The 72,089-nt window shown below is 41.5% G+C and overlaps 2 protein-coding genes across 8 annotated transcripts in view; both read left to right on the forward strand.

Moving 5' to 3' along the window:
* The first annotated feature begins 27,726 nt into the window (after positions 1 to 27,726).
* nags (N-acetylglutamate synthase) lies at positions 27,727 to 35,562 on the forward strand. Its single transcript, XM_023290047.3, has 8 exons — positions 27,727 to 28,252; positions 28,836 to 29,116; positions 29,590 to 29,803; positions 30,442 to 30,622; positions 30,869 to 30,908; positions 31,078 to 31,209; positions 31,344 to 31,526; positions 33,770 to 35,562. The coding sequence occupies exons 1-8, from the start codon at positions 27,878 to 27,880 to the stop codon at positions 33,945 to 33,947; spliced, it is 1,584 nt and encodes a 527-aa protein (XP_023145815.1). The 5' UTR covers positions 27,727 to 27,877; the 3' UTR covers positions 33,948 to 35,562.
* A 29,198-nt stretch (positions 35,563 to 64,760) lies between these two features.
* LOC111586692 (cytochrome c oxidase assembly factor 3 homolog, mitochondrial) overlaps positions 64,761 to 72,089 on the forward strand; it is a 9,300-nt gene continuing 1,971 nt past the window's right edge. The window contains exons 1-4 of one of the 7 annotated variants that reach the window (XM_055005079.1): positions 64,852 to 64,993; positions 69,032 to 69,078; positions 70,909 to 70,972; positions 71,089 to 71,408. In XM_055005079.1, the coding sequence (XP_054861054.1) occupies positions 71,132 to 71,408 (277 nt within the window). In that variant the 5' untranslated portion in view covers positions 64,852 to 64,993; positions 69,032 to 69,078; positions 70,909 to 70,972; positions 71,089 to 71,131. Of the gene's footprint in view, positions 64,994 to 66,113; positions 66,421 to 69,031; positions 71,409 to 72,089 lie in introns of those variants that run through there. The other 6 variants (XM_055005078.1, XM_055005077.1, XM_055005080.1 and 3 more) reach the window with 6 other exon arrangements.

A 72,089-nucleotide genomic window follows, 5' to 3' on the forward strand; every position in this document is an offset into this window, starting at 1 on the left:
CACATTAAAAACAATAAACAGCAGATAAAGTTAGCATTAAAACTTGCTCATGTGTAACACTTAATATATCACAGATAATTTCACCAGAACTTTAAACTCATTCAGTGGAACAAGGCCTTGAAGTTGAAGTTGAGATTGTAATTTATTCCAAGCATCAGATGATGAAAACCTATTGCATTCTTGCCCAGTTCAGATCGTTCTTTGGGGATGACAAACTGCAGAGAATCCATAGATCGCAGATTGTGACTTCCATGTTTCTTTGTTAAAAGACAAGACAAATAAGAAGGAACAGTACCCAGAATGGTTCTGTAGATAAACACAAACCAATACCGAGATGTCGGGTACTTAAAGATGTCCAGTTCACTTTAGAAGAATCGTTTATTACAACCTGAGTTTTATGTTGTTCCAGAACTACAGGAAGGTGTGTAGTTTGCCATCACCTATGGTGTTTTATGAAACTTATGATAAGCTTAGAATACTCTAAAGGGCTACAAAATAAAAAATAATAATAGTTCAGGTCCACATCCGGCTAATATTAAAAAGGCCGTACATGAACTTAAGATTCATTTTCCACATATTTTTCCTCATCAATTCCGTAGTAATTCCCATCATGAACTAAAATTCCTCTACAACATACAAAGTGCAAGATTTTTCCTTTCTCTTCAATTAAAGTGATTGTTTTTGAACATTTTCTGGAGTGTTAGCTTTAACTTTTTACCAAGATATACAGATGTGAACATTAACATCGTTTGCTTGCTAACTATTCCTGACTATATTTGTGAAACTGATGACAAGTAGTCATTCATATCTTCCATTCAACATTGTGTTTATGTGTGCAAGAGAGAGTTTTACACATCTGGCCCTATGTGTTATTGCAGGGTCACAGGTCTGTGTGTGTGTCTGTGTGTGCGTGTGTGTGTGTGCGTGTGTGCGTGTGTGTGTGTGTGTGTGTCTGTGTGCGTGTCTGTGTGTGTGTGTGTGTGTGTGTGCGTGTGTGTGTGTGTGTGTGTGTGTGTGTGTGTGTGTGTGTCTGTGTGCGTGTCTGTGTGTGTGTGTGTGTGTGTGTGTGCGTGTGTCTGTGTCTGTGTGTGTGTCTGTGTGCGTGTGTCTGTGTGTGTGCGTGTCTGTGTGTGTGTGTGTGTGTGTCTGTGTGTGTGTGTGTCTGTGTGTGTGTGTGTGTGTGCGTGTCTGTGTGTGTGTGTGTGTGTGTCTGTGTGTGTGTGTGTGTGTGTGTGCGCGTGTGTCTGTGTGTGTGTGTGTGTGTGTGTGTGTGTGTGTGTGTCTGTGTGCGTGTGTGTGTGTGTGTGTGCGTGTCTGTGTGCGTGTCTGTGTGTGTGTGTGTGTCTGTGTGTGTGTGTGTGTGTGTATGTGTGTGTGTCTGTGTGTGTGTGTGTGTGTGTGTGTGTGTGTGTGTGTGTGTGTGTGTGTCAGAGTTGCAGGTGAACACCACAGGCTATCATAATCACAGGTCAGGGTCATTAACTCTTTTCTGCAGAAGTGTGTGTGTGACAGAGGAGGAGGGGGAGTTGTGAGGGTGAACAGGTGGTGATCTGGTGTTCAGAGACAGAAGGGGAGAGTGTACAGAGAGAATCTAAAGGGAGGGAAAAGTGGTACGACTTGCTCCGCCTCAGAAAGCGTCTACAATTCTACAGTTCTACAATTTTCTTTCACAGACGCTTTTATCCAGGTGGTTCCATCCTGCCTGCAAGAGTTTCTAGTTGCAGATCTTTGGAGTTGTATTTCTTGTGATCATTCTCTCTACACCAGTGATGATGAAAAAGTTTGGAGACTCCTCCTCTATAACTCAAAAACCTAATTCAAATCTGATCCCCATTGAAGTAGTCTTCCTGCTCCCAGAGCTTCTGCACTCACTGGAAGTCCTGTTATCTAAGCAGGGAAAGCACCATTTTTGATAGGCAGTGAATCTCTTAAATTGTGTCAAAACAACAAACCTGGCTAGTAGGATGGATGAGGAGTGATCATTATGTTGCTGTAGCCAAACTTTGAATGGAGACACATGTACAGGACGTTACAGTGGAACTCTGGAGGATGAATTCCTGCTGCACCATCATGTGAATGTTGAAGAAAACAACAAGCTCCTGACCTGATGCTCCTCGTCTGGTTTTGGAAACTACTTCCACATTGAAAACTGTTGTTTCTACTATTGCTTGTAGCCACAAACCCACCTCTTGTCATCAGTGATGGTCGTCAGCTTGAGGCTTGAATTATTCCTGCTGCTGACTGATGGAATTTCTCCTCTGTTGAAGTTTGCGATCCATGGAGAAATTACAAACGTGCAGCTACCAGTGGTCATGAAAATGTGAATAACACAGGTCCCGCTATTGATAGTGCAGGTTCAGGCAGTATTTTTATTGCATCATGTCCACAACAAACCCTGTGCACATACACAACAAGCAGATTGAGAACTTTTTGAACTTTTTACTGTGGTACATTGTTGTCTCCACAGTAGAGATTCATTGAGTACAACTCAAGCAGCATAGGCCTCTTTTGAACATACAGGTCTACTTCCACAACAGCCTCCTCATCAACCAGATAACAGTTCATACATTCACAGTAACAACTTTTCTTACAGAGTATTACATATATGCATGGTTACATCATGGGTAATCCCATCAAACTGCATAAAATAAAGTTGAAGGTGTGTCTAGCTGGCTTTGCCTAGTTTCCCCTCTGGCCACCTCTGGAGATCAAGAAGGCCACCTTCAGAACTATTGACTTCAGAAATACCTAAGCTACTGTAGGGACGTTACGGGGTCAACCTGTCGAAACTATAGCCAGGGGTAAGGCCCTGGAGAACTTTAAAAGTGATCAGTAACATCTTAAAATCAATTCTAAAAGAAGAGAAGCCAGAATAGTGAATCCATTGGGATAGTTTTGGTGTTACAAGTGTTTGCTGTGTGAAGGAATGGCATTCCTTGTGTCTATGGGACATGTTAAGAGTGCTTAGCAATAAAGAGAGTAGCTTTTCTACTAAATTGGTTCCTTCAAGCACCAGAGGAGCATATTGTTTTTGCTTGATTTTCTAAAAAAAATAAATAAATCCCCTTTCCTGATTCAGGTTCAAGACTAAAGAGGGGTCCTTCTGCTATATTTAGCACCATATCCAAGATGGCCGCCCTTTGTCCTTTCTGGCCCGGGGTCAGGTGTCAGGGGTCAGATGTCGACAGGCTGAAATGACAGTTTATTTTTAGTGAAAACAAGACTGCTATTTAAGGCTACATAAAGAGGCTGGTCAGATAATTATACCACCGGTTGGTCGGCTGCCATTCATCCACCCACCCTACTGGTCAATTGCAGCCATATGTGGACGGAGTAGGGGGTCTGCCACCACCTGTGTGTGTGTGTGTGTGTGTGTGTGTGTGTGTGTTTGCATTAATTTTCCTCCTGTGTAAATGTTGGCATCTTTCCTTTCGTGTGGTGGAAATGCACTCCACTTTATATCTCCTTGCGGATGTGTGCATCTGGCTCGTGGATGTGTGCAAATCCAACCGTTTCTCTTCTGCAGCCTACATGTGCATCCGTGTGTGTGGTTAATCTGTGTAAATGTTAGTATCTCTCAGTTGCTCTGTTGTTAGTGCTTCTTCGGAGAACCCTCTCTTCAATTTGGTTCAGAACTCAAAACATGCTGTCCACCTCTGGGCAGCCGTCCTCCCACTGTGGTGGGAATCAGATCCCTGTGGAAGGTTTGTTTACGCCGCGCCCTCTCAAACCACCCAGATGCTGGGCTGGAGATGACAGTTTACAGTGTGTTACAGAAAGGTAGAGTGGATGAAACTAGCGTGGAAAGAGAAGCACTGCAGCGTGTCAGTTACCGGTCAGAATGTACACATGACAAGAGAAATGTACAGAACTTTAATAGCAGCATGTAATCGCAAAATTAACTGAAATAGCATTCAGTAGCATAGATACTGTATTCATTTTCAACAAACAAAACTGCCAGAGCATGACAATAAACCATCAGAATAGAAATATTTGCATAGCACACAATAGAAGCAATTTAAACATTAATACAACATTAAGATTAATATCTGCGATTTATACAGACAACAACTTCAAGGGTCAATATATAATTGAAGGACTTTTGAAGTCCATGGGATATATCTTGCATATATTTTTATTAAAAGTAAAAAAATAAAATATTCATTATATACATATATATCATGTCTTTGCAAATTCCATAATTATTTATCATGGAAACAAAAACTTATTAATAAAAAATGACTGGATATCACTAAAATGTCAACTAAATAACCGTCTGAATTTAATACCAACCACCTTCTAATGAGCTGAACAATAATAAAATGAGCTGATTCAGAAATAGTTGGATTGTGTTCTTTTTATTAAGTTGAGATAATCATGACAGATATTTCTTTTTTGTCAAATTTTATCTGGAAAACAACAAATTGTATCTGTGTCCTAGAAATCACTTTCCACTAAGTTCCCCATTCCAAAAACACCTCTCCAGGAAGTGTGTTAATTCCAGATCACATGACCTGCTCCACATGATGTCATTTCCTCCTGAAGAACAGACTGGCCAGACTCCAAGGCTTTCTGACTTATTTAATATGAAGAAGTCAACAGGTTTACTACAATATCTTTAGAAATAACTTTCAATTTCAATTTTACTCAGTTGTATTTATAATATTTAGAAGAATCTTTCTGTAAAAATACCATGTAGTGTTTGGTTATAGGCGGCCATGTTGATTTTAGGCCTGAAAACAGCAAAAATGTCAACTATGATACACAGTTATATATTAACCCTTAAACTACTCCTATTATTGCAAATGTCTCCATTGTGCACAGAATTATAATGGAAACACAGTTTAGAATATTTTCTCTCTCAGTTACTAGAGATAGTTTTGGATCAATGCAGAAACATGGCAGATGTTTTGCTGGAGTTTCCTTAACTGTGAATTAAATGCAAATAAAACTTTAAAAATAGGTCTTCCACTGCACATGTATTTCCCTGTAGGCCTGTAAACTTTTGATGTATTTTTGTCCTGTTTTTCTTTGAATTTGTTTAAAATGATGCCTCACCAAATTATAAGAAAGGTACAGAAAGTGAAATAAAAATGAGAATCTTCATGGTATCTTTTAATTCAAACAGTTATAGATACATTTTGAAACATCTGACCCAACACAATAAAGCTGAATGGAATTTAGTTTGTGGTACAACAGCAAAATGTCATCTCTTTGAGCACACAATGCCACTTTTTTTCATAGAAACTATTGTCTAGTGAAGAAATAGTCCCTTATTTCTACTGTCTGCAGTCTGTTCTGTGATCCCGGGGCTTCCCCTCCTTATAAATACTAGTTTAACTCTGAGTTTATCTGTGACAAACATCTCTGTGTAGATTTACAACTAACTGCATCTCTGCAGGATTGTAATTCCAGCTTAGATGACGTGGTTTCTTGTAGCAGCTCACATTTGTATATTTGCAGATCCTGTTTGTATTGAGTAAATGCTGCATTCAACAAACCAGCTAGACTATACTCAAAAACAATGGAAAACACCTAGAGAGGGCATAAACTCCCTACAACACCAGAATCGGTTGCTTGAATAAATTCCCATGAGATTCTGGAGGTGAGTCACTGGTTTCACTTCACACCCATCACAGCCTCTTTTCTGTCTCAACATTCATTTTGTTAGTCCTTCTTTCTTTCTGTTGTCTGTTGTTTTTTCCTCCTCATATCTGCTTCTACTTTTGGTTTCTTGTTTCTCAGTTTTGCTCGAAGTCATAACTGTAACTCACTCAATATATCAATCAGCAGCCACTAATATTATACCATTTTTTTTAATGTTACGCCATAAACAACAGTTCTGCTGAACAGAAGCTGCTCTTACTGTATAGTGGCAGTGCACGTGTTAGAAATGAAACAGGCAATTTCCAATCTTACTTCTGTGTTTTTTACCAAATTAAATGTGACTACAGTTGTGTTAATAGGCAAAACAAATGGCAGCATGTTGTCTCTTTCTGCACACTTGTGAAACATGATCATTATGTGCTAAAGTAAATGTACAGACAATGATCTGTGTTTTATGTATATTTATTTGTTAGTTTAGTAAAGTTCTGCATCGAGAAATCCTGTGTGTCAGTAGCAGCACAGGAGGATGGAGGTGACTCATTCTGTGACACATAAAGAGGGTTTTTAAACTTCAGATGGTATATTAATGGTTTTGGAAGCAGAACTCTAATCGCTGAAGCACATCGATGAGCTTACACCCTGCATACATTAAACAGGAACATGAACTCAGAAGATCTGAGCAGGTGGCTCTTATGTGGAGGTGGTGAAACTTTGTTTGCATGCAACACAAGGAGGTCAGTCAGTAACACAGTGATAGAGGGAATCTAACGCAAACTATGAATGTGATGTGTGATGTTCTTGTATTGTAGAATCTGTCATTTTACAACTTTTACAGGATGTATTTGAGCAATAGTACTAAACGGTTTCCCTGGGGAGCATTAAAGTTATTTAGGACTTTCGTCTTGCAGCTAGAAGATTCCCGGTTCTCGTCCCAACCTTCCCGGGCTCTTACTGAATGGAGTTTGCATGTGCTAGAGTGCTGTACATTGATGTGAAAACATCAAACCAGTGGGCCCTTTGGGATTATGAATTTAAAGACTAGTGAGGCTAGGATGAACACAAACACAGAGGAACATTATGTCTATACTGCTTGTTAGCCTACAGTTAACATCTGATGCATTGGCTGCTAATGAGGACAAATGATTCAGACGTCAAAATTTGCACTTGTAGAATGAAATACTCACTTTAGCTTCTATCTGAACACACCTTTAGACAGTCCTCTATCTCATTACCAATATGTTATTAACTCATATTTGGAACTCTGTCGCAGCTAAATGTGTTACTTCTAAGTTTAATGATGTGTGCAGAGCTGATCTTGTTCACTCAGTTACCAAAGGTTGCTTTTTTTGACATACTTTTTGCCTTTTTTCAATCGAAAGGACAAATGGTGAGTGACAGGAAAGGAGAAGCACAGCAACCTAGAATCCAACAGCTTTTATGGCCTTATCACCACTCTGCCCTCCTAACACAGTTATTAAAAGTTCCAGAGCCAAGGCCGAATCAAAGGAGAAGCTGTTGCATGTTGCGCTGCGAGGTTCTGAGGAGTTCTGCTCTGCCCATTGATCCCTATCAACCAGACGACTGGCGCTCGGTAGCTCGGCTTCCGCTGCAATTACCTTTTCCCTGGAGAGAAACTGAGAGCACAGGCAGCTCCTCTTTGGGTGTATGAATGAGTGAGTAAGAGTGATTGCATGTTGGAGGGAGGAGGGTTGCTGTGTGGATCCTTACAGCATGCTGAAGCATATATCTGTGTGTGTGTGTGTGTGTGTGTGTGTGTGTGTGTGTGTGTGTGTGTGTGTGTGTGTGTGTGTGTGTGTGCATATCAAACGTGCCTCTGCTCTGAATTGAAACCCCAAAGCGACTGTGTCAGAAAATTGAGCTTACCCCCACAAAAACCGAAAATACCCATAATCCCTCCATGTGCCCACATGAGGTATTTAGTTTCCTCCTTTACAAACGGCCCCCAGCTCACTGCCATTTGAAAAACTGAAAGGCGATACACTCTGAGGTTAAGCCAGCGAGGCAGCAGGCACTGTCAGAAATATCTGATTTGTCATAATGGCACTTGCTTCCATTAGCTTTGCACAGTAGGTGGGGACGGCCCGTCAGGCTCAGCTAGCCCCGTGATTGGTGGATTAAGATTAAATTGCCTGTAGAGGAAATCTGTCATTGGATCTGCCGTTGTCTGAACTCATTCACATTAATGAGTCTTAGCGTGGCTACACACATGTGAAGAAGTCCAGTTTAGTTCAGTGCCATCAGATAAGAGTTAGATAAGAAGATCAATGCCTCTCTAATGTCTGTGGAGTAAATATGGAGCTACAACCAGCAGCCAGTTAGCTTAGCACACAAACTGGAAATGGAGGGGAATAGTTAGCCTGGATTATTACCCAACGTAACAAAATCCAACTACCAACACCTCTAAAATTCATTGATTAACATCCTGTGCTAAGGAAGCTAATGCTAAGCTAAACAATCCAACTGGTGGTTGTAGACGCTAAGTGTAATCTCAAGCAACTATATTTCCAAAAATATCAAATTGTCCCTTTAGAAATAAAGACAGTTAATTTTAGAGCAAAACAAAGATAAGATGTGGTCAATGTCATGCACCACAACTATTGAGGATATTTTCTAATACGATACATGGCGTGTAGGTTACTTAGTTTGTGCAACCAACATTATGTACCAAGGATTCACGTCCTGTACTTAAAGGTCCCATATTGTGCCCCTTTTCATCAAGTTAATTGAACTGTCATGTCCCCACAGTGTGACTCCTAATATTTTTAGATCAAAATACAGCCTTAGACAGCTCTCAGCCCAGTTTGAGCTGGACGACTATTGGTTAGTTGGGTGTTCCATAGCATCCATAGCATTTATGGGAGTTTAAGGAACAACAGAAGTGAAAATCTATAAATCTTAACCATTTTTTAACACTCCTAAATTTTGAAAAACCACCAGAAAACACAATAAAAATAGATTTTCACCAGTTGAGACCTTTAAGTATACATTTAAATCTTACTTAAGCCCAAATGCAGACAATCATTATGAAAGTGTATCTAAATAAATGGAAAGCAGGGTCATACTCAGTTAACATCCCCTCTTCCTCCTATTATGGTTGAGGTTGTTTTTCTGCCAAGATCAGGACTTTAGAGCATGGTACAGCCAGAGGTTAACAAAGCTAGAATGTCTATTGGACTTCCAGATTTATTTGCAAATCTGACACTGCATTATCAACCTCCACTGTCACCTCACATGTAGAGACAGAGTTCACTTTACAAGTGTTTAAGAAATGCATCAGGTGTATTTTATGGGGATCTAAATTCCAACTCATTGCCAACTATCCCAAATACTACATATGTCTGTGAGAGACTTGAGTGTCTGAATTGTCATAGATTTGCAGAAAGTGTTGATCAATGTAATGAAAATGTCTGTAGTCAGACACAATCTACATAGTTTAAATCTGTACATAGTACGGATGTGACACCTGCACTCAAAAACACGGCTGATGCATCTTCACTCTGATGTAAGCATACTCCTAAGATTGACAAAACTGTGTGAAGCCACAAAGCTGTGTGTCTGCTAATATGGAAGAACTGGTTCTTGGTGTTGAGGCGGCTCAGTCTGCTGACTTTTGCTGCTGCAGAATGAATATTTTAGACTTCCAAGTGTTTGCTTCTCTCCTCAGTAGACACTTTCTGAGATCCATCTTACTTCCATCTTCCATATTACAACAGTTTTTTAAGCGCTCCAACCTGTCACTGCACCCTTTCAGCTTTCCTTTACCTTCCTCCTTTATTACTTTGCATAGTTATTTAACGGTTTGAAAATAGTGGCCATTTTCTGATCTGTGTTTCTTGTTCTTACATGTTCATTTTGTCACGTCACATCTGAGCTGTTTAGGTCTGAGTTGTATGTTAAAAGTTACACGTGAGAAGCATTAATATTTCAGGAAATGACCTCTTGTAAGTCTTATTATGCATATTATAAGAGTATGTACAGTGGTCTGATGTGCTCTTCAGACCATGAGGAGTGAAACTGATGCTTTTGTATAATACAATAACATATAATGGCATGATTCTTATGATTATGATCATGATTGTTGTTATTGTTGCTATTGTTGTGGGTATTATTATTATTATTGAGCATGTACCAAGTGGTGGAGGCTTGCTGGATACTGGAAAATTTAGAAAATACTGGGAATATTTTAATGAAAGAAACATGCTTAAGACCCACCTATTTTCAATGGCATTTGGTTTAAGTAGAGCTCAACACTGACTTCATCTCTTAATGTGTTCTATGTTCTATTCACATTTTATTCATATTTATTTATTAGTTACTGTGTTGTATGACCTGGTATTTAACTGTGCAACACTTTGGCTCTATCCTGTTGTTTTTAAATGTGCGAGCAAGACACCCCCAGATGTCCATACCTGGATGGTTTGGCTTGAAACTGGTCACATACTGTGAACCTATACCATATTATGAAGGTGGTTTTATTCTGTGACTGATTGGTGTTGATGTACGCTAACATTCGAGAGCTAGAGGTTGCTTAGAAATGTTATTTCTGAAAGAAAAGCATTTTTTTCAACAAAAATAACATTAAATGAATGATAAATCCAGTATAGACATTGTTAATGGGGTAAATGACTGTTCTAGCTGGAAACAGCTGATTTTTAATGGAATATCTCCATAGGGGTACAGAGGAACATTTCCAGCAACCATCACTCCTGTGTTCTAATGCTGCATTGTGTTAGCTAATGGTGTTGAAAGGCTCATTGATGATTAGAAAACCCTTGTGTAATTATGTTAGCACATGGATAAAAGTGGGAGATTTCCTGGAAAGCATGGACATGTCTGGGTGACACCAAACTTTTGAAAGGCAGTGTGTATGACAAACCTGAATACTGTGAATATTATGAAGCATAATGTGATTAAAAACTGAAAAAAAAACATCATCCAGCTAAAGTCAATTGATTTAACATATAGGTATAATGTATGTATTTAATTTAGTGTCTCTTACAACTAAATTTTGCGCTGGACTGGACATTAAAATAAACAAGTTGCATTTGAGGTTAACTAAATTTGAAAGTTGGTCCACTGGTGATTAAATATATTGCCAGTTTTATGAGATTTTTAATAGATTTTTGAATCTACATTTCTACTTAACTACATTTTATTGGTGCAAATTCTTGAAATTTCACCATTTTGTGTACATCTTGGGTACTGCTGCTGTTACTTTTTCCCATCTTGTCCTCTCTGCTCAGAAATGTAGCCCTGGTAGGTTGAAATTTCATTCTAATGTTCGGGGAAATTTTTTGTTATGTCTACTCAAGTAGATACAACTGTGATTGGTCATTGAATATTCAGACAAATGTTTCCTCAAAGACAAAGCTAAAATGGTTAGAAATGTGTTTTTGTCTGTAAGGACAGCATATTTACTCCAAATCTACTGATGTTTGTACGTCTGAAGTTGGCTACATGTCGGTTATACTTGCAGTTTCCCTGCATGTGTGTCGAAGCATGAGCAGAAACGTGTGTTGAAGAGCATCTGTGCATGTGTGTGCACAAGCATCTAAGTGTGTTTTTCTTAAACTAATTGTCGAGAGCTCGGAGTCAAGGCTCAAGGATAAGATAAGATTGCAGAAACCAAACGCTGCTGCTGTCGGGAAACAACCACGTAACTGATAGTGTTTTTCCTTCCTCACAATCTGAGTTTCACTGCTGTTCCAGAGCATAAAATACGTTAAATTTCAGGATTGTATTGGTGTAAATAAAGCAAAAGACGAAGACAAAAGACCAAAAAAAAAAAAAAACCAACACATTTCCATTTCCTGGTCTTGAAAGATAGGCTGACTTTGTGCAGATACGGGGTTTTTTGGGTCCGACAATGGCGAGAGGCATCTGGTAACACTTCTGTGTAATTGCTGCTGAGAAACCCTGAAGATCTGAGAGGAGAAGAAAATTCCAACATGTTTTCCTTAAGTCCTTCTCCTGCCCCGTTCGCCTCGTGTTGGAATTTCACCAGAGTTTGGGCAAAAACAAAAGAGACGGGTGTTCTCAGTGAAAAAAGAAAAAGAAAAAACGAGTCCTGGATGAAATACAAGGAGGGTGTATTTCAGCGACTGTTTATGGTGTGTGTGTGTGTGTGTGTGTGTGTGTGTGTGTGTGTGTGTGTGTGTGTGTGTGTAAAAAAGGTGTTTTCCAAAGTGCAGTCGTGAGGAGAATTAAATGGGTACCAATTTCTTTTGTAGCACTCACTGCTCCTACCAAAAGACACATAGCGCTAAGTGAAAACAAATGATTTTTAATGAATAATTGCTGTGCTTTGAAGTGGTGCTTCACAAGCTCCTCGTCTTTTTCTGTTTTGGACAACTGCCGTGTCTCTGGACATCACCTGCCATTCAAACACATCATTCTCTTTACGTTTTTGACTGGAGTTCAAAACATGTTTGTCATTTTTGTCAAATAAAATACTGAAGATGACAGCGGAGAATAATAATGACTGTCTTTTTACTGCCCCTACAAGCAACTCTCATGATCCCTTGAGCTTTCTGATGGATTTCTCTTAATGGAGGATAATTTGCTGCTTGGGTATTTTAATTTTGTTTTAGCAAAATTGTTGGATAGAATTCAGGCATATCCTGAATTCACTGCACCTGTTTCATCATAACAGTTATGCAAGATTCACGTTATTATATATAGAATGGATTTAGTCCTTACTATGTAAGGATGCTTTGCAGTTACAGTTAATTTTCTTTATATACACTATAAAGAAATATTGAATGTGTGTGTGCAAACCTAGTAGATAAATCACTGGTTTGAAAACTAAACTTGCCTCAGTATAGAATCTCTTCATTACCAGCCGCTTCATGTGCACGTGTTGTTTTTTTCTTTATCTTGAGAATTCATTGAATATTGTATCATATTGTATATGATTCAAATGCGCACCTACATGGAGTTTATAGTTGGGTAAAGTTAACCTGCAGAACTTTGGACTGTGTTGACAAAATGAAATAATGTGTTTTGAACTTTATAGACTTTTAAAAATCAAAATGCAGAAACAAATGTATATTTAGTGCATTTCCTCACACTGTAACACATTTTCTTGTAATTTACTCAGACAAATAATCACTGCATAACTTATTTATAGTATTCCACAGGGTAATATGAGTATAAAATATGACTGTTTAATGTTGTGAACACCATTTCCATTACTCTACTATATTAACAATGTGTTGCAACACAATATAATATTGTGTAATCAATAATTAACTCACTGTAGTTGCCTGTAAATTACAACATTCTCTATTTCTAGAATGTATTGTGGTTTGCAGACATATTCTTTAAATAACAACGTCTCTAACATTTAAAAATGCATAAACAATTAAAACATCCCAAACAATGAAGGATAAGGCAACACAAACTGTATTCAAAAGGCATAAATGTATGACAAATTGTAGTATATTGAATATATTTTAGAAACTACAGGACAGTAATTGAACTTAATGTAAAAAAGAAAGAAAAAGTTTTACATTTTGCAGAACTCAGGCCTTCAGAGTAAGTTGGAGAAATCACATTCTCAGCTGTCTAAATAAAGTCCTTAGTCCAAACAGTGTTTTGTGAAAAAACCTTTTGTTTAATTCAAGCCATCATTTATTTACAGCAGCTTAGTGTTAATTTTCAGCCCTGTTTTGGAATCCCAGAAACATGAACAAATGAATAAACATCAGATTTTACAGTTTTAACCATATTTTGAAAGAAAAAGAAAAAGTACACTACTGTTAAATTATGGCTGTATTTTTACAGTAATTTATTACATAGATGCTAAAGTAAACTATCAAGACACATTTTGAACAGCAGAGTCAAAAAAACGGACTCCATATGTGTTGACTCTTATTCTGAAGAATACAGGGGGGAAGTAACATTTTTATTGCTCACAAGGAATAAACAGCGTGTGGCACTTCATCACACTTGTACACCTTAAAGTGAATATTCTGGCTACACTCTGGATATTTATCTATTTAATTTATAGATTTATTTCTCATAAGACATCCTAAGCTGTAAATTCTGTCAACTAAAAGGATACTAAGGCTCTGAAGATGCCTAAAGGTCAGAAAAAAATATTAAGGTGAGAATAACTTGAACGACATAACAACCAGACTGCACAAATGTGCACTTTTATCCCAAAAACATATAAACTAATAATTGAACCACATGTACAGGAGGTTCCATTAGCTTCAGCTGACAGATTACACCTTCGTTGTCATGCAGGGTTAAGTCAGAAAGATGATCAGTGGGCTCGGTTTACCAATCTGCACCAACACTTTATCAATCTATTCAGCTCTTCCTGCTTTATCCCAGCTTGTGTTGGTCAAGAGGCAGGATATAAACTGCACAGGTGAGCAGTTTATCACAGGGCGAACACAAAGAGACAGACAAAAAGGCTCCAGCTGAATCCTGGGCTGCAGGAAGGATCCTTGTTGCTGTGAGGCGACTGAGCTAAACACTGCTCCAAAGTGTGTGCTGCAAGTTTTTAAAGCTTGATTCATGAGGTTCCACACACTTCACTACAGAACTTCCAAAGGTTGCATGCTGGATAACATGATGAATGCAGAAGTTGTAGTAACATAGTTCTGCCATTACGTCCAAATTCACCCGGCAATCCAGGAGGCTCGGTTCTGATGCATTCTCAAGTAAACACACCGTGTCCCAAAAGTTCATTCTCCCATGAAAAACAAAGCTCAAAGACTGAATATATGCAATATAATCAATTTATTCAATAACCAGTATTTCCCCCTTTCACTTGGATCAGAGCTTTCAGTCATTCAGGTATGGGATGTACGAGGTTCTGTCTTCCTCCACTAGAGTTGAGCTGTTTCATGGTGGTCATGGTGGTGAAGATGTTCAGGATTCCCCAACAGTTCTCAATGGGAATGAGTTCAGGGGAGTTTGGTGACCATTTCTCCTTAAAGCCAGGAAGATGCTCAGAACTGCATCACTGAGTCATACAGGCACAATCCTGCATAAATACCAGCATTTTCTGTTCAGTCACAGGCCACGATTTTTTCCTAAAAAAATTCCCCAGATTTCTGAAAATTTGCAAAACCTTCAGGAAGAAAATTCCAACAATTCCCTAAAAGTTTTATTTTTAAAAAATCCCCCAAATTTGGCAAGAAAATTCTTGTAAATATTTTCGAAAAATGAGAAAAATCTTCCAAAAAAAATCCTAAAAATATCTAAAATGATTCCATGTATATCAGTAAAACTTCTAATATTTTCTTTAAGAACATTCACAAAAAAATTAACCAAAATCCAGCGCTGGATTTTGGTTGATTTTTATGTGAATGTTCTTAAGAAATATTTTTAATATTTCTATTTTTCCACCAAAAAATGTTCAAAAATTTCCCAAAAATGTTGAAAATGTGGACATCAGAAGTTTCACTGTGAAAATATTTTTTTCCCCACATTTTCAAACTTTAAAACGGGTCAATTTCAACCTGCAGGACGACACGAGGGTTAATATTATGTAAAATTTAATCAAAAAACTACCACAAAATGACTTAATGTGAAAATTGTGGTGCGTGTTTTCCTTGCTGTTGCACTAAAATGCACCCAGTAAACCGGAGCGAGGAGATCTGGGTGTTTGTTTACTCTGAATAACGTATACTGTGACTGGATCTGACAGCCTGTTTAGTGACATTTTAATCCTGAGATCACATGCTTGGACAGAGACTAGACCTGACCACACACACTCCCAGATGCAGGCCGCTATCACCAGAATAAATGCTTTATACCCACACGGAACCGCACTTCGCCAACATGCCCAACCACACCAATGAGCCCACCCTGACTCTGCATCCAAATCCGCCATCCCCACTGACTGTAATTTAGCGTTTCAAGTGTCTGTGTGGCACCGGGGTGGCAGGGTGGCAGGGTGGCACCGCTGGGGATTTGTGGGTGTCTCAGCGTTTGTGTGCAATGTGCCCTCAAGCTGTCTGCCAGGCTTCAAAGCGCTCTTTCATTTAGTTTTGGTGCAAAACGCTGCATTTTACACACTGTCACTTCTGCCTGAGCGCTTTGTGAATTACTGCTGTGAAGTTGTTTTTTTATTCCTTCATCGCTTTAGCTCATGCCAGCGTGGATGGGAGGTATGTTGGCACCAGCGCTGGTACCTGTTCCCTTAATGCTGTTTACAACAAGTCAAGCATACGATGTACTTGAACAGAACAAAAAAAACAAAAAATAAAACAAAAACAAGGAGACCCTGTAAAGCAGAGGAGGAAGACGGTGTTCTTTCAGAGGTGAGGCCTGGAACCACCCAAACAAAAACTATTCATCTTTCCACATACCTCCACTGCTCAGATAGTTTGTGAAGTTTCAGGCTGTAATTAAATGGAATGAAGTGAACTTTTATCATGAGTCAAGATGGGGTTTTTTTTAATTATTATTATTCACATGACAAAGGATAAGTATCAACAGGATTTTATCATCACCAGTACTGCTCATTGGTATGTATACGGTGTCACAGGAGTGCCACAATAAAAGATAAATCTGTTAAAAAAAATCAAGAAATAAATGTGTAAATATAAAGATAAATAAAAATTGTAAAAAAAAAAATCAGAAAATAAATGTAAATATAAAAAGGAATAAATAAATCTTTTTAAAAATCACGAGAAATGTATAAATATAAAGAAAAATAAATCCATAAATTAGGAAATAAATGTGTAAATATAAAGAAAAATAAATAAATAAATTAGGAAATAAATGTGTAAATATAAAGAGGAATAAATAAAGGAATGAATGAATAAATAAATATGGAAATGTAAAGGTAAATTTTGTCTTTGCTTTTCATTTTTCCCTTTGTTTTTTCCTTTTGTTGTTCCATTTGTCATTGAAAAAACAAAGGGAAAAGGGAAAAACAAAGACAAAACTTCCCTGTATATTTCCAGATTTATTAATTAATTCATTTATTTATTTGTTTTTATATTTACATATTTATTTATTTAGTGTTTTATTTATTCCTCGTTATGTTTACACATTGATTTCCTGATTTTTTAAAAGAACTTTATATATTTATTTCTCTTTATATTTACACATTTATTTCCTTGTTTTTTTAACAGATTTATCTTTTATTGTGGCACTCCTGTGACTCCACACGTATACTTTACTGTACTCTTATCAATTAGTTCTGAAACTTTCTGAAGTTAATGTGTTGAAGCCTCCATTAGTTTGGCAGCTATATAACTGGTACCATTAGCTGGATTAGTCTGTTTAGCATTTTAAGCTTTCAAATGGGACAGTCCAGGAATTTATCGCTACCATCGATGTGACTGATTCAACACCAATTGATAATTTAGCATTTATCAGTGCACTTAACTACAATTTCACAACTCATAGAGCAACATTGACCTCATTATTCAACTTTACATCAGTTAACTTGCACTTTAAAGGCAGCAGGAAACTCAAGTCGACCCAAAGGAAACAGAGATGCTTTTATAAAACAGGAGGAATACAGTGTTCTTTTGGAGGTGAGGCCTGGAGCCGCACAAACAAACTGAACTTTCATCTCACGTCTCGTACTCAAGTAGTTTGTGAAGTTTCATGCAGTAATAATATGGAATGAACTCGTCTTTTGTCATAAATCATGATTGCTTCTTTTCTTTCATGTGACTTAGAATGCAGTTTAGGTGCACAGGAAGGTCATTTTGTGGTAATGAGGTTGAACCCTGTCTTCTCCATCAGTGAGCTGAACTACAATTTCACAACTCATAGAGCGACTTTAACCTCATTATTCAACTTTACTTACGTTGCACTTTAAAGGCAGCAGGGAAACTTCACTTGAGTAGATTTTACTATTCAATCGTGTCGCTGTGTGCAGTTTGTTTTGTTCTCCCAGGTTTTGTGTTATTGGTCTGTGAAAAATCTGCTGCCAAACCAATAAAACTCCCCACAACAAACATGTAAAAATTCATCAGGATTCAACAGCAACATCCCAAACACACTCTAGACGTTTCAACTGAACTGCTTCTTACTGAAGAAATAGTCTGTATGGAAACTGCTGGCATATCCAGAATAATGGGGATGAATTTCGTGTTAAGAATTTATGGAAGCAACACATCTTTAGATCCAGCTATCCAGGAACATCATTTGTGAATACTTGCAGAAGCTGACTGTTAAACCCCAGTGTGGGTCAAACTCTAAAAAATCCCTAATGAACTGAACTTTGTGTAAAATCATTGTGTATTGCCCCTTTCATTAGTTCCATGAAAAGATCATCTTTATCTGTTTGAGGCAATGTGGTTCCTACAGAAGACTTTCCACAAATACAGAATGAAGTTTTATTTGGTTTAACAGGTTCAGTCAGGTGCTGTCGCATTTTGCAAATGTTCCTTTAAAGGTACAAAGAGTTGTTAAATATCAGCTGTGGATCAGTGCATAAACATTTACATTCATACTGCTTCTATAAGGAGAAAGTACTTATTTATATCTGTACAGTGTGTGGATGGTGCTATGATGGGGATGGATTGAAGGTGTTTATTTGGAGGCTGAGACAACATCTTGAGCTCTTGGTTGTGTTCCTCAAACCACTCCTGAACAGTTGGTGATGCGTGACAGGAAGCATTATCCTGCTGAGAGATTCCACTGCAATCCCCTAATACTGCTAGTATTAAGGGGTGTCTGTGGTTCACAAAAATGTTCAGGTAGATGATACATGTCGAAGTAACATCAACATGAATGCAGGACCCAAGGTTCCTCAGCAGAGCCCAGAGCGTCAGAGTGGCTCTTCTGTTGGATTAGAACATAATTATTTACTTCACTGCTCAGTCATTTTTAGATTGTGGATGATCCGTGTATATCAGACGATGAAAACAATCCAGTACAGTCCATACGTGTCTCATGGCTAAATACCACGAGGGGTAAGAGTGAATCTGCAGCATGTGTTAACTGACCCTTGGAAGTACAGAAAATTAGAAGGTCTTTTACAATAACAATAATAATACATTGTGCTTGTGTCTTTTTTTTACTTTTGACTTTAGAATAGAATAGAAATACTTAATGAAGCCCTGGGGGAAACTCTGTAATTACTCCGCCAAGGAACGTGGCGGAGTTTTGTGACGATTGCCATATGTGAATCCGCAACGTTACTCAAAAATGGACCAACAGATTTGGATGAAATTTTCAGGGAAGGTCAGAAATGACACAAGGACCAAGTGATTAGATTTTAGCAGTGATGCAGCTTATAGTCTGGATCCACAGATTAGTTGAAGATTTCTGTATCATTGCGAGATAGCAGCACGGCGTCACTGTAACCATGACAACAAGTGAACACTACGTCAGCTGATGATCACATGATTGTGATCCTACTACAAATCCAGCGCTGAGGACTTATCAGGATATCAGGACTTATCCAATGGAAATGATACAAGGAACAACTGATTAAATTGTGGGGATGTTTCTGAGTCCCATCAATTCCCACCGCCTGCTACATATTTAGGTCATGTGATTCGGTATCCGTACATAACGTACACATGCAGAACACACACCTGTGCTCAGCGCAAAGTCATTTTGTTTGTGGGTACATCTATACTAAATGGACACATTCTATGGTGCTGTGATTTCTGATCATCAATAACTAATAAATGCTGCATTTTTTACATATGGGGGAATGAGCAGCCTTGGAGGAGGACTGCGCTCTCTGAGTGCTTTTCTTGTTATAATTATAAAAGTAAACTAAAATAAATAAAATTCTAAAAAATAAATCATAATAATAAAAATGGAATTAAACTCACCTTTACTTTTTCCTTTTATTGAGGAACTAAATATATAAGTTAACACAGATTCTTTCTCAAGTTGATTGGTCATCTCCTCATGCCATTGCTCCTCTCTTATATGTTTTCATAGATTAAAAAATATGCATCATCACCACAAATAAATAATAAAACCCATGATTGTTTGACATGAGCAACAGATTTTGGGTTCTTAATTTACTTTTGTCTTTTACTTGGACTACGACTTTCCCAAACTCATTTTGCCCTGTTTTCTACTAAACTGAAACCAAAAAAAACCAAAACACAACATCAGCATTGGAACCACATGTCAACAAATCTGACATGTTTACCGCCCGGTGGAGTCACATGAAGCTGTTGTACCGAAGTGAAATATCCCTTTAACACCCGCTGTTGATGGATTTGTACACACACCAGCTGCTGCCTGTCTAATCAGAGATGCTGCAAAGCTCTAATTCAATCGGCCCTCTCGCCCTCAGAAGGATGGAGGACCACATGCAGCCTGTGATTAAATGACCACCCACACTAACAGACAGACAGACAGGTTTGGCCTTCGTTAGCCAAACCACAGAAGGGGTTAATGAATGTTGCTGTGTGCTGCTTGTTTAACTGACTGGAGAAATGTTGTGTAACGATGCACAGGTCAGACAGAGAGCAGCATGTACAGGAGCAGGGAAGCCAAGAAAAGAAAGAAAAAAAGAGACACGTAACAAAAGAAGGAAAATCTAGAAAACAACAGTTACATTAATACCATTTTTTGTTCCTCAATGTATATTTTTTTCCTTTAAATAACAGAAAATATCTGTAAAATAATGCTTTTTGCAGATTAAAATACAGTAAAAATAGTCATTTTATTATGAAACATAAATGAATGAATTACCATTTTTGATGTGGACATTATTTACAGTTTTTGACCAGATTTTTCACTATTAGCATGCGAATTATTTTTTCTGTGATTTTGATAGATCTTATCTGTAATTTAACAAAGCATGCAAAATGTGTCAGATTTTGTATTTTTTATACCATTTTTCAGTGCTTAATATACATATTTTTTCTTTTGAAATAGAAATTATCTGTAAAATAATAATATTTATCTGCAAAAATAAAAAGGAGACAGATATAACAAAACAAGGAAAATCTATAAAACAACTGTTAAATTAATACCAAAAATTTAACAAAACATGCAAAATCTGTTTAAAAAAAAGCCATTTTCAGTCCTAAATATACATAATTTTTCTTTTAAAACAGAAATTATCTGGAAAATAATATTTATTGCTGATTTAAATGGTTTAAAATAGCAATTTTATGATCAAACATCAAATATTTAATTATTATTATTTTCTTGATATTTTAGTGATATCCAGTCATTTTTTTTATTTATAAGTGATTGTTTCCATAATAAGTAATTATGGAATTTGTAAAGACAGGATCATAGTGAACATAAAAGACATGTTTTTTTTCTTATTTTTAATAAAAATGGATGCAAGATACATCCCATGGACTTCAGAAGTCCCTCAATTATATATTGAAAGATGAACAAATACAAACGGGCTGAAAGTTTCCTTATTTCCTTATTTTTTCCAGTGAATGTGCACATTTGAGAAGCTTTGTATTTTACTTCTTCATCTGTATCTGCCAGAAGAACATCATGATCACAGTAGATATATTAATATGTTAATTCCACTACATAAGGTATTCAATGTTCGCCGCAATCAGGTGGAGACAAATATGTGTGTATATGTTGTGCACCCTTAAAATAAAGTCAAAATAACACATATTTTTCCCATAGAAATGTGTCCAGCAGCTTTCCCAGTTAAATCAGCCCAAACAGTGTTCCAAAATATCTTGTTCTGTGATAAAAAACTGTAAAATACAAACTTTTGTACATAAAAATGTCAGTGGAGAGGAGACTTCCAGTCACTGAGCTGCAAATGGTGGGCAAAATAAAAAATAAAAATGCATTCTCTATCTTCACTGAGGTCAGTTTTGAATTCTGTGTCAGGATTTGGTGCCACGTTAGCCAAACAAGTGCAGTGATTAAAATCTGTGACCCTTTTTTTTCCATAGCAGCAGCATCCGAGGGTCTCAGTTTTCCATTTAGATCCGTCTGCCATCAATGACGAGACACAACTTCACACACATGACATAATTAAAACAGGTGGCAACAACATGAACTTCAAGCTTGTTTTATTATCCGGGAGACTCTTGTGTTTCTGAGTTCAGCAACATTAAGGACCTCGTTTGAAGAAAAACTTTAATTGCAAATCCAGAAGTGGTGGAAAAACCAAGCAGTGGGTTCGGTTGCTTCACTCTGTCGGAACAAACAGATACAGGCCGGGCTTTTAATGCTGCTAAAGACTGCAAAAAATATCAAAAATACCCCATGCAATACCTCCATGATGGCTGAAGATTTTCTCAGTTGTTTTCTCAACTTGTCTTTTGTTTGGTTTGTAGAAATTCTGCAAATAGTGAGAAATGCCTGAGGAGCCCACAGGGACGCCTTCACAAGGCTTCACTTCAATTAAATGATTCAAGATAATGATTAAATCTGTATATTTAAAGAGACACAACCATGAAACTTTTTGGATTTTTGTATGGAAATTATTCAAATTTGCCAGTTGATTTTCTGTCATCTGATTGACTAAAAGATTTAATGCTAGTCTAATTTATGAACCATCATACTTTTCAAGCTCTTCATGTTTTTCTATGCATAAAAAAATCAGAATTGTAGATAATCTACTTGGGTAAATACATTTAGTTACTACTAGAATTTAAAACACATGTATTTATTTTATATATTTATTTGTTTGAGCAGTTCTTGGCCACATCTCTTCTGTAATGCTGGAGTCCTGGGAGCTTTAAATTGCTCTCCAAACCATGTGTTTGTAATTTGTCTACTCCTCAAACGCTCCTTTATCAGTTTTGCTTTTGTACAGGAAACATATTAAAGCTTTTCTTAAAAAAAAAAAAAAAAAAAAAAGAAGATATTAGAAGATTTTCTGCTTCTTAGCGACAAACAGACAGACGTATGATGCGTGGTGGCTGGAATAACACTGAACATTAGTGCACAACAAATGCCACATTTAATAATAAATGCTGAAACTACGCCAGCTTGTGTCAGCTTAGAATTACTGGAACCTGATTTAATGTTGTGGTGATCGGACATGTCTGCATGGGTGTGTAGTGAAGACGTTCACTGACATGCATAGCCTGACCCACACCCTAAAACCAACTCCAATGGGATGTATAGCGAAGAATTAAAACAGCCTGTGCACACCCAACATAACCCTAACCCAGGGGGGTCAAATACTTTACTAGCGTAAACCGAATCCGTACTCTAACCTTAAAATCAAGACGCTGCATTACAAGGATTTGCATTTTGTCTCCAAAATTGATGTGGGTCCCCACAACGTGACTGAAATTAGATTTATGTCCCCACAACATGAGTAATAGAAACACACACACACACACACACACACACACACACACACACGCACACACACACACACACACACACACACACACACACACACACACACACACACACACACATACACACACATACACAGGAAGACACACACACACACATACAGCCGCTGGTGTTTGCTGCCCTCTACTGGTCATCATGACAACAGATGAACTCTGAGTTCAGCTCAGATTGAAGCGTAAAGCGTCACTTTGTCTTCATATTTAATAGGTTAAGCAGGTTCCATTCAAAAAGCTGCAATGATTTCTGAATTAGTGACCAGCTGAGTATAAAAGAATATTCAGCAGATGTTGTTATTGATGCTTTAACCTGGTTTTGTGTCCAGTCTCACAAAACAACATCATCCTCACTGTGGTGTCATTTCATTAAAAACTGTAAAGAGTAAAATGCAATATTCAGAATATAAACAGTCTGTACTAATACATTTTTAGGCTTCAAAAGCACAAATTTCGAAGTTCTCAAATAAATTAAATTGACCAAAAGCAATCAATTATTTTACAAAACACCCGTATTGTTAATATACACACACATTAGTGTCTCTAATGCACTCAGATAACTTTAACTAGAAAAAATAAAACTTTTTTTAAAAACATATGTTCCACTACAACTGAAGAATGTTCAGAAGTATTGACAGAATGAACTTGTGCTATTTAAAATAAAAGTGCAGGTCATCAAATGAAATCCAGTTTATTCTAATAGCACATTTTAGAACAACCTGCACCAAAATGATGTAAATGCTAAAAGACAGGCAACAAGAAAATAGAGTAAAAGCTGCAAAATCACTAAAAATGAAATACTAAAAAAAATTTAAAACTTTTTTTAAATGATTAAAAAATAACTTGCAAATATCTAGGAAAAATAAATAATAAAATATTAGAATATTTAGGCCACTAAGAGCAAGCAAGAGCCATAAAAAACATGCATATATAAGCAGAAAAGTTCCTATGCTATGAAAATTAAATATGATAAACATGACAAATAGATATTTTTATTTACTGAAATGACTGAAATAATGAACATATGTTTATAAAAGTATTTTTTTTTAAAAAGATGACAGTAACACATATGTACAAATGGAAGATATATAACAATTTTGTTGATTTGGTTTTTGTGTCAACATTTTCAACATTCTATTCTTTTCTAAGTGTTTTATTAGAACAGTTTATAATGTGGGATTATATTTACAAATGCATTGACATGTAAGTTTCATCTTTAACGCTCTTTAAAAATAATTTTTAAGTACATTTCTACACATTATCTGTGTCCTACATTGTAGGTACAATTCTCCATAATATCTGCACATATAAACAGAGTAATTATTCCTATTTTTATTTTATTTCTTGTCCTTTTTTTCTTTTCTTTTTTTTTAAATCTAGATGCTGTATTGTGTGAATTCCCTTTGGGAATGCATCATTAAATGTTGTCTAGTCTAAATTAAAACAAAGCATCTTATTTGATGAGAAAACATTGTTTTGTTCATAGAATTATAATCGTTATTCAAATAATTAGCATCCATAACTGATAAATGTAATAAATGCACATTGACATCCTTAGAATTGTGTTCAAGTCAACTTATAAAGAAGCAGATAATAGAAATACTCAATGAAAAAGCACCTTAAAAAGTACTAAATGACACTGTTTCAGTATATCTACTTGATTACTTTCCACCTTTACCAGCTTCTTTAAAATCATTTTGTTGTATTTGTTTGCATTTCATAATTAGGTTTATTTATTCGTGCATTTGCCAAAAGTACAAAACTTGACATTTTCCGAAAACATAAAAAAGAAGATGCATCCTGGATCCCTGTTAGGAGCTAAAAAAATGACCAAACATTAAAATTAAGGTTTTATTTTATCAATTTTCGACCTGAGGTTTTTCAGAAAAGCCTGTCAGTTGCAGAGCTAAACATGAGGAAGCCGTCCGTCCTTCGCCCAGAGGGGCGACGGAGGGAGGAATGTTTTCCCGCCGCACAAAACCTTTGATCTCGCACCCCCTAATCACTTCCTGCAGATTATACAGTACGTGCACCTCCCCACTGCCCTCGCTGAGCGTATGTGTGTGTACGCAGCGTGTGCTGTTGCCCCCCAGGGCAGCCGGGGCAGATGTAGTCGTCCAGCCTGATGACAGACGAAGATAGGGAAGAAACAGAGACAGAGGCATGATGTCATCACCGAGTGACAACCAGGACGGGTTATAAATACATTCGGCAGCGATACCGAAGCACAAAAAATATTTAAACTAACCCAAAGAGTCAGCACAATTCAACGCTACAAAAATAAACATTTGGAAGTGCTGGTGAAGTCATTTAGCTGAGCCGTCAGTAGGACTTTGGCAGGTCTCAGTGTTATTATGGTTTGTGGGGGCAGCGAAGGCGTCTCAGGAATAGCAGAGTCAGAACTGAGGGTGCAGGAGAGAGCAGCAGCTTTATGGCTTGGATGATGGTATAATTGAGGGACTGAGTAAAGAGGACAGCATAATGGCCAAATAGTTTGGAGTCCAAGTGTGAGCCTTCATTCAAGAGTCTTATTGTAAGTGTGAGTGCCTGTAAAGATTTTCAGATTGTAAAGTATACAAAAAGAAGTAAAAAGCATCATCCTCATTGTTTTTGGATTTTTTATCAGGCAGATAAAAGGTCTTCGCTCTCTCTTTTACATAAATTGTCTGTCAGTACACATATTGATGGATACTGAATGAACCAATCAGGCACAGACTCAGGGGCCCAAGTGGTCGAGGCCCCATGTTCCAGAGCCTCCATTTGAACTGTTATCATTGCAAAGGCAACCAAATACTACAGAAAACAACAACAAAAACACACAAAGGCCGTGTTATAGTGCCGTATGATGATGCATTCATCTGCTCCACTCGCCAACTAGTTCCATGTAACCAGTTCCAACATGACAACCAAACGCCATAGGTCGAGGACGTCGTAAACTGAGGACCCCTTGTACTCAAATTTTCAAGGTATTCGAAAGGTATGTTGTTTCGAACATCTTGGAGAACTTACCACAGTCTCTCCTCTTACAGACCCAGACAGATTGAAGGATTTGAGCTCAGGTTCTACACCTTCTGTTTCAGGACTCTTTTTTTGTCCCTGAAGTTAGTTCATTATGAATCCAAGTTAGTTCATTATGCCTCGCCTGTCATCTTGCTCCAGAATTATGGGTATAGGAAGAATTTCTTAGATTGTGTTGCAAGATGGAAACTAATCTTAACTTGAAAAGCACCTACAATTTCCCCTATTACAGTCAGCAGCTGTGTGGTGTTATTGGAACGCAGCAAAAATACCACCAACTGTGAGCTCATTCTTAACATACAACATGTTACTATGTGGTTAAAGGTGCACTGCAAAGGATGTAAAGGGCAGAACTGGATACAAAGTGAGATGTTGGCTGGTGTGCAGACATAACACCCTGGATGTGCTCTTTTTGTCCTGAGAGTCCAGTTCCAGAAGCTCTTCTCCTGTTTTTGATCCAAAGAGAGTTTCTGAAAATGGAATCAGGACAGTTTTACTTATAGCTTCCAGAGGTCTGGATTAATCTAGTCTGATTTCCTCGTTCAGCTCAGCCTCCTCATGGATCTAGAACTTCTCTTTATCCATCAGCATCTCCTCTGCCTCTCTGTTTTCTTCCTGGAGCTGCTGGCTTCTCTTCTGAGAGTTTTGCCATCTCTAGTTTATCAAAGGGCTCCTTCTGGTGGCTCTCCTCTTGTTTGTACATGGATCAGTTTAATAGCTAGTTTATTTTCAAGTCACATCAAAAATAAATCCAGAAACTAACCAACTGTAAGGGCCATTTTAATATATCCAGCTGGGGACACGTCTGACCTAATCACTCTAGTAGTTATTTCTGAACGCAACCCGAAGGGAAATCCTAAGTGTGCAAAATTAGCATCACCCATGAAATCAGCTGGAATTATCCTTTCATTTCCAACAACATATCTAACAATGAATTTTATAGATTAAAGGTTAAACAATCTTCTCTAATAAAACTGTGCCACTATGAACACCAGTAGAGATTACAGCCAGACCAGACCAAAATTTGAACTCGAAAGTTTAAGATTCACAATTTTACGATATGTAAAGAAGCAAAGTGGATATTTAAGGAAGAATTTGTTACTTAAGAAAAATTATTTAATGAAATAATTCAGCGCCAACCACAAAAGACGGTGTTTTCACAGAGCACACGATCTTCCATTTTAAACCACGACAAAAGAAAACTATAACACCCACCATCATAAATAAATAAATAGAAAAAGAGCCAATTTTTGTGTTGTTTCACCAGTTAAAAAAACAACAAACAGAAAACAAGACCAGTATTGTTGTTGTTTGTTTTTTAATATACCAACACCGAAAAGAAAAAAAAAAGAAAACATGGACAGTTTTTGTTTATCTGATTAAAACTATTGAAAAAAACAACAAAAAGAATGCAGAAAACTCTTTGTTGTTGTTGTTTATCTATTTGAAACAACGCAAAAAAGAGAGACAAAAGCTATATTTTTTGGTTTGTATAGCCTATTGGAAACTACTTCCACCTACAGCAGATATAAAAAAATAACAGAAATGGGCCCATTTTTTTTGTTTGTTTTGTTCTATTTTAAACCAATAACTATTTTTTTTAAAAAGAAAAAAAATTGACCATTTTTTCTTTCATTTTTCTTAGCCTCAATTGACTTTGAAAATCTGTGATCCCTTTTTTCCCCCATTTTAAACAACAGAAAACACACAAAAAAGAATGAACAGAACAACGGGCCTGTTTCATAGTTTTTCTTGTTTATTTGTTTGTTTTTGTGTGTTTAGTTTAGTGTGGTTTTGGTTTTGCTGACCGCAGGTCCTCGTCTGATGAAATGTGAGAAGTGCTAACGCAGCAGCAGCAGCAGCAGCAGCAGCAGCGGGTGGATGAAGCTCTGCGTCCCCCTCAGCTGCTGCTACTCGGCGGAGACTTCACACGGAGCTCCCGCTGTCAGCCCGAGAGACCGAGAAGTTCGGCCGCCGCCAGCATGTCCACAGTGAACAGCGGTTCCTCCGGCTGTCGGGCCGTGGTGATGGCAGGAAAGTACCTGTCGAGTCCGTCTCCCCCGGCGCTGAGTCGGAGCTCCGGCCGGCAGCAGCGGAAAATGTTCAGTCCGCAGCGGCGCATGGTGAGCTCTGACGCGGCAGGCACGGCAGGAAAGCCCGCGGCTTTGGCCCAGCAGGAGCACCCGGGCTATGTCTCCGCCGCAGACCGACATGTGCGGGCGAACCGGAGTCTGATTTACCGGGATGTGAAGGCGTTTCTCAACGAGGTTGGCGGAGATCCCCGGGAGGCTCGGTACTGGCTGACCCAGTTCCAGAGAGCGACTGCGGCTCAGTCTCCTGCCTTTGCCGTGCTGGAGGTAAACTTCATGAATTAAATAAATAAAAAGTTTAGTTTTTTCTAAACTTAGTGGAAGACCAAACTATTGCCTTAGGTTAAGTATTTGTATGTTGCTTATATATGTTTCAGCAATGACTTTATTTTAAAAAATAAAGTTTATATTTTATATTTTTTTAAATTTTCTCAGAATTTAGTTATAAAGAAAAAACAGAAACGATTTTAGTTATGAAGAAAAATGACAAATGAAATTGAAATGTGTGCTATGCTGACTTGTTTAGTTTTTTAAAAATGGGCTTCTTCAACCAAATGTCTCAGAAAGTCCAATTGAATGTCTATGAAAATATTTTAAAAACTGTTAAAATGACCTATCTTATTAGTGCATGCTTTATTTTAGATATTTGACAGCCAAAGCCTGCAGTTAATACTTCAGCAACATAAAAAAAAAACTTTGTTAAACCCAAGGAACCTGACAGCTCCATTGAAAAATAGGTTTCCTGACAGTTACTGGTAATATGATGCCAAATTGTCAGTGTTTTAATATCAGACAGCTATACTGGAGAACCAAAGTTGAGTTTAGTACTGTGCTGGTCTGCCTCTCCTAGGTGGACAGCTCGGCGTTCGACAGCAGGGAAATGGTTCAGAGTCTGGCCTTCGGGCTCTCCTTCCTGCAGCGGATGGATATGAAGCCAGCGGTGGTCATGGGCCGGTCTGAGCACCAGGAGTCGGGGGTCACTGAACCGGTTCCTGGGTCTCGGAGCAGCCGGGAGCTGGTGGAACGCTGCCAGCAGCTGACCGAGGCTCTGCAGCAGGCCTCGGCCACCGTCCTGCCGTTCTTCTCCGCGGAGTCCTTCCTCCTGCTGCATGAAGCACCGAGAGGAAGCAGGTGTGGATCATGGGACTAAAACAGACAGAAAAGAAAACACGGAATCCTAAAAGCTGTTTTTGGCAGTGGAATGCCATGGCTATTGATGGAAGAACTGAAGTGATTTTGGTTATTATCAAGAAAAAACATGGAAAATGTCTGATATCAGCTTTTAAATGAAACCCTTATGAGCTGTTTTGTCATTATATTTGTCCAAACAAATGTACTTTTAATTTTACCAGGCATTAAAATGAACAAGAAATTGAAGAAAACAAGGCTGGTCGAAAGGTTGTTTTTTACTGTTTCATCGACTATAAATTCTCGTGTTTTCTCGTTAGTTCTAACTTCTCTTTGGACATAGATGGTCTGCAGAAATCAAACCACTGTCAGCTGGCTGCTACTTTAACGGACACATGTGCATCTGTGTCTTTCCACACATGACACTTGGTTTGATGCTTTCCTGCCTCTTCATCCTCTTCCTTCTCTCCCTGCAGTGCTCCCCCCTCCATCACCGTGGACACCAGCCTCCTGCAGTGGAGTCTCGACTGCGGGACAATCCCTGTGGTCTGTCCGGTGGGGAGGGACGAACGAGGCTGCTCAGTAATACTGGACCAGACCGAGGTGACGGCGGCCATTTCCCGAGCCCTGCAGCCCCACAAAGTCATGTTTCTGAACAACTCGGGAGGCCTCCGTAGCCCAGAACACAAGGTAGGCCGGCTGGCTCAAGTTTAGAGCGTGTTTCTATTAGGGACAGACTGATTGTCGGCCTGACTGTCTGATTATCGTGGCCGATATTTGGCATTTTTCCGATTATCGATATTTTCATTGACCGATTATTGGGAAACCAGCCTCCTCTCTCTGTCTGTCGTTAGTCTGTGGTCTCAGAAAAAAAACAAAACAAAAACTGAACAAGAAACACAAGCCGTCGACACAAACCTGGAAATGAGCTACTCAGACAGTGGCTAAGGCTATGCTAACGGCTAGTGGCTAAGTTAGAAGGCAGCCACAGATTACCCTGAAATGGTGTCTGGAAAACAGCAATGCTTTAAGATCTGGACTTTTTTTTTTTCTATTTTACATATTCAGTTGTAGTCGCCCTTATTAATGAAGAGCCTTAGTTAAGAATGACAGGTTCACTGGTATCACATGCTGCATATTGCACCCAAACATCAGTTATTATTACAGTATCAGCCCCAAAAAACAAACCCCATATCAGTTGATCCCTAGTTTCCATAGATGTAGAAGATATGCAAGCTTTTATAAACATAAATCTGCAGTGAGGTCCAGTCTGACTGTGAGCTGCAGAATAAATGTCTAGTAAAGAACATTTCATGTTTGTGTTACAGGTGCTGGACTCGGTGTCGTTGCCCACCGACCTGCCCGGTCTGTCCGTGGCGGCGTGGCTGAGCCCAGCGGAGCGCCGCAGAGTGACCACCATCGCCAGACTGCTCAATCAGCTGCCCACCGAGTCCTCTGCTGTGATCACCTCAGCAGACACGCTGCTGTCTGAGCTGTTCAGCCACAGGGGTACAGAGGCTACATGTACACACACACACACACACACACACACACACACACACACACACACACACACACACACACACACACACACACACACACACACACACACACACACACACACACACACACGAAGGCCTGTCTATTTTGAGATGTAACCCAAGAGGGCAGCATATTTGTCCCTGTGGTGAAGTTTTTTTGTCCACGGTGCAACCAAAAATAATTAACATGAGTTTATTTTTTCTTCTGTCTCAGGTTCTGGGACGCTCTTTAAAAACGGAGACCCCATTCACCGGTCAGTACATATCTCACAAACCTGTGTACTCTGAGCCGTGACCCCAAATTCAAGTCATAGACCAAAATTAACCCCTTGCAAGAGTTGGGCTGCTTTCACCTCCAGGAGATTAAAAACACTGCATTTGACTTGTGCACGTACAGAGGATGAAGTTGTTTTGTGTGTGCAGGTACGCCTCTCTGGATGAGATTGATGTGGAGCGTCTGCTGGCTCTCGTCAACAAGTCATTTGATAAAACTCTGAGGCGAGACTACATCGACTCTTTGAAAGGACGACTGCACTCCATCTACCTCTCCGAAGGGTGTGTGCAGCTTCAACAATGTTCAGACTGAAACATGTCCACGTGTAAATCCTGAACTGTTTTAGTATTATAATAAGCATCCTGCACTAATGTGTGTGTTATGTTCAAGTCTTGGTGTGTCTCTGTACGTTCAGGTACAGCGCTGCAGCCGTCATCACCATGGAGCCGGTGAACAGCGGCACGCCTTACCTGGATAAGTTTGTGGTGAGCAGCAGTAAGCAGGGCCAGGGCACCAGTCACATCCTGTGGGAGTGTATCAGGCAGGACCTGGGCAAACTGTTCTGGAGGTCCAGAGCTACCAACAGGATCAACCCCTGGTAAAGGTTGTTTTATGCTTGACACGTCCGTGAGGTTCATGCAGATGAATTATGACATTTTAGCAGCCACGCCCCCTCACACGGCCCTTCTCAAGCGGAAAGTTTCCGCATTGTGCACCTCCAAATTTTTCTCACAACGCAGACGGAGACATGCGGAAAACTGGCTGAAGAACAGGAGCTCCTAGCAGCACAAGTTCTGACATCTAGACATTTATACGATTCATCACACAGAGATCACCGCGGTAACCGGGTTATGAACAAATCATGGCATGAAATTAAAACTGCTGAAATGCAACTATTCGGTAAAATGCCCTGTTGTAAGTGGTGTAAACGATGGCAAACTTTTTCTACTCTAGTACTGTGGTAGACGTGTGTTTGCGATACACTGCCCCCTGCAGTTTGAGAGCAGACACTGCATGGAGTATAAAAGCCAGACGCGTTCTCTCGAGTGGGTTTTAAAGCGTCTCAATTCCACGCATCACGTTCCTGCAGAAAGCATTATCCGGCCTTAAGACACACAAGTTTCAGGACTTTCATTTTGACATTACTTCATTCCTTTTCAACCAAACAACTAAAAACATGTTCACTGCTGCAGCACAAGTGCACAGAGATGTGCTTTTAGTCTAATATAGTCTAGAAAATCCAGATATCCTGACCCTCCTAAAGCTCAGATTCACTGATGCTGCTGTGTTTCTTAGATACAAACATCTGAGTACGGTTTTACAGGTGTGTGAGTGAACTGAGTGAGCCTCTGAGTGCAGTTAAACAAGAAATGTGACAAATCTGCAGTCTTTGATTGACTGATGAAGTGCAGGATCATCACATGTAGATATTCAATGTTTTTTTTACATTAATTAATTACAGTGGTCCGTCACCATATCGCGGTTCACTTTTCGCAGTCTCAGTGTATCGTGGATTTTTAAATTGTTTTTGGTATTGCAGATTTTTCACTATATCGCCAGATTTTACAGTATATAGGCATTTATATATTTAGAATTTTATTTTATTTTGTGGTAAAGTAAGCATTTTCTAGCCTAAAAAATTGAAAACAATATTAAAAATACAAAAAATAATAATTAAAACATATTAAAAAAATATTAAAGCGAAATAAAATGCATAGCGTACAGCACTGGGCTCTGATTGGCTCAGCAACCAATCACCAGCACTGCACAGCTAATTCATCATCATCTTCATCACTTCAGTTGTAGTATATTCACTGGTGAGTACCCATTATAGAAGTTTATATGTTGTTAAAATTATGTAGGTATAGGAGTGTAGAAAGTGTTTATGAGCATAGGAAGTGTTTATAACAGTGTGAGAAAGGTTTATAAAAGTTGTGGGTTTATAAAGCCTTAAAATATCTATAAATAATAAAATAAATATGGTTGTTACCTTTTTGCCAATCGCAGGGGGTCTGAAACAGAATACATGTAAACACACTAGGCTGCTATCAAATCTCCTCACATTATCAGAGTGTAATGTGGCAGTCTGCATGTTTCTGTGGGAGATATTAATGAAACATAAAACCACCTGGCTAATAATGTGTAGGCCCATAGATGTAGATTTCAATGGAAGCTCAGGGGATATGTTCCTCACAATATTTAGAACACAGGCATTAGTTTTCTGTGCCCAATATGCTAAGATAAGTGCTGGCTGGAATCCATTAATCACTCCAGAAGTCTTTGTCATGGTGGCCCAATGCTATCAGCCACACAAACACTAAAAAACACTTCACCCATCCACAACAAACAAGATTCAAACATACCTAAATAAACAGTGATAAACTACTCATTTAATAATTTGGATTGGAGCATTAAAATTCCCATAATTTTAATTATGTTTGCTAACATGGAACTACCTGTGGTCTGATCTCCTTCTTGCGTAGCCACAGTGTTAAACACAGCAAACAAGCTGCAGTCGAAAGCAGCTCAGCGTGGTGCTGCAACCAATTACTAAAGTACAATACATTTTATGACATGCATGTTCCCTCTCTTCTTCCTTATCGGCAAATAGATTACAGTTAATCGATTACCAATTGATCGCAAACATCCTTAAATGTAATCCAATTCACCTATCATTGATTTTAATGTTGAGGCTGATTAGTGTCAGATCACAGCAGCTTATCCATCGTCCTCTTTGCATTTCCTATTCTGCTATTAAAATAGTATCGTCGGACGTGTTACCACACACATTTAACAGTAACGTAGAAGTTTGACATGTGACCTCTCCCTCTGCCTTTCCAGGTACTTTAAACATTGCGATGGCAGCTTCGTTAATGGGGTGTGGACCGTGTTCTGGTTCGGCCTGACCGACATCAGAGACTCCTATGAGCTGGTAGAGTACGCCAAAAACCTCCCCGACTCCTTCCACAGCTCGTCTCTCACTTCCCCCCAGCAGACTCCTTCACCTGCAGGATCCTGAACCACCTCCTTCATCAGCTGCTTATGTAGCTCTGAAACTTTAGAGAATTGTTGAATTTTTTTTCTTTTCTTTTAGCTTTAAGGCTGTGGAGTTTCATTCTGTTCAACCCCAGATCATTCATACTGTATTCTCAGTGCTGCATTTTTTTCTTCTACAGTTTTCAGTCCTCAGTCTTTTTCTCTGACTGTTGGGGGAATTTCACCTAGGCAGTGTCTTCTGTTTTTAGAGCTGGCTTTTGCTCTAGGCATTGCTGTGATGCAGAGCTCAGGGTTTGCACTTTGCTTAAAGACCACCGACAATGTGACAAAACTAAGGTTGCTTAATTTTAAAAGGCAACCTCAAACTGCAGTATTATTTTGTGATGTGGACCAGGAAAGCCAAGATGAGCCAGGCGCTGTAGAGCCTCCAGATTAGGTGTTGCTAACGGGGTCTTTTGCTGATTTTGCACATGGGGGACGTCTGTTTACTTGTCTCAAAGAATCCTCCTGGACCTGTGGAAGTATTTATGCAGTTTTCTGTTCTGCTGAAGGAGATTTTCAATCTTTGCAAAAATGACCCTCATGATGTCTCAGTGATGTAATCAGGATTATCTTGACCTTTGCAATATTTTAAAATACAAAGGCTACTTTGAATGGGGTTATGGATTTGGGAGTTTGGGTAAGAGTAAAGGAGTGTCTAATGAAGGACTTGCTTTTTGGGAAATGTCAGATTCAGAACTGCAAAGCTATAAATTCAAAATTCTGCTGCTTTGATTTTAACCATTCCTTTTATTTTTTCAAATTTGTACTGCAAGTTCTCCTCACTAAATGGCTACAATCGGGCTGTCAGATGGATTTGCAAGCATAAAATGTGACAATTAACAGGAAGAAGAAGCGGTTTGCCACTTCCCTGTTCATTTAGCAGACAGAATTAGGAAAGAGACCAGTGAAGATTGGAATCCACTGGTGTTTTTGGCTGCTTGTAAGAAGACTGGTTGTCATGCACTTCTTAAATACCACAGAGTATAAGGACTTGAGACTAAACTCTCCAAAACTCAAATTCCAGACTCCGTATTTATCAAGTGCCCCAGAAACTTCTAGTGTTCTTGTGCTAATATAGCAGGTAACCTATAAACACCGGTTACGCTGTCATGTAATTTCATTTAGAATTTTCAACTAGATAACACTACATTTGCTGTTTTCATTCAGGAGTTCTTGTTACTGGGATTTCATTTGTAGTTCTAGCATCCTAAATAGTCTTAATTTCCTTTGATAGTGGTGCTCGGTTTTGTTTTTGGTCAACAGTGTTTACACATGCAGTAAAGCTGATGACAGAGGAAGAAGATGGTGCAGACCCACAGGTTGTGGTTTTGGAGTTCTTTTAACTTTTGTTCTTGCCAGTGTGAACCATGAGTTGTTTGGCTTTTGGGTCATGGAAAGACTGTTTTTAGTGACCTCAATGGAAACCTTAGAGCAGGACACTCCAATACAACTTTTAATCTCAGAGATAAATAAACAAAAAGGCCAAGTTTGTGTGCACTTAAGGTTTGTACATCCTTATGAAGGAGGGTGAGATTTTAAGGCCGTTGGGTTCAACTCTTCTAATAATAAACCTGGAAACTTTGTTTGAACCAGAACTAATTTGTGTTTAGTCAGTATTTGTGTCAGTATGTATGTATGTGTGTGTGTCTACCTGTATGTTAGGAAATTTCTTCTCAAGTGGAGTCCTAACTGCTCCTAATAACACTCAGGACAGAGTCTCTGAGCAAAGGATTAAGGACTGTACGATACACACAAGCTTCATAGGTTTGCATGAGCTGTTGCACAATCACCAACAAACGAACACACACTTAATATTTAGAACAAAGAAGTTTTCATCTGGTTGTTTTGCTCCAACATGCTGTGAAGTTCAGTTTTTACCTGAATCAATACAGAGATTCTATTTCCAACCAAGACTGGAATAAAAATTAGAATGTTATGAGGTTATTAATGCAACTAAATCCTTTCAGATGGAAGGATTTACTTCTAAGTTCTAATTCAAGTTTCAGTTGGAGCACATTGCATTCACAAAGAAAAACAGCGAAACCTTCATAGCAACATTTAATAAACCTAAAGCTTCCCTGTTGGCTCATTGGTGGAGTTTGTTACTGAGCATCTGAACCTTAAATCCAGTGAGACGACCATCTTCAGTCCAGGCCAGTCAGAGAACTTCAAGACCTTCCATCAGCTGGACCAGATGTGGCATCATCTCCCTCTGAACATCTGGATGACAGGAGAAAAGACAGAAATCAAACACAGATCACAGAAATACAATTTATTCACTTTCATCATTTTATAAAAGTAGCATGAACTTTATTAAAACTTGACAACATCAGTAATGAAAGTAAATGTTTTTATCTCGTGTTGAAGCTAAATTTAAAGTCAATTTTAATGACAGTTTATCCTGAGAGGAGTGAGAATGGAGCTTTTCTTTCATTTTTAGAATATTTCCTCAAAATATTATGTTTATTATTGGCTTTAGAAGCATTTTTCTTTAGTTATTTATTTTTAGATACGTCAGACTGATACACTTTGCTGGTTTGCAGATAATTTCATGTACAATGACAATAAAGATCTTCTATTCTAAAATATTTTGCTAAAAGAAGAACTGCAAACCTTCTCAACCATCTCTCAGTCTGTAAAATTCCAGCTGCGACAAAGAATTATCTAATATAGTTATTATTATAATCTTTACTGAACCAGCGCTGGAATTAATAAAAATCTGTATATGGATATGATTTTCTCTGATGGAACCACTAAAACTGCATCCAATAAAGTAAATCTCTTCTGCACTGCACACATACTCCACTTTTGTATAACTCTGGATGTCAGAGTAAAGGCAGACAGATCCACCAATCAGCCACAACATTCTGACCACTGACAGCTGAAGAGAACAACATCCATCATCTTGTTCTAATGCAACGTTCTGCTGGGAAACCTTGACATTCATGTGGATGTTTGACATGTACCACCACCTAAACACTGCAGGACAAACAACCCCCTAGTCTCCATGGCAACAGCAGTCCTTGATGCCAGCTGCCACCCTCAGCAGGACAGACTAAAACTACTCAGGAGTGGTCTGAGGAACACGACAGAGCTAAGCTGTTCACCTGGGTTCCACACTCCCCACATCCACATCTGATGGAGCATCTGTGGGATGGTCCAGGATCAGCCTGGTCTAGGTAGGACCCACCCTGCAACCCACAGGATCCACAGAATCCACAGGACATCCCCAGAGGTTCTGATGAACCACTGGGTCAGAGGAGTTTTAGCAGCATAAAGGGACCAACACAGTATTAGTCAGGTGGTCAGAATGTTCTACTGTTATATTGTCATGCTGATTATATGATCAGTAAATGTTACCATCAATTAGAACGTCCACATTGATCAGGAAAAAAAACTAACTATCAGTTCATTCAGAAACTGTGGGGTTAAACCTAAAAACACAGACCTCAGCAGTTTGTTTCAAAGCAGAACACCAGCCAGTTTTCACTAAAGAAGCTTTCAGAGCAACAATTAAATGACAGTTTTGTTCTCATTAAGTTCACAGAGTCAGAGTCAGTCAAAATAATGTAGACACACATCAGGAAAAGAAAAACATCCGTCTCTCTCCCTCTGTGTGGCTGGTGATCAGCGCAGAGGGGGAGCACCTGCGAGGATCACCCACCTGAGATGCATCATCATCAGCAGCTCGTTAAAAGCGAGTTCCACGCAGCCCTGGGTGTGGATCGTACTGTTTGACCAGCAGTCCAAGAGCACCGTCGGCTCGGAACAAGAGACTGCGAGCTGAGTGACTAAGAGAGATTTTCAGTCTGCCTGCAGACTGGACGACAGAGCTGTGGGAACCTCCCGATAGAGGTATTTGGACCACACTGGCCTTCGGACAGAGGACGTGCCCCACCACCCACGGACTGCACCGACCAGCCTTGCCCCAGTTGCCGGACTCCGGGTCCGACTCCCGCCGCCAGCGCCGACGTGTGCCTCTCCGCTGCCGAGTCCCAGAGCCTGCTGCCCTGTTCCCACTCGTGAGTTTTGGCCTTTGTGGCAGGTGTCGTAGTTTATCTTAGACCTCAAGGATGTGCAGATGTTGAAGAATACGTCCGTTGACACTGTTAGGTTTTTGATATAATTTATTAGATAAATAAGACAGCATCTGAACAGGCACCATGGTCTGCCTGTGGAGAGTTTCCCCAGCCAATATGAATCTCCCGTTTGAACAAAGTAATCAGGTTACTTTTATAGGTTTAGTGACGTAAGAGGTCACTACATCTGGTCTCTGTTAGAAGTCAAAGTACAGGATACCTCTTCTAATCAAGGCCCTAGGCTCTGTGGGTCTCAAAGACCCCCGATTGTCGAGCTCCTAGGCTCTGTTCCACACCATATAAAGAAGCAGGGAGCATCTTCAACCAACCCCACCATAAAATCTACAGCTCCTAAAGAGCTGCATCCATATCTTTGGCCATAGGCACCCTTATAAGGGTTCCTTCAACAGAACACATTCCATTGTGATGACTCACACATCCCAAGTTCCATATGATAAGCAACAAGTATCAGACCAGATACTACATATTTCCCCCCTTCGAGACGCAAGTCTTGCTAATAACCATATAATCAGATACATAAGAGTCACACACAGAATGTTTATGACATTTCCTTCTGTCCATGCTAATCATGGCACAAGCTCAGCAATATAGTAAATTTATGGAGTGTGAGAGTGAAAAACCTGCCAGGCAGCTATTCTTCCAAAATTATCCATCAAACAAACAAGACAGGAAAATTCTCCCGTGGTCCCTCTGCCTAGGCGACCACATATGGTACTCCAAGCCAATCAGAAAAGACGTTCACAGGATTCTGTGAAATAAGTGGAAGTAAATACATTTGGGAATCACAGAAATAAAAATCAAAAAGTGTCCAAAGTCAGGCTGGTCGACCCATCGCACCCTTCAGTGGACCTCCTCCTGCCTAACATCACTGTCCCTAAACAATCAAAAAAAAGAAAACACCTGAGATCCCAATGTACTCACCTCCTAGGAGAAAACATCCAAGTAAATGAAACCCCCTGTCATAAACAGTTCACACTAATCATAGAGTTATAGAAACCCCCTAAACTAAACATACTAGCATTATCACTGATTCAAATATCCCCCTATGTAGGGAAATGTAAGCAAGAGTAAACATCCAGTAATAAAACAGAACATCTGAGTCCACTCGGCTGCAGGGATCTCTGCACCACAGCCACTCTCTTCCCTCAGTGTTCTGGGAAGAAACAAATCATCCACCAGTATCTTGCAACCAACAACATCATGTATTGTAATTCACTTTAACAGATTATCATCAGATTATCATCAGACATTGTGCAATCCCTCCTTTGATCAAACTGAATCCCCTTAGGAGTTTGGACATCTCTATTTCAAGTGACACCCCAACATAAAAATGAAGACTACAGTGAAGTCAGATATTCAAAATGTAAATTAGTCAGTGCACTCGGACGACACTCACCACCTAATCACACCCCTGTGTTGTCAGACATCAACAGAGCAGGATATCAACATACTATTAATTTTCTCTGTCTTCTTCTCTTTTTTAGCAAACACCTTGACATTATGAATAGTAAATAACTCCCAAATGCAGTTCAATACTCAGTTATGTAGGACTAATTTTCACCTGTTTTACCTACTTATGGCCCCACTTAACAAAAACCCTAACACCAAACTTAACAACCAACTTAACAAAAACTTAGCAACAGACTGAGTATCCAAAACATCTTTCAATATTTATTGCAAATATGAGAACTATGTAATTTCTCTACACTTAGTGGAATACTGAAAACCCTACTACAAAATCAGGCACTATATTCTCAAATCATCTATCACACAATAAGAATCCTCTGGCTGTTTCACTGGATGTAGATGTATGTTGCTCACAGGATTCAGACTCACTTCTCTAACAACTACTCACTACAAGCCTCTCTCCTAGATTCTACCAGCTGCATCTGATGTAGTTTCCTAAGCATCTCCTCGTCCTGCTGTTTCTGAGCACGCTCCTTCTTCCTGTGTAGCTCCACCAGATGAGCCACATGATCTGTGTAGGCAGCTCTTGTCATGCTCCCCAGAGAAACCACCTCTGCCAATTTACTCTACCCCTTTTGTATTTTACTTCGCAGAATCGACTTCTCCATCTGGTTCACATCTGGGCCATTTTCTGTGACATTTCTCCACGTCTGATGAGCCCCCTCACACATAGGCCCTTGGATTCTCCTCTGGACCCAGTGGCTCAATCAAAATATTATCAGGATGTATGTTCGTTGGGAACGTATCTCTCAACGCTCTCCACATCCTACCTCTGCTTGCAGCCTTTCTTCTGGCCCTCCTCATGGGTGGACACCAGCACCTGCATCATCCCTAATTGCATCCGGATTGAGAGTCCCCTCTACTGGCCAAGGTCGGTCGATATCAGGCCATCGCTTGCTCCATTTCTGCAACATCTCTGCAATACCTTCAACAAGCAGATTGTTCTTTTGGACTACATCAACCGGCGTAATCACTCTTCTAAGTATATGGTCCATCTTTGACATCGTGCACTCAACAGTATTTAAGCCAAATCAACCTCTCTACAAATGTTTGATAATCCTCTAAATCAGTAATGATCTATTCATCAATTAAATGCCTCAGATGGTCAGTCTGTTGTCAAGCTTCCTCTCCAAAAATCAAAACATCCCCTATATGTGTACACAGCTGTGCTTCATTAACCCCAAACAAAAGGAAACACTGTGGGCCGATATGTGAACAGACTAAATATGTGTCCCCAATATCAGAAATAAATGTATGTGTGTGTCCATAAGTAAAATAACATCAAAAACAGTTTGTGGATAAAATCACACTAGCCTTGATGACGTCGGACACCAGAGCCAAACATGCTGTCATCCGTATCCTCAGCTCATGTAGAGCACCGTCCGCTGTCCACTCATCTGTCCTCTGGGAGATCAGAATTCAGACGCATTCCATCTCCTCAGTCTCCTCCACAATTCTCACACATCACAGTCGAACATTGGAAAACAAAGGGTTAATCTCATATGATCACCATCAATCTTCATACATCACCCAAAAACACTCATTGCAATTTGCACATCTCTGTCAACAATTAGATCATTTAATTGTCCCCCAACTAATAAATTCCCTCAAGAGTCTCTACTTCTCCTCAGACTCAACAAAGGCTCCAGTATATTCATCAGATGTATACACATCCACTATAAGGCTCAGATATATTATCAATTCACAATAGTCCTCTTATAAGGGTCATAAAAATTCAGCAAATTCATAAACGTCCCCCCTGCAGAAGGGATCATAGGTATTTAACACTGAGAAGGCCACAACCTCTCTATATATATCTATCTATTTAATTAGAAGTCTTTAACTTTAACTTCAAAATTTATCTCTCTTCAACTTCTATTTCTCTTCTCTACTCCATTGCTGCAGCATCATCTATGCACAATAAACCCCCCAATTTAGACCGAACGCTATTTTAAACTTCAACACATCCTGGAATATACACGCATGATCCGTTACAGTGCAGCTAACCACTATACACCCCCAGCTTCTCTGTATAATGGGTTTCTGACAGGTCACCAGGCAACATCTTTTTATAATAATGACAAACATACCTGCATTCTACAGGAGTGATTTTCCTCATGTGCAGGTAAAGATGTGTGAGGAGCTTAGAGATGACAGGAGCAGGAGTCATCCTCACTAATTCAGCTTCCACCTAGAAACACAAAGACCACAAACAAACACACTGATATACTCTCAAACGTTCAACCTCACAGCCTCAAAACATCTGTTTAGGAAGTGTTGTGTTTCTAAATTCTGCTGAAAGCATTGACAGACATTCTCTTACAAGGTTGTGTAAAAAGCAGCCTGTCCTCTGAGCTACTGAGAAATCTTCCTGAACAAAGTTTCTACGTGTAAATCGGCTCAACAAAAACTAAAGCCTCAGTCAGAGATAACAGGTATCACAAATTATAAACAGCTTTCTTTGTTAACTCAGACTTTCTGCTTCAACCTCACATAAAAATGGGAGTTTAACTCATCAGGTGACTGAAAATGAACGGCTTGTGCAGTTCTAGATCCAAAAGTAGGATGTTTCAACTCGTTTTACTATAAATACATGCAATAATAAATAAATACAATGGCTGCTTGTTAGTTTATTCACTATTAATGTCACTTTATATATTGGATTGAACTTGAGCAGTGGAAGAGAGAAGGAATTTAATGAAATTATGGAGATTCAGAGAGGTAATGTGCAATGTTAAGTGCGGTTTCTCTTTATCTTTTTTCTTTCTATTTCTTTTCTTTTAGTTCAATTTCTTTTTATCTATTCTTTCTTTTTACTTTTTTCTTGTTTTTTCCTTTTTTCATTCCTTTACCTACCTTTAATTTCTTTTCTCTTGTAATTTCTTTTCTTTTCTTGTTCTTTTTCCTTTTATATCTTTTTCTCCTTTTTGTCTCCCTTTTTTGTTTTTCTTTTTTCTCCTACTATAAAACATGAGAGCTCCATTAAGTTATGTGAACTTGTTTGTTTTCTTTAACTCAAATTGTCATGGTAAGTTTTGAATATTGAACTCAAGTTTATAAGTTTTAGAAAATTAAACTTAAAGTAATTAGTTGTCTTGACTATTTGTAAGTTTTATCACTACTGCCAGTGTTGATTTGACTTATTTCTTTATGTTATACCTTGAAAAAAGAAACGGGGTGCTGGGTGGAGGGAGAGGGGGTGCTGTTGAAGAAATACCACAATTTTGGGATTAGTCAAAAATTAAACTGTAAAGCTATGATGTCTAAGAATTATCGTGCTCACCAGTTCTCCAAACTGGACAAACCATAGTATTTCAACCATAACTTAATTCTTGACGGAACAATGGAGAAAACAGCAGTGGACTACTTCCAGCGGCGGAGGGACACACATTCCAAGCTCGCTGCAATCTGACGCAGTGACGTAGGCTGAGTGCAACTGACCAGGGCGGAGGGATACGTCATTCTGCTCGGAGAACGGACACGGCGAGGAGGTAAGTTATCTTCTGGAAGGTTCTTTTGAGTTTTTGTCGATAAAATTTAATAAAAACGTCAGTTTCTTCTGTGGTAAAATGGTATAAAAACAGGACATTGACAGAGCTTCGCGAATATGACTACATTATCGTGTTTTTCTTTTTGCTAATCCATCCCGTCACTTAAGTTTGAAATGACGCATTAGTAAATTACACAGCCGGTGTCCATGGGGGACGTTTTAGTCGACGGGCGTTCATTTAAGTTAGAAATGCTTCCGACGTGACAGGAGCAATAAATAAAAAAAAACTTTTGCCTGCAAGCAACTGGTGGCTAATGTTACCCGTTTGTTAACTAGCTAGCTTGCGACATAGTCAAGTCAAAGTAGGTCTGGTTTTTTCTGGTATGCCCGCGAAACTCCCCCCTCCCCTCCCCTCCCCCCTCCCCTCCCCTCCCCTCCCCTCCCCTCCTATCCCCTCCCCTCCCCTCCAGACAGTGCTCGCCCTTTATCCTTCTGCACGTAAGTTTTAACTTATGAAATAACGTGTTAATGAAGTCTAAAATAAGACTTGGACGCTTATATTTACTGCATATAGTGAACGTATTTTTCGATGGTCCGAGTGTTTGAGGGGAGGCTTTTGTGTTTGTACGGCGTATCCTAATGAAACAAGCTGAAATACCGTTAATTTCTTGCATTCACGCGCTGCTGTGTATCTACCGCCGCGCGCGCTCTCTGTTCGTTCTCTTGCTCGCGCTATCACACCCGAGCCCCCTCTCCCGTTACCACAGCTGCCGGGTGGATTAACATCCTTGTCAGGTTGCAGCACTGTCTGAATTGTGTGTGGCTTTTCTAGTTTTTTTTTTTTTTTTCTACTTTTGCTAGTTAGGTAAAGTTGGCAAGATATTCACAGACTTCCAGCATCAATAACTCATGAGATATACGTTGTAATAACATAAACAATGCCTCTTTCCCATCGTTGTAAGCTAGACAATGTGCTACAAGGCCAGTTTTATCAAAAGTCGCTGTCTTTCAAGCTGCAGAAGTAACATTGATGTCTATGCGCAGCTGGCTGTGCAACGAGTGAACAGGGACCGTCTGCAAATAGCAATTTTAATCATGTCTTAACTGTGTAATTTCATAACTGTGTTTTGTATTTGTTGCTGCCTATCTTGGCCAGGACTCCCTTGAAAAAGAGATTCTTAATCTCAACGGGATCTCTACTGGTTAAATAAAGATTAAATTAAAAAAAAGCAAAACCGCTGCAACAGCGAAGAGAGACACTACACAAATATTCAATTACTTTTATACACTGTAGTGTCACCAAATTTACTGCAGCCATCAGTTGTCTCCTGCTGGTCATACTAAAACTCTTGGTTTGATACTAAATTTAAAAATCTGAATTTTAAGGATTTTTAAAATTATTTTATTATTATTTTATTAGTCATAAAATTCAATAACGTCACTCTTATGTACTGTAGTGTCATCAGAATCATTGGAGCCTTCAATTGGCTCCTACTGGTCATACTACAATTCTTGGTTTGATACTAAATTAAAATTCTGAATTTTAAGGAATTTTATTATTGTATTATTTCATTAGTCATAAAATTCAATAACTCCACTCTTATGCACTGTAGTATCACGAAAATCACTGGAGCCATCAGTTGTCTCCTGCTGGTCATACTACAACTCTTGGTTTGATACTAAATTCAAAAATCTGAATTTTAAGGATTTTTTTATTATTATTTTATTAGTCATAAAATTCAATAACTTCACTCTTATGTACTGTAGTGTCATCAAAATCATTGGAGCCATCAGTTGTCTCCTGTTGATCATACTACAACACTTGGTTTGACATTAAATTTTTAAAAAAAATGAATTTTAAGGAATTTTTATTAGTAATAAAATTCAATAACTTCACTCTTATACATTGTAGTGTCACCAAAATCACTGGAGCCATCAATTGGCTTCTGCTGGTCATACTACAACACTTGGTTTAATATTAAGTACAAATTTGAATTTTAAATAATTTTTATTCGTAATAAAATTCATTAACTTCACTCTTATGTACTGTGATGTCACCAAACTCGCTGATCCCATCAGTTGTCTCCTGACTGTCAGAGTACAACCCTTGGTTTGATATTAAATACAAAATCTGAATTTTAAGGATTTTTTTCTTATTTTCTTACTTTATTAGTAATAAAATTCCATAACTTTCCTCTTATGTATTGCAGAAAGATTACTCTGTCTATCAGTTGGATCCTGCTGATCACACTACAACTCTTGGTTTGATATTTAACTATTTTTCATGATTTTAAGGATTTTTTTTTTTTAGTATTGAAATTATTGTTATATATATATATCAAATATTTTTTGTTGTAACAGATAAGATAAGATAAAGTTCTTTATTTCTCCCCACACCAGGGGAAATTTACATTGCTACAGCAGCTTATGTAACAGTAGACATAGTGATAAGAATAAAATAATAATAGAACAATAGTAATAATATTTACAATATATACAAGGGTGAGAGATGAGGATAAAGTGGCTTAACAGAAAAAATAAAAATAAAGTTTAAAAGTGCAAAGATGTGCAGTGCAAGAATGTCTGTGCAAATTTTATGGTTTGGGGTGGTAATGATATAGTCCAGTTTATGTTAACATCAGCCAGTGATGCTAATGTTGTTCAGTCTTATAGCAGATGGAATGAAGGACCTGTGATAGCGCTCTTTCTTGCAGGGTGGATGTCTCAGTCTGCTGCTGAAGGAGCTGCTTAAAGACCCCACAGTGTCATGCAGTGGGTGAGAGGGATTGTCCATGATGGATGTGAGCTTTGCCAACATCCTCCTCTCACCCACCTCCTCTATGGAGTCCAGGGAACAGTCCAGGACAGAACCGGCCCTCCTGACCAGTCTGTTTAGTCTCTTTCTGTCCCTTTCAGTGCTCCCTGCTCCCCAGCAGACCACTGCATAGAAAATAGCAGACGCTACCACAGAGTCATAGAATGTCCTGAGCAGAGTCCTGCACACTCCAAAGGACCTCAGTCTCCTCAGCAGGTGGAGACGACTTTGGCCCTTCTTGTACAGAACCTCTGTATTGTGTGTCCAGTCCAGTTTATTGTTGAGGTGAACACCCAGGTATTTGTATGTGTCCACCATGTCAATGTCCAAACCCTGGATGTTCACCGGTGCAGTCTGGGGTGTCCTCCTCCTGCTGAAGTCCACGATCATCTCCTTCGTCTTACTGGCGTTGAGCTGCAGATGGTTTCGCTCACACCAGTCCACAAAGTCAGAGATGACCATCCTGTACTCCCGCTCGTCCCCTTCAGATACGCACCCAACAATGGCTGTATCATCGGAGAACTTCTGGAGGTGACAGCTCCCAGAGTTGTAGTGGAAGTCCGATGTGTACAGGGTGAAGAGAAAGGAGGACAGACTGTCCCCTGTGGGGTCCCCATGCTGCTGACTACCACATCAGACACACAGTCCTGAAGCCTCACGTACTGTGGTCTGTTGGTTAGGTAGTCGATGGTCCATGCAGCCAGGTGACAGTCTACTCCCGCTCCTTCAAGCTTCACTCTAAGCAGAGAAGGCTGGATGGTGTTGAAAGCACTGGAGAAGTCAAAGAACATGACCCTCACAGTGCTGTTGGGTTTCTCCAGATGAGTCAGTGATCTGTGCAGCAGGTAGACCACTGCATCATCCACTCCAATGTTTGGTTGGTAGGCGAACTGCAGTGGATCCAGATACTGGCTCACCTGGGGACGGAGGTTCTTGAGGACGATCCTCTCCATGGTCTTCATCAGGTGAGAAGTGAGGGCCACAGGTCTGAAGTGGTTAGGCTCCCTGGGGTTCCTGGTCTTAGAGACAGGAACCAGGCAGGAAGTCTTCCATAACAGAGGAACCCTCTCCAGACTCAGGCTCAGGTTAAAGATGTGCAGCAGCACCTGACAGAGCTGGTCTGCACAGTCTCTAAGGAGTCTGGAGCTGATTCCATCAGGACCTGCAGCTTTCCTGGTTTTGATCTTTTTTAAGTTCACTTCTCACCTGATCAGCTGTTATGGAGAGGCAGGGGGAGGGTGGCAGGGGGAGGGGTGATGGTGGTGGTGGGGGGTGAGACGAGGAGGGGTGATGGGGCTGTATGTGAAGTCCGGGGGTGGTAGAAGACGGGGGTCGGAGGAGGGGTGCTGTTGGTGGTGTTGGTGGTAGAGAGCTGAGGTGTGAAGAAGGAGCTGGCTGGTCGGTGCTTTGATGAGAGGGGGGAGGAGTGGGAGCAGAGTCAAATCTGTTAAAGAACAGATTCAGCTCATTGGCCCACTCCTGGTCTCCTGCTGCAGCTCCCCTCTCATGGCCTCTGCTGTAACCAGAGATGGATCTCAGGTCTCTCCAGACCTCCCTTGTGTTATTGTCCTGCAGGTGAGATTCCATCTTGGTCCTGTAGCTGGCCTTGTCCGCCTTGATCTTCTTCTTTATCTCCTTCTGCACCCTCCTCAGCTCCTCTTTGTCCCCAGATCCAAAGACCCTCCTCTTCTCCTTCAGCAGGGCCTTCAGTTCCAGGGACACCCAGGGTTTGCTGTTAGAGAAACACCGTACTTTCCTGGTTGGTACGATGTTCTCTGCACAGAATTTAATGTAGTCCGTGATAGTGTCCGTCAGTGAATCAATGTCCTCCCCGTGTGGACCACACAGCACATCCCAGTCTGTGGTCTCAAAGCAGTCCTGCAGCGCCTCAGTGGCCTCGTCAGACCACTTCTTCACATACCTGGTGGTGAGGGGTTGTTTCTTCACCATAGGTATGTAAATGGGCTGCAGTCTCACCAGGGTGTGATCTGAGCGGCCCAGCGGGGGGAGGAGCTGTATGCATCCTTGATGTTTGCATACAGCAGGTCCAGGGTTTTATTGTCTCTGGTATGGCAGGTCACGTACTGGGTGAACGTGGGGAGAGTGGCAGAGAGCGATGCATGATTGAAGTCTCCTGAGATGATGATAAGAGACTGAGGGTGAGATGTTTGCAGCTGGGACACTACACTGTGGATGAGTTCACAGGCTGCAGCCGCATCAGCCGAGGGATGGATGTACACAGTAATGGCTATTACATGTGAATACTCCCGGGGCAGATAGAACGGATGCAGACTGACCGCCAGTAATTCTACATCCTTAGTGCAGAGCTGCTCTTTAACGCTAATGTGTCCAGCATTACACCATCTCTCATTCACATACATCGCGAGGCCCCCTCCCTTTCTCTTACCACTCTCCCTCGCGTTCCGGTCCGCTCTGACCAGATGGAATCCGTCCAGAGTTAAAAGTGAGTCCGGAGTGAGTTCGTTCAGCCATGACTCCGTGAACATCATGAGGCTGCTCTCCCTATACTCCCACTGCAGCCTGGTCAGCGCCGTCAGTTCTTCCATCTTATTCGGGAGAGACCTCACATTCCCCATTATTATGGATGGAACGGACGGCTTGTAGCGTCTCCTCTTCTCCCGACGCTTCAGTCCTGCCCGGCATCCTCTCCTCCTTCTGCGGAGCTCAGCTGGGATGTCTGGTCTCTCCCACGACGGCGGCCTGGCCTGGCTCAGCGCCAACAGCTGTTCCCGACTGTAAACAATGGAGCCGTGGCTAAACGGTTCACCAGATGCGGATTTAAAAAGTTCCGAAAACAGTAGTAAACAAAGTAGGGAAAACGCTATTTGCACATCCATGTCTGTCCCGTACAAAAGCGTCACACCTACTTGCTGAAAAGAAAAACTTAAAAAGAGAAGAAAACTACAAAAATACCTAAACAGACCTAAAGTTAACCGGAGCTGCTGTAACTAGCTGCCGCTGGCACGGCGCCATCTTGAAAAAAAAAAAAAAAAAAGTGCTCATCCATTTTTTGGTAGATTGTGGAACATTAATAACCAAAAGTACCTGAATTTTATTTTATTTGGGTTGTTTATTGCCATGTGAACTTGTGCACACAATTTAGTGTGCATGCTTATGTGAAGTTTAAGGATTATGAGTAAATTAGCTTTGAAGGTTCTTTTCTTGATGTATGTGGTGCTATATTTTTAGATCCACAGTGCACCTGTTTGTCCAAATACATGATACTGAATAGTAATGGAACTCGGACTCCTCATCAAAGAGAGGATCAGATAACACCAATATACCAAACTAAACTGTTTAGACTGTCTCCTCAAGTACTGACGATTGAGAAGAAAGACAATAAGATGCCTTCTTACAAGGCTGCAGCGTTAACTGATTCATTTAAACCATAATATTAAACAGCTAATAATATTTTCCAAGTTAAGGACTGCACGGACAATACTTGGAAGAAAAAACCTGAAAGTATGATTAGTAAGACCCTTTTGATGGTTGGATGGAGTTTATTTTTTCTGCAGTGTTTGAGTAAAGTGATTGAATTTTATTTACTACAAAAAATCCTTAAAATTCAGATTTTTTTTTACTTAATATCAAACCAAGAGTTGTAGTATGACCAGCAGGAGACAACTGATGGCTCCAGTGATTTTCGTGATACTACAGTAAACAAGAGTGAAGTTATTGAATTTTATGACTAATAAAATAATAATAAAATAATAAAAATTCCTTAAAATTCAGATTTTGTATTTAGTATCAAACCAAGAGTTGGCGTATGACCAGCAGGAGACAATTGAAGGCTCCAATGATTTTGGTGACACTACAGTCCATTAGAGTGAAGTTATTGAATTTTTTGACTAATAAAATAATAATAAAATAATAAAGTTGTGGTAACAGAGATGGTCGCGGATCAGGACAGTAACAAGATGTAAATAATACCATGCTATGAAAGACTGAATTATGAAATATAGTGACAGGGTGGTAAATTGTTTATTTACATGAAAAATCCACTTTTTAGTACCGATGGTTAGAGAATGAAAACACTGCACATGTACTGCCGGTGCTAATGGTCCGTGTGCGTGGTACGAGACTTCCAGTGTATCGTCTTATGTTCTTAGTTCATTGTATTATTATATGCATTGTATTTTTGTGTTGGTTAATGAGATATTTGTAACTGCTTTTTTGTTACTGCAGTATGTGTTTAGAACAGAGGCTTATACAGGGCAGTGTGGTAACTGTGGGTTTCATTTGCCAGCTAGGTGCCACAGCCTTATGTTTCTGTTTTTAGTACTATTTCTGGTACTGTTTCTTATATATCTACTAATGTGTTGAGCCATAGGTTTTTCTGAAACACATTTCATTGTATAAATTCTATTATATGTAAATAACTTGGGAAACAAAGAACCCCCACAAATTTAATTTGAAGTATTGGTGTCTGATTTAACCCGGCTTCAAATCTAATGTTAGATTCAGTGTTAAATCCATGAACAGTGAGACTTTTGGTGACTCTTCTGTTTGTATTTTAACATAAACTCTGACTTTTGATGGCTTTTCTGTTTGTATTTTAACATAAATTCAGACTTTTGGTGACTTTTCAGAGCATATTGTAACATTCAGAGCTCTAACTCAGACTTTCCTCTCTTCTCCAGCGTTAAAACTTCATCTGCAGAGAGAAAAGAACGACTCCAGAATGTGAGACTGGAGGATGTTGGAGGGAGTCTGTTAATCTCTCTGGACCTGACATTTGAAAACCTCCACCTCTCCTCACCCTCCAGCCCACTGATGTGAGGAAATCCAGCTCTGAACAGACTGAACTTCTAAATCCCTCCTGAAAGCTTCACCCTGAACAGACAACTGTAATGCCGTGGTAATGGGCAGATTACAGGTAACGGGTATAAACTGTTAGTAACGCTCAGAGTCACATGATGCTGTGCCATTTATGTAGCGAGGCAGAAAATAAGGATGGGAAGCCGCCACATTTAACAGGTCACAGTTTCCACAGACCAACAGTTCACTTTATTTATGCACACTGAGAGGAAATTTATCGCTTATTTCTGTCAACCAAACTGGGTCAACATCATAACGTAGCATCACTTCACATCACGTGGAATTTACACTGGAATTTATGAAGAAGCTGATAGAAAACTGAATTCAAATTGAGCTAACTTAGCCCTCCTGTTGTCCTCATTTATGGGCACCAAAAATATTGTTACCTTGTCTGAAAAGAATCCAAAAAATCAGCAAAAGAAATTCCTCAAATTTCTGAAAATTTGCAAAACCTTCAAGAAGAAAATTCCAATAATTCCTTAAAAGTTTGCCTTAAAACTTTTATTTTTTAAAAATTTCCCAAAATGGGCAAGAAAAATCTTGTAAATATTTTCAAAAAATGAATAAAGATCTTCCAAAAAATCCTTAAAATATTTAAAGTGATTACATATATATCAATAAAACGTCTAATATTTTATTTAAGAACATTCAGAAAAAAGTCAGCGAAATTCGCTGGATTTTAGATAATTGTATTGTGAATGTTCTTTACAAATATTTTGACATTTTGTTAAACTGTAAACTGTGTGAAAATGACAAAAAAGATGAAACCTGGTGCAATATTACTCAACAATTTCTCCTAATGAGATAAAATTTTTACAAACTGACTTGAAATTGTCTGAAAAGTCTCTGTGTCCAGGCCGTTCCTGTTCCCAGTCTCTGTGTCCAGGTCGTTCCTGTTCCCAATCTCTGAGTCCAGGTCGCTCCATCTCTGTGTCTCTGAGTCCAGGTCGATCCAGTTCCCAGTCTCTGAGTCCAGGTTGTTCCTGTTCCCAGTCTCTGTGTACAGGTCGTTCCTGTTCCCAGTCTCTTTTTTCAGGTCGCTCCATCTCTACGTCTCTGAGTCCAGGTCAATCCATCTCCCAGTCTCTGAGTCCAGGTCTCTGCTGTTCCCAGTCTCTGAGTCCAGGTGTCTGCTGTTTCCAGTCTCTGAGTCCAGGTCTCTGCTGTTCCCAATCTTTGTGTCCAGGTCGCTCCATCTCTACGTCTCTGAGTCCAGGTCGCTCCAGTTCCCAGTCTGAGTCCAGGTCGTTCCTGTTCCCAGTCTCTATGTCCAGGTCGTTCCTGTTCCCAGTCTCTGTGCCCCGGTCGCTCCTGTTCCCAGTGTCTTTTTTCAGGTCGCTCCATCTCTACATCTCTGAGTCCAAGTCGCTCCATCTCCCAGTCTCTGAGTCCAGGCTGATCCAGTTCCCAGTCTCTGAGTCCAAGTCTCTGCTGTTCCCAGTCTCTGAGTCCAGGTTGCTGCAGTTCCCAATCTCTGAGTCCAGGTCTCTGAGTCCCGGTCGTTCCTGTTCCCCGTCTTTGCGTCCAAGTCGCTCAACTTCCCAGTCTTTTATTCCAGGTCACTCCATCTCTACGTCTCTGAGTCCAGGTGTCTGCTGTTCCCAGTCTCTGAGTCCAGGTTGCTGCAGTTCCCATTCTCTGAGTCCAGGTCGTTCCTGTTCCCAGTCTCTTTTTTCAGGTCGCTCCATCTCTACGTCTCTGACTCCAGGTCGCTCCATCTCCCAGTCTCTAAGTCCACGTCGATCCAGTTCCCAGTCTCTGAGTCCAGGTGTCTGCTGTTCCCAGTCTCTGAGTCCAGCTCGATCCAGTTCCGAGTCTCTCAGTCCAGGTGTCTGCTGTTCCCAGTCTCTGAGTCCAGGTCTCTGCTGTTCCAAGTCTCTGAGTCCAGGTCACTCCATCTCTACGTCTCTGAATCCAGATCGCTCCATTTCCCAGTCTCTGTGTCCAGATCGCTCCAATTCCCAGTCTCTGAGTCCAGGTCGTTCCTGTTCCCAGTCTCTGAGTCCAGGTCTCTGAGTCCTGGTTGCTGCAGTTCCCAGTGTCTGAGTCCAGGTCGCTCCAGAGCCGAGTCTCTGAGTCCAGGTCTCTGAGTCCCGGTTGCTGCAGTTCCCAGTGTCTGAGTCCAGGTCGCTCCAATTCCCAGTCTCTTTTTTCAGGTCACTCCATCTCCCAGTCTCTGAGTCCAGGTCGCTCCAGTTCCCAGTCTCTGAGTCCAGGTCTCTGCTGTTCCCAGTGTCTGAGTCCAGGTCGTTCCTGTTCCCAGTCTCGGCATCCAGGTCGTTCCTGTTCCCAGTCCCGGCATCCAGGTCGCTCCACTCCCCAGTCTCTTATTCCAGGAGGCTCCATCTCCCAGTCTCTGAGTCCAGGCTGATCCAGTTCCCAGTCTCTGAGTCCAAGTCTCTGCTGTTCCCAGTCTCTGAGTCCAGGTTGCTGCAGTTCCCAATCTCTGAGTCCAGGTCTCTGAGTCCCGGTCGTTCCTGTTCCCCGTCTTTGCGTCCAAGTCGCTCAACTTCCCAGTCTTTTATTCCAGGTCACTCCATCTCTACGTCTCTGAGTCCAGGTGTCTGCTGTTCCCAGTCTCTGAGTCCAGGTTGCTGCAGTTCCCATTCTCTGAGTCCAGGTCGTTCCTGTTCCCAGTCTCTTTTTTCAGGTCGCTCCATCTCTACGTCTCTGACTCCAGGTCGCTCCATCTCCCAGTCTCTAAGTCCACGTCGATCCAGTTCCCAGTCTCTGAGTCCAGGTGTCTGCTGTTCCCAGTCTCTGAGTCCAGCTCGATCCAGTTCCGAGTCTCTGAGTCCAGGTGTCTGCTGTTCCCAGTCTCTGAGTCCAGGTCTCTGCTGTTCCAAGTCTCTGAGTCCAGGTCACTCCATCTCTACGTCTCTGAATCCAGATCGCTCCATTTCCCAGTCTCTGTGTCCAGATCGCTCCAATTCCCAGTCTCTGAGTCCAGGTCGTTCCTGTTCCCAGTCTCTGAGTCCAGGTCTCTGAGTCCTGGTTGCTGCAGTTCCCAGTGTCTGAGTCCAGGTCGCTCCAGAGCCGAGTCTCTGAGTCCAGGTCTCTGAGTCCCGGTTGCTGCAGTTCCCAGTGTCTGAGTCCAGGTCGCTCCAATTCCCAGTCTCTTTTTTCAGGTCACTCCATCTCCCAGTCTCTGAGTCCAGGTCGCTCCAGTTCCCAGTCTCTGAGTCCAGGTCTCTGCTGTTCCCAGTGTCTGAGTCCAGGTCGTTCCTGTTCCCAGTCTCGGCATCCAGGTCGTTCCTGTTCCCAGTCCCGGCATCCAGGTCGCTCCACTCCCCAGTCTCTTATTCCAGGACGCTCCAGTTCCCAGTCTCTGAGTCCAGGTCGCTCCAGTTCCCATTCTCTGAGTCCAGGTCTCTGAGTCCTGGTTGCTGCAGTTCCCAGTGTCTGAGTCCAGGTCGTTCCTGTTCCCAGTCCCGGCATCCAGGTCGCTCCACTCCCCAGTCTCTTATTCCAGGACGCTCCAGTTCCCAGTCTCTGAGTCCAGGTCGCTCCAGTTCCCAGTCTCTGAGTCCAGGTCTCTGAGTCCTGGTTGCTGCAGTTCCCAGTGTCTGAGTCCAGGTCGCTCCAGTTCCCATTCTCTGAGTCCAGGTCTCTGAGTCCTGGTTGCTGCAGTTCCCAGTGTCTGAGTCCAGGTCGCTCCAATTCCCAGTCTCTTTTTTTCAGGTCGTTCCTTTTCCCAGTCTCTGAGTCCAGGTCGCTCCAGTTCCCAGTCTCTGAGTCCAGGTCTCTGCTGTTCCCAGTCTCTGAATCCAGGTCGTTCCTGTTCCCAGTCTCGGCATCCAGGTCGCTCCACTCCCCAGTCTCTTATTCCAGGACGCTCCAGTTCCCAGTCTCTGAGTCCAGGTCGCTCCAGTTCCCATTCTCTGAGTCCAGGTCTCTGAGTCCTGGTTGCTGCAGTTCCCAGTGTCTGAGTCCAGGTCGCTCCAGAGCCGAGTCTCTGAGTCCAGGTCTCTGAGTCCTGGATGCTGTAGTTCCCAGTGTCTGAGTCCAGGTCTCTCCAATTCCCAGTCTCTTTTTTCAGGTCGTTCCTTTTCCCAGTCTCTGAGTCCAGGTCGCTCCAGTTCCCAGTCTCTGAGTCCAGGTCTCTGCTGTTCCCAGTCTCTGAATCCAGGTCGTTCCTGTTCCCAGTCTCGGCATCCAGGTCGCTCCACTCTCCAGTCTCTTATTCCAGGACGCTCCAGTTCCCAGTCTCTGAGTCCAGGTCGCTCCAGTTCCCATTCTCTGAATCCAGGTCTCTGAGTCCTGGTTGCTGCAGTTCCCAGTGTCTGAGTCCAGGTCGCTCGAGAGCCGAGTCTCTGAGTCCAGGTCTCTGAGTCCTGGTTGCTGCAGTTCCCAGTGTCTGAGTCCAGGTCGCTCCAGTTCCCAGTCTCTGAGTCCAGGTCGCTCCTATTCTCAGTCTCGTATTCCATGTAGATCCAGTTCCCATTCTCTTTTTTCAGGTCGTTCCTGTTCCCAGTCTCTGAGTCCAGGCCGCTCCAGTTCCCAGTCTTTGAGTCCAGGTCTCTGCTGTTCCCAGTCTCTGAGTCCAGGTCGTTCCTGTTCCCAGTCTTGACATCCAGGTCGCTGCACTCCCCAGTCTCTGAGTCCAGGTTGCTCCAGTTTCCAGTCTCTGAGTCCAGGTCTCTGCTGTTCCCAGTCTCTGAGTCCAGGTCTCTGCTGTTCCCAGTCTCTGAGTCCAGGCCGCTCCAGTTCCCAGTCTCTGAGTCCAGGTCTCTGCCGTTCCCAGTATCTGAGATCAGGTCGTTCCTGTTCCCAGTCTCGACATCCAGGTCGCTCCACTCCCCAGTCTCTTATTCCAGGACGCTCCAGTTCCCAGTCTCTGAGTCCAGGTCGCTCCAGTTCCCATTCTCTGAGTCCAGGTCTCTGAGTCCTGGTTGCTGCAGTTCCCAGTGTCTGAGTCCAGGTCGCTCCAGAGCCCAGTCTCTGAGTCCAGGTCTCTGAGTCCTGGTTGCTGCAGTTCCCAGTGTCTGAGTCCAGGTCGCTCCAATTCCCAGTCTCTTTTTTCAGGTCGTTCCTTTTCCCAGTCTCTGAGTCCAGGTCGCTCCAGTTCCCAGTCTCTGAGTCCAGGTCTCTGCTGTTCCCAGTCTCTGAATCCAGGTCGTTCCTGTTCCCAGTCTCGGCATCCAGGTCGCTCCACTCCCCAGTCTCTTATTCCAGGACGCTCCAGTTCCCAGTCTCTGAGTCCAGGTCGTTCCAGTTCCCATTCTCTGAGTCCAGGTCTCTGAGTCCTGGTTGCTGCAGTTCCCAGTGTCTGAGTCCTGGTTGCTGCAGTTCCCAGTGTCTGAGTCCAGGTCGCTCCAGAGCCGAGTCTCTGAGTCCAGGTCTCTGAGTCCTGGTTGCTGCAGTTCCCAGTGTCTGAGTCCAGATCGCTGCAATTCCCAGTCTCTTTTTCCAGGACGTTCCAGTTCCCAGTCTCTGAGTCCAGGTCGTTCCTGTTCCCAGTCTCTTTTTTCAGGTCACTCCATCTCCCAGTCTCTGAGTCCAGGCCGCTCCAGTTCCCAGTCTCTGAGTCCAGGTCGTTCCTGTTCCCAGTCTCGGCATCCAGGTCGCTCCACTCCCCAGTCTCTTATTCCAGGACGCTCCAGTTCCCAGTGTCTGAGTCCAGGTCGCTCCAGTTCCCATTCTCTGAGTCCAGGTCTCTGAGTCCTGGTTGCTGCAGTTCCCAGTGTCTGAGTCCAGGTCGCTCTAGAGCCGAGTCTCTGAGTCCAGGTCTCTGAGTCCTGGTTGCTGTAGTTCCCAGTGTCTGAGTCCAGGTCGCTCCAGCTCCCATTGTCTGAGTCCAGGTCTCTGCTGTTCCCAGTCTCTGAGTCCAGGTCGCTCCACTCCCCAGTCTCTTATTCCAGGACGCTCCAGTTCCCAGTCTCTGAGTCCAGGTCGCTCCAGTTCCCATTCTCTGAGTCCAGGTTTCTGAGTCCTGGTTGCTGCAGTTCCCAGTGTCTGAGTCCAGGTCGCTCCAGAGCCGAGTCTCTGAGTCCAGGTCTCTGAGTCCTGGGTGCTGCAGTTCCCAGTCCAGGTCGCTCCAATTCCCAGTCTCTTTTTTCAGGTCGTTCCTTTTCCCAGTCTCTGAGTCCAGGTCGCTCCAGTTCCCAGTCTCTGAGTCCAGGTCTCTGCTGTTCCCAGTCTCTGAATCCAGGTCGTTCCTGTTCCCAGTCCAGGCATCCAGGTCGCTCCACTCCCCAGTCTCTTATTCCAGGACGCTCCAGTTCCCAGTCTCTGAGTCCAGGTCGCTCCAGTTCCCATTCTCTGAGTCCAGGTCTCTGAGTCCAGGTCTCTGAGTCCTGGTTGCTGCAGTTCCCAGTGTCTGAGTCCAGGTCGCTCCAGAGCCGAGTCTCTGAGTCCAGGTCTCTGAGTCCTGGATGCTGCAGTTCCCAGTGTCTGAGTCCAGGTCTCTCCAATTCCCAGTCTCTTTTTTCAGGTCGTTCCTTTTCCCAGTCTCTGAGTCCAGGTCGCTCCAGTTCCCATTCTCTGAGTCCAGGTCTCTGAGTCCTGGTTGCTGCAGTTCCCAGTGTCTGAGTCCAGGGCTCTGCATTTCCCAGTCTCTGAGTCCAGGCCGCTCCAGTTCCCAGTCTCTGAGTCCAGGTCTCTGCTGTTCCCAGTCTCTGAGTCCAGGTCGTTCCTGTTCCCAGTATCGACATCCAGGTCGCTCCACTCCCCAGTCTCTCATTCCAGGTGGCTCCAATTCCCAGTCTCTGAGTCCAGGTCGCTCCAATTCCCAGTCTCTTTTTTCAGGTCGTTCCTTTTCCCAGTCTCTGAGTCCAGGTCGCTCCAGTTCCCAGTCTCTGAGTCCAGGTCTCTGCTGTTCCCAGTCTCTGAATCCAGGTCGTTCCTGTTCCCAGTCCAGGCATCCAGGTCGCTCCACTCCCCAGTCTCTGAGTCCAGGTCGCTCCAGTTCCCAATCTCTGAGTCCAGGTCTCTGAGTCCTGGTTGCTGCAGTTCCCAGTGTCTGAGTGCAGGTCGCTCCAGAGCCGAGTCTCTGAGTCCAGGTCTCTGAGTCCTGGATGCATCAGTTCCCAGTGTCTGAGTCCAGGTCTCTCCAATTCCCAGTCTCTTTTTTCAGGTCGTTCCTTTTCCCAGTCTCTGAGTCCAGGTCGCTCCAGTTCCCATTCTCTGAGTCCAGGTCTCTGAGTCCTGGTTCCTTCAGTTCCCAGTGTCTGAGTCCAGGTCGCTCTAGAGCCGAGTCTCTGAGTCCAGGTCTCTGAGTCCTGCTTGCTGCAGTTCCCAGTGTCTGAGTCCAGGTTGCTCCAGTTCCCAGTCTCTGAGTCCAGGTCTCTGCTGTTCCCAGTCTCTGAGTCCAGGTCGTTCCTGTTCCCAGTATCGACATCCAGGTCGCTCCACTCCCCAGTCTCTTATTCCAGGTGGCTCCAATTCCCAGTCTGTGCGTCCAGGTCGCTGCAGTTCCCAGTCTCTGAGTCCAGGTCTCTGCTGTTCCCAGTCTCTGAGTCCAGGTCGTTCCTCTTCCCAGTCTCGGCATCCAGGTCGCTCCACTCCCCAGTCTCTTATTCCAGGTCGCTCCAGTTCCCAGTCTCTGAGTCCAGGTCGCTCCAGTTCCCATTCTCTGAGTCCAGGTCTCTGAGTCCTGGTTGCTGCAGTTCCCAGTGTCTGAGTCCAGGTCGCTCCAATTCCCAGTCTCTTTTTTCAGGTTGTTCCTTTTCCCAGTCTCTGAGTCCAGGTTGCTCCAGTTCCCAGTCTCTGAGTCCAGGTCTCTGCTGTTCCCAGTCTCTGAATCCAGGTCGTTCCTGTTCCCAGTCCCGGCATCGAGGTCGCTCCACTCCCCAGTCTCTTATTCCAGGACGCTCCAGTTCCCAGTCTCTGAGTCCAGGTCACTCCAGTTCCCATTCTCTGAGTCCAGGTCTCTGAGTCCTGGTTGCTGCAGTTCCCAGTGTCTGAGTCCAGGTCGCTCCAGTTCCCCGTCTCTAAGTCCAGGTCGCTCCTATTCTCAGTCTCGTATTCCAAATAGATCCAGTTCCCATTCTCTTATTCCAGGTGGCTCCAGTTCCCAGTCTGTACGTCCAGGTCACTCCAGTTCCCAGTCTCTGAATCCAGGTCTCTGCTCTTCCCAGTCTCTGAGTCCAGGTCGCTCCAGTTCCCAGTCTCTGAGTCCAGGTCTCTGCTCTTCCTAGTCTCTGAGTCCAGGTCGTTCCTGTTCCCAGTCTCGGCATCCAGGTCGCTCCACTCCCCAGTCTCTTATTCCAGGACGCTCCAGTTCCCAGTCTCTGAGTCCAGGTCACTCCAGTTCCCATTCTCTGAGTCCAGGTCGCTGCAGTTCCCAGTGTCTGAGTCCAGGTCGCTGCAATTCCCAGTCTTTTATTGCAGGACGCTCCAGTTCCCAGTCTCTGAGTCCAGGTCGTTCCTGTTCCCAGTCTCTGAGTCCAGATCGCTCCTGTTCCCAGTTTCTGAGTCCAGGCCGCTCCAGTTCCCAGTCTCTGAGTCCAGGTCTCTTCTGTTCCCAGTCTCTGAGTCCAGGTTGTTCCTGTTCCCAGTCTCGACATCCAGGTCGCTCCACTCCCCAGTTTCTTATTCCAGGTGGCTCCAGTTCCTAGTCTGTGCGTCCAGGTCGCTCCAGTTCCCAGTCTCTGAGTCCAGGTCTCTGCTGTTCCCAGTCTCTGAGTCCAGGTCGTTCCTCTTCCCAGTCTCGGCATCCAGGTCGCTCCACTCCCCAGTCTCTTATTCCAGGTCGCTCCAGTTCCCAGTCTCTGAGTCCAGGTCGCTCCAGTTCCCATTCTCTGAGTCCAGGTCTCTGAGTCCTGGTTGCTGCAGTTCCCAGTTTCTGAGTCCAGGTCGCTCCAGAGCTGAGTCTCTGAGTCCAGGTCTCTGAGTCGTGGTTGCTGCAGTTCCCAGTGTCTGAGTCCAGGTCGCTCCAATTCCCAGTCTCTTTTTTCAGGTTGTTCCTTTTCCCAGTCTCTGAGTCCAGGTCGCTCCAGTTCCCAGTCTCTGAGTCCAGGTCTCTGCTGTTCCCAGTCTCTGAATCCAGGTCGTTCCTGTTCCCAGTCCCGGCATCGAGGTCGCTCCGCTCCCCAGTCTCTTATTCCAGGACGCTCCAGTTCCCAGTCTCTGAGTCCAGGTCACTCCAGTTCCCATTCTCTGAGTCCAGGTCTCTGAGTCCTGGTTGCTGCAGTTCCCAGTGTCTGAGTCCAGGTCGCTCTCGAGCCGAGTCTCTGAGTCCAGGTCTCTGAGTCCTGGTTGCTGCAGTTCCCAGTGTCTGAGTCCAGGTCGCTCCAGTTCCCCGTCTCTAAGTCCAGGTCGCTCCTATTCTCAGTCTCGTATTCCAAATAGATCCAGTTCCCATTCTCTTATTCCAGGTGGCTCCAGTTCCCAGTCTGTACGTCCAGGTCACTCCAGTTCCCAGTCTCTGAATCCAGGTCTCTGCTCTTCCCAGTCTCTGAGTCCAGGTCGCTCCAGTTCCCAGTCTCTGAGTCCAGGTCTCTGCTCTTCCTAGTCTCTGAGTCCAGGTCGTTCCTGTTCCCAGTCTCGGCATCCAGGTCACTCCACTCCCCAGTCTCTTATTCCAGGACGCTCCAGTTCCCAGTCTCTGAGTCCAGGTCGTTCCTGTTCCCAGTCTCGGCATCCAGGTCACTCCACTCCCCAGTCTCTTATTCCAGGACGCTCCAGTTCCCAGTCTCTGAGTCCAGGTCGTTCCTGTTCCCAGTCTCTGAGTCCAGGTCTCTGAGTCCAGGTCGCTGCAGTTCCCAGTGTCTGAGTCCAGGTCGCTGCAATTCCCAGTCTTTTATTGCAGGACGCTCCAGTTCCCAGTCTCTGAGTCCAGGTCGTTCCTGTTCCCAGTCTCTGAGTCCAGATCGCTCCTGTTCCCAGTTTCTGAGTCCAGGCCGCTCCAGTTCCCAGTCTCTGAGTCCAGGTCTCTTCTGTTCCCAGTCTCTGAGTCCAGGTTGTTCCTGTTCCCAGTCTCGACATCCAGGTCGCTCCACTCCCCAGTTTCTTATTCCAGGTGGCTCCAGTTCCTAGTCTGTGCGTCCAGGTCGCTCCAGTTCCCAGTCTCTGAGTCCAGGTCTCTGCTGTTCCCAGTGTCTGAGTGCAGGTCGTTCCTGTTCCCAGTCTCGGCATCCAGGTCGCTCCACTCCCCAGTCTCTTATTCCAGGACGCTCCAGTTCCCAGTCTCTGAGTCCAGGTCGCTCCAGTTCCCATTCTCTGAGTCCAGGTCTCTGAGTCCTGGTTGCTGCAGTTCCCAGTGTCTGAGTCCAGGTCGCTCCAGAGCCGAGTCTCTGAGTCCAGGTCTCTGAGTCCTGGTTGCTGCAGTTCCCAGTGTCTGAGTCCAGGTCGCTCCAATTCCCAGTCTCTTTTTTCACGTCGTTCCTTTTCCCAGTCTCTGAGTCCAGGTCACTCCAGTTCCCAGTCTCTGAGTCCAGGTCTCTGCTGTTCCCAGTCTCTGAGTCCAGGTTGTTCTGTTCCCAGTCTCGGCATCCAGGTCGCTCCACTCCCCAGCCTCTTATTCCAGGACGCTCAAGCTCCCAGTCTCTGAGTCCAGGTCGCTCCAGTTCCCTGTCCCTGAGTCCAGGTCTTTCCTGTTCCCAGTCTCTGTGTTCAGGTCGTTCCTGTTCACAGTCTCTGTGTCCCGGTCGCTCCTGTTCCCAGTGTCTTTTTTCAGGTCACTCCACCTCCCAGTCTCTGAGTCCAGGTTGATCCAGTTCCCAGTCTCTGAGTCCAGGTCTCTTCTTTTCCCAGTCTCTTAGTCCAGGTCATTCCTGTTCCCAGTCTTTGCGTCCAAGTCGCTCAACTTCCTAGTCTTTATTCCAGGTCACTTCATCTCTACTTCTCTGAGTCCAGGTCACTCCAATTCCCAGTCTCTGAGTTCAGGTCTCTGCAGTTCTCAGTCTCTCAGTCCCAGTCTCTGAGTCCAGGTTGCTCCCGTTCCCAGTCTCTGAGTCCAGGTCATTCCCGTTCCCGGTCTCTGTGTCCAGGTCGTTCCCATTCTCAGTCTCTGAATCCAGGTCGTTCCCGTTCTCAGTCTCTGAGTCCAGGTCGTTCCTGGTCCCAGTCTCTGAGTCCAGGTCGTTTGTGTTCCCAGTCTCTGTGTCCAGGTCGCTCCAGTTCCCAGTCTCTGAGTCCAGGTCGTTCCTGTTCCCAGTCCCTGAGTCCAGGTCACTCCTGTTCCCATTCTTTTTTTCAGGTCGCTCCATCTCTACGTCTCTGAGTCCAGGTCGCTCCATCTACCAGTCTCTGAGTCCAGGTTGATCTCGTTCCCAGTCTCTGAGTCCAGGTCTCTCCTGTTCCAGTCTCTGAGTCCAGGACTTTCCTGTTCCCAGTCTCTGAGTCCAGGTCTCTCCTGTTCCCAGTCTCTGAGTCCAGGACTTTCCTGTTCCCAGTGTCTGAGTCCAGGTGTCTGCTGTTCTCAGTCTCTTTTTTCAGGTCGCTCCATCTCCCAGTCTCTGAGTCCAATTCGATGTTTTGTTGATTATTTTATTTGTCATAAAATTCACTAACTTCACTCTTGTTTACTGTAGTGTCATCAAAATCACTGGAGCCATCAGTTGGCTTCTGCTGGTCATACTACAACTCTTAGCTTGACATTAAATAAAAAATCTGAATTTTAAGGAATTTGTATTATTTTATCAGTCATAAAATTCAATAACTTCATTCTTATACACTGTAGTGTCACGAAACTTGCTGATGCCTTCAGTTGTCTCCTGCTGTCACAGTACAACCCTTGGTTTGATATTAAATACAAAATCTGAATTTTTAGGAATTTTTATTGGTAGTAAAATTCAATAACTTCACCCTTTTACATTGTACTGTCACCAAAATCACTGGAGCCATCAATTGACTCCTACTGGTCATACTACAACTCTTGGTTTGATATAAAAACATTTTTCCATAATTTTAATGAATTTTATTATTTTATTAGTAATACAATTAAATAACTTCACTCTTATGTACTGTAGTGTCATCAAATTCACTGGAGCCATCAGTTGGCTCCTGATTGTCATACTACAATGCTTGGTTTGATATTAAATAAAAAATCAGAATTTTAATGAATTTTTGTAGTAAAAAAAATTCAATCACTTTACTCTTAAACACTGCAGAAAAAATAAACTCGATCCAACCATCAAAAGGGTCTTACTAATCATACCTTCAAGTTTTTTCTTCCAAGTATTGTCCGTGCAGTCCTTAACTTGGAAAATATTATTCGCTGTTTAATATTATGGTTTAAATGAATCAGTTAACGCTGCAGCCTTGTAAGAAGGCATCTTAATGTCTTTCTTCCCAATCGTCAGTACTTGAGAAGACAGTCTAAACAGTTTAGTTTGGTATATATATTTATACATATACTCATAATCCTTAAACTTCACACAAGCATGCACACTAAATTGTGTGCACAAGTTCACATGGCAATAAACAACCCAAATAAAATAAAATTCTGGTACTTTTGGTTATTAATGTTCCACAATCTACCAAACAAATGGATGAGCACTTTTATCTGTTACAACAAAAAATATTTGATATATATAACAATAATTTCAATACTAAAAAAAATCCTTAAAATCATGAAAAATATTTAAATATCAAACCAAGAGTTGTAGCGTGATCAGCAGGATCCAACTGATAGAGTGTAATCATTCTGCAATACATAAGAGGGAAATTTTTGAATTTTATTACTAATAAAATAAGAAAAAAATTCCTTAAAATTCAGATTTTTTTTATTTAATATCAAACCAAGAGTTGTAGTATGACCAGCAGGAGTCAACTGATGGCTCCAGTGAATTTGGTGACAGTACAGTGCATAAGAGTGAAGTTATTGAATTTTATTACCAATAAAAATTCCTTAAAATTCAGATTTTGTATATAATATCAAACCAAGGATTATACTGTGACAGTCAGGAGACAACTGATGGCATCAGCGAGTTTGGTGACACTAAAGTACATGAGTGAAGTTAATGAATTTTACTACGAATAAAAATGATTTAAAATTTTAATTTTGTACTTGATATCAAACCAAGAGTTGTAGTATGACCAGCAGAAGCCAATTGAAGGCTCCAGTGATTTTGGTGATACTACAGTACACAAGAGTGAAATTATTGAATTTATTACTAATAAAACAATACTAAAATAATGAAAATTCCTTAAAATTCAGATTTTTTATTCAATGTCAAACCAAGAGTTGTAGTATGACCAGCAGGAGACAATTGATGGCTGCAGTAAATTTGGTGACACTACAGTGTATAAAAGTTAAGTTATTGAATATTTATAGTGTCTCTCTTCGCTATTGCAGCGGTTTTGCTATTTGCAGACGGTCCCTGTTCACTCGTTGCACAGCCGGCTGCTCATAGACATCAATGTTATTTCTGAAGCTTGAAAGACAGCGACTTTTGATAAAACTGGCCTCGTAGCACATTGTCTAGCTTACAGCAATGGGAAAGAGGCATTGTTTATGTTATTACAACGTATATCTCATGAGTTATTGATGCCGGAAGTCCGAATCTGTGAGTATCTTGCCAACTTTACCTAACTAAGAAACTAGCATATCCATGTTTTAATTTGAATGCTTAGAATTACCAGACTAATAACGGCTCCAACAGGTATTGGTAAGTATTTTACATAATCTCCTAATGTGTATAATTTAAATAACTCACAAATACATAAGAATTATGAACTAAATGAGTACTCCTTGTAGTGGCTGTTGGTTCTGATAGCTTTGAACGTCGTATTATTATTTTTTTTAATTTCAAAATAAAAGGGTGTCCTATTTTGACAATAGCGTCTGTAAAAAAACAAACCTAAAAAACATTTAAAAGAGGAAGAAAAGGATTATCGTGGCATTTTGCTTTGGAATCAAATGATGTGTTTCTTCTGTGTGCTGTAGTTGGAGGAAGCAGAGGAATTCAAATGATTGTTTTAGAAAGTAGCCCATTCTACCAATACTATCTCTATGAGAATACTCTTTATATGAGTATATTACTGCTTGAAAAAGTATCCATCATTCTCTGAATTATTCTTGTAATTTATTTTAATTTAATAAATATATTTTGAAGCCAAGTCAATATCCGCTGTTGTTGGGGTTGCTGTTTTTCTCACTCCGACCAGCAGGAGGCGGTATAGTCACGACGCCTGCTTGTATTTTGAAAGACGGCCGCTTCCGGGTCGTGTAACCTCCAAGCAGCTGGTTATCTAAACAAACATGGCGGAGAAAGGAGCAGAAGGATCAGCTAAAGCTTCACTAACGGCGGCAGAGAAGCAGCTCCGCGGCAGCCGACAGGAGCTCGACTACTGGAAGCAGAACGCAGCGAGGCTCCGCAGAAGGAACCGGCTGACCGGCCTGGCTATCGGAGCGTTTGTGGTCGGCATGTGTATCCTTCACTGACAGGTCACAGTGTGTGAAGTAATGGAAAAACCCATCAGAGCACCCTTGTTTTCTTCAATTTCTTGTTCATTTTAATGCCTGGTACAACTAAAGGTACATTTGTTTGGACAAATATAATGATAACAATAAAAACAGCTCATAAGGGTTTCCAATTTAAGAGCTGATATCAGACATTTTCCATGGTTTTCTTGATAATAACCAAAATCACTTCAGTTCTTCCATCAGTAGTTATGGTATTGTTCTGCCAAAAGCAGCTTTTAGGATTCTATGTTTTCTTTTCTGTTTTAGTCCCATGATCCACACAGTAGTTAGTACTGATTCAAAACCATAGTTTCTGATGACTGCATCCATGCATCTTGGATGTTCTCCACCAGCTTCTGACATTGTTCTGCTGTCACAGCAGCCCATTCCTGTTGCCTAATTCTAACTAATCTGCTTTGTTTTTGGGCTTGTGGCTCTCCATTTAGCGTTTGATGATTTTCCACAGGTTTTCAGTTTGATTTAGATCTGGTGATTGAGCAGCCAAGGCATGGTTCTAATGTTCTGGTTCACCATCCAGGCTTTAGCTGACCTTGCTGTGTGGCGAGAGGCATTGTCTTATTGGAAAATCCAGTCACTGGAGGCAGGAAAGAGTTTTCCAGCTGATGGAAGAAGACTGTTTTCAAGAGTAGCCCCAAACATGACCTGGTTCATTTGCCCTTTTTTGTCGATTTGTGTCTCGTTTTTGTCATTTTGCGTCTTGTTTTTGTCATTTTGTGTCTCCTTTTTAATAAATCCAAGCTGAAGATTTCATGTACTTTATCCAAGTGTACGTTAGGTAAAGATCTGTCCAGATTTTAAGACCAATTTATTCTTAAATCTTGATTATTCAGAAGGGTTGATTTGCTTTGTCTTGTGTCTGTAAATGTGATTTATTCTGAGTACCTAAACTAAACTCAGTAAAGATCCGTTGTGGCCACATGATTAGCCGTGTAGGATTCTATTTTGGTACCCATCAGGCTGGTTCAGAGTGTCCAGTCCAAGAATGCTTTATAAAAAAACACACAGACACATAGCCTTTTTTTTCAATGTCCCGTCGTGTTTTCCTTTAACCGGTAGCTGTCCAGTTAGCTACACCATCCTGTCGGTCAAACAGGAGAGAATCCTGGACGAGCTGGATGATGAAGCAAAGATCCACATCATGAGAGGGCCTCGGACTGGCGCCAACTCTTGAATATGAACTTGCCCAAACCCAAACGTAGTGCTCCTGGGTCCCTAAGTGTTGAGCGGGGGACTGATGTGTGACATCCATAAACTGCATGGAGCTTCACACAACTCATATAAGGATATTATTGATTTTTTTCACGGTGTCTTTTCCATTTGGAAACACTGTAAAATGACTGATTTCTGAAAGATTACATTAATTCAAGCTTTCTTTGAATCAAGTGTGTTCTTTATGTTTTGTGGACAAAACAGTTAATGGACAGTGGACAGTTAACAGTAATAATTAGAAGGAAAATTGGGACAGCTTTCTCTTCATATCCTTCCAATCAGTTGATTTAAATGAATCCAAAAGTTGTAATGAATATTTGTTTGGTTTTTAATAGTTTTTCTTTCAATTACAGTCAAATTCAGTTTTTTTGCACTAAAAAAATGTTTTAAAAAAGTGAAAATCTGGGAGCAAGGAAGCCACAAAAAATGTTAAACAAAATACTGTAGCGTTGGAAAACTAAAAAAAAAAAAAAAAAAGAAGTGAAAATTGGGCACTTTTGCTAGGGCTCCAGTTGTCCACCAGATGTCACTGTCGCTTAAGCCTTGAAGCTTTGAATCTTTTCAGCACGATTGTATGGAAAGCCTCAGAGCTTCATGAGGCTTCACCTGCCCATCACTAAATTTTACATTAGACAGCTTCCTCTGCAAGGACATTCTTTGTAATTTAATGAAAAGTGTTTAGGTGACCGTGAAGAAAAGGATGCTTAAAAACGAGTCCATGTACTTATTTGTACCACGATGTCCCAATAACTCCATGAAAAACCTCCAGTTGATCCAAAATGCTGCAGCTAGAGCTCCACCATATCTCAAAGATGTTCTAGTTTGCAAAAGCAAAATGATTTATACAGTAAACATCCCTTTAGCTGTGTAATTCCTACCAAATTAAAATTTAGACACTGCAGAAAAAAAAGCATTACTACACCTAACTCCATTCTGAATTCTGCCAATTTAGTCCAACTTCCTATTTTTAAAAAAAAAAAAAATCAATTTGAACCTGAAACAAAAACTACATCGCTCCCACTGAACAGAACCTCTAATTCATGTTCACCGTTGGTCTCTGTGGCACCGTCTGTTGAGAAAAAAAACAAAACATATTTTACCATAAGATCTTACTGCGCCTGTGGTGTTTCTGCGGAATATTTTAGCATTATGAAAAAGGATACAGCTTAGGCTCGTATATAGCCAGCTCTAGTCACTTTAGATATTTTTAGGATTTTTTTGAAAGATTTTTACTCATTTTTTTGAAAATATTTACAAGAATTTTCTTGCCAAATTTGGGTGATTTTTTTAAAAATAAAACTTTTAAGGGAAACTTTTAAGGAATTATTGGAATTTTCATCCTGAAGGTTTTGCAAATTATCCGAAATTTGGGGAATTTTTGGCTCAATTTTTGGATTTTTTTTCAGACAAGGAAGCAATATTTTTTGGTGCCTGTAAATGAGGATAACAGGAGGGTTAAATGCCCTTAGCCTCCTTAAGAAATAGAGTCAGCTTTGTCCCTTCCTGTACACCACCTCCATATGACCCTTCCAGTCCAGCTCCCTGTCAAGCTGCACACCAAAGTACCTGTGGTTGGCGACCACCTCCACCTCAGTGCCCCTGATGGTGATTGGTGTTGGTTAACTCCTCCTCCTGCCCCTCCTGAAATCCACAACTATCTCTTCTGTTTTTGCGATGTTGAGATGGAGTTGATTGTGTGCACTCCACTCTACAAAGTTGTTTGTTGCGTCCCTATACTCCTCCTCATTGCTCACTGTGATGAGGCTGACCACAGCGGTGTCATCTGAAAGTTTCTGCAGAAAGCAGGTGGTGGTGTTGTGTTGGAGATCCGCTGTGTAGATGGTTAACAGGAATGGAGCCACCACGGTTCCTTGTGGAGCCCCTGTGCTGCTCACGATAGTGCTTGAGACACTGTTCTGTAGACGTACTGTTGTCTGAGGGAAAGGTAATCCAAACACCACATAACCAGTGATGGATCCACCTTCATCTTCTCCATCTTTTCCTGTAACAGTTGGGGCTGGATGGAATTAAAGGCACTTGAGAAGTGAAAGAATGTAATCCTTACAGATGCATCAAGGGTGTCCAGATGTGTGTACGCCCTCTGCAGCATGTAAATAAATAATCTCTGTTTTTTGTACTATAATGAAGCAATATGTCTTCACTATTCTGGGGGAATCCATTCAGACGTGTTTGTTGTTGTTGTTTGATTGTTTGTCACCAAAATGCATTACACCTGGTCAGTCAGGTACTGTCTGGTTGTTTGTCTGGTCTAACTGTCAGGTCCTAGTATATACATTTCTTTCTTGACCAAAATGCATTACACTCACAACCACATTTTGGAAGCGTTATCATGGTGAAGAGTAAGGATGGAAAAGCTCCTCTTTCAGAGTCTGAGATACATGCACAGGCCATTGCTATTCAAAATGTAGGACTGGACCCGAATATCCAGTCATGATGGTGGTATCCGAATATTTATTTCGAGATCCGAATATTCGGATCCACCCCAAAAATCACACAGCAGAGACACAGTTAACAACCATGCAGTGAATATAATGGAGCATTTTACACCTAAAAAGACCAAACTTCCTTTCAGGAGTTGGTAAACAGCAAAAGGAGAGTGAAAAAGAGTGAACATGGACTTCTGCCAGGTGGCTAGAAGTTGTAAAGACTCACATGTCTTATCTAACTTGCAGTATTTGTTGCGTTCAAGCCCTAAACAGACCTTACATGTGCTTCGTGGATATCATGACATTTCCTTAATGCTTTGCTTAAGTCTTTAGGTCAGAGAGAAGCTCCGGAACTGCTGCTTTGCATCCTCAGGTGAGTAAAAGATTCCTCAGCTCAAAAAAACAGGATGCAAGGAGGTACGTTGCCATGGTTGATCTGCATGTCCGGTGACGTTTTGCATGATGTTGTGACTGACCATCAGAGCTGTGATTGGCGCTGTTGGCCTCTGAAGTGAGCATAACATTACCTAATAACCCAGACTTTCACAGCTGATTTCCCTGCTGCCGTCGCCTGAGGTAAGTTCTGCTGTAGAAACAGTTCTGGAGAGTCAAGTATAACAGGTGGCTGCCTACTGGGGCTGCATGAAAGGTAGATGTTGCTGGAAGGACTTGCACTGGTTATGTAGCCTGTATCATAGTGAAGTCGTTCAATTTCCAGTTAAATCTTGGGCTGTATTCTTAAATTAGACTGTCTGCTTCACTACTATGTAAATTAGTTGTTTGCTGCTGATTTTCAGTTCATTTGGTGTAGATGGAGGTTTAATCTACAATTCTACAATTTCATTTAACAGACTTTTTTATCCAAAGTAACGAACATCTGAGAGAATCAGAGAGTCAGGAGAAAACAACCTCGATTAGTGCAATAAAACAAGTTCAAGTGTCTTTTGCACCATACTTATTTAATTCTTAAATATCATCCCATGTCACAGTTTCCTACTGATTGGACTCTCAAGTTATCCAGGTAAAAATCTAGTCTGGTTCAAAAAGGAAAGAAAGAATTGCTTCAATTTGTAACACATGATTGAATTAAGTTTATCCAAATTAAGTTAACAACTAATATTAATTTATTAAATCATTTGATTCCACTTAAATGAGCAGCTCAATTCAACTTGAAGTTTAAATTTTTCCAATTTGCTTTACCCAAACATAAAATTTAAAACATGATTTTGTCATTACACATCTATCATTCCATCTTTTTCTTTACTCTGTAGAAGAAAACAGCAGCTGAATTGCAGCAGGAAATTTAGAATGTTGAACCACGCCAAAGGAGTAAATCTCTGCATTGACAATAAAATTAGAATACTCATTTAAAGAAGTGAATATCATGTGATGAAATATGTGATAATCTATGGGACAACATCCAGTGGTTCAAAATTAATTCAGCATCTCTGTGCAGCAGATGTTAGTCCAGAATTACAAACAAGCTCCATTAGTTGATTCTCATTTATCTGTGCTCTGTTTTGAAATCAACGCTGTACATGCAGGTAGATGTTCATCCTCCTGGAGACCTCAAAGGCCATTTGTTTAACTCGTGTACATTTTTGAAAACAGGTGCAGATAAACACAACACTGTAGTTTCAGCTCATAAAATGTTCACATGGAGTAGTTTCTATGGACAACACTCTTTAAAAATTAAAGCTGTGGCATACAGGGGCAGTACACTCATGAATGATCTGAAGAATCCAGTGGTGTCCTGCTTTAACACTCTTTCTAGACCATAATATACAATTCAACATAACCTTACAGAGCATTTTATGCATCCAGGAGAGTTCCAGGTGTTATTACTTTAAGAGGCTTTTCAGATCTAATTATATAAACTTATTTTATGCTATTTAGAGTCCTATTTGTTTCATTTTACATCATACTTTTACAAATTATTTTCTTTCTTTAATTTGGAATTTTATGCTTTTTTGATCTTATTAAAAATGTATCAGTTGATTTGAATATATAGTTAATTTGTGTGTGTGTGTGTGTGTTTTGGGGTGTTAGCTGTTTCCTAACTTGATCAGCTGTGCCAGATCTTCACTGTTCAGAGAGATCTGTATATGCAGTGGGACATTTCTAAATAATACAGTATATGTTTTAGAAGATCTTAAACGAAACACATCCATCCATCATCTATACACCGCTTGATCGTCATTAGGGTCGCTGGGGTGCTGGAGTCTATCCCAGCTGACTTGGGGCGAAGGCAGAGGACACCTGGACAGGTAGCCAGTCCATCACAGGGCTAAACGAAACACAGCAAATAGGAAAACATCATGTGTCTTTTTCACTCTGAACTTTTCTCTCTTTCTGTGTCTCTTTCATGGATGTAAATGTTTAGTTTCTCTTGCATCAGTCCAGCTGCAGAAGACACAGTGAAGAAGATGTACATTCTTGTCCTCCTGCTGGTCTTCCTCACTCCTGGATGTGGGAATGGGCTGAAATATAGATTTTACAGTGGCTCTTATAAGACAAGCTGGGCTAAAGCACAGAACTACTGCAGGACCCACCACACTGATCTGGTCACAATCAGAGATGCAACTGAGAATGAGGACTACTATGGGGGGTCAGGCTGGATTGGACTGTACCGAGAGGATGCATCAAGTCCATGGAAATGGTCCAGAGGAGATGAGATAGCCAACTTCATCATCTGGGAAGAAGGTGAGCAGCACATATCTGACACTTGTCTGGTATTGAGATGCAAACTATTGACTCTTGTTAAATATTAACTGTGTCAAATTATTACTATTCCAGCAAACCTTGTATCTATGAGGGGCAATCAAAAAGCTGGACCTGATTAGAATTTTGCTGCCACCCCAAAGAGTATAGTCGCTTTGTGCAGTGATGCTGGAGTTTTTGCGTTGCTCCCCAAAAATCCCGTTATGAAAACACATCAAGAACCGTCTCCTAAACTGTGTCCTTTAACTTTAGTTTACTGGTGCACTCCTGACACGTTGTGCCGTGTCCGGTTTTAAAAACTACAGATTCTTTTTTTGTTAAAACTGTTGTTTCTTCTCCTAATAGTCACTGTTAACTCACCTCTCCTCACCAGTGAAGGGTGACTCTGACTGACACAGAATGTGATGTTTGTTCTCTGCTCTAACTTGTGGTCCAAGGAGAAATTACAAATGTGTACCTACCCGTGGTCACATAGACATGTGTAATTCAGTTCTTCCTGTTATTAGCACGGTGTCATGACTCGAGATGACACAAACAGTCCCCAAACATTGTGAACACCACTTGTACTGTTACCTGCCGTGCATTTGTCAGACATTGTGAGAAGCTTGGGTGCAAGATATAAGCTCTCATAGTGGAGGGTGAATATTTAGACTTGATTTGAAC

This window comes from Amphiprion ocellaris, chromosome 19 (assembly GCF_022539595.1).
Source record: "Amphiprion ocellaris isolate individual 3 ecotype Okinawa chromosome 19, ASM2253959v1, whole genome shotgun sequence".
Lineage (NCBI taxonomy): Eukaryota > Metazoa > Chordata > Actinopteri > Pomacentridae > Amphiprion > Amphiprion ocellaris.

Excerpts from the sequence above, each read along its gene's own strand:
- nags (XM_023290047.3), top strand. The coding sequence starts at position 27,878 with ATGTCCACAGTGAACAGCGGTTCCTCCGGCTGTCGGGCCGTGGTGATG. Across the intron at positions 30,623-30,868 it reads TGAGCTGTTCAGCCACAGGG|GTTCTGGGACGCTCTTTAAA; the intron begins GTACAGAGGCTA and ends CTTCTGTCTCAG. Across the intron at positions 30,909-31,077 it reads AACGGAGACCCCATTCACCG|GTACGCCTCTCTGGATGAGA; the intron begins GTCAGTACATAT and ends TTGTGTGTGCAG.